The sequence below is a fragment of the Rosa rugosa genome, chromosome 7, assembly GCF_958449725.1.
Source record: "Rosa rugosa chromosome 7, drRosRugo1.1, whole genome shotgun sequence".
Lineage (NCBI taxonomy): Eukaryota > Viridiplantae > Streptophyta > Magnoliopsida > Rosales > Rosaceae > Rosa > Rosa rugosa.
The window spans coordinates 29,643,800-29,715,340 of NC_084826.1; the positions used below are offsets into that span (position 1 = coordinate 29,643,800).

Genomic DNA, 71,541 nt, shown 5'->3' on the forward strand with positions numbered 1-71,541 from the left:
GGTTGGGGCTATGTGGATTCAAAACTTTTAGTTTAGCCCTTTGCTTGGTGTATGATTATGAATTGGCTGAGCATGGAGTGGCTTGGATTGCTGTTGTTGTTTTTTTTTCTTTTTGCGTTATGCTCATTATGCGTGGAGTCTTACTGCTGTGGTTGCAATGGAGCATGATGTAGCCTGGTATCGCATAGTTTAGTTTATCACATAGATTGTGCCTGTTAGCTTGGATTGAATGCGTTGGCTTTGCGTCTTTCATTCATCATTCTTTTTTTTTTTTTTTTTTTTAGCTCGGCTTCCTACTTGATATGTAATGGTTAGTTGATTCAAGGCCGATTGTTTGCGAATAGCGTGCTGTGATTCAATGGCTTATACTTTCTTTCTCTTGTTAAGAGACACCTTATTGCATGTGCAGGTCCCCGTATTCTTCTAATCTCATCATGGCTCCTGAGGTGTGTAGTTTAGTTGATCACCATTTCGTGCTTGAGGATGGCCTTAAGAAGGAGTTTAGAGGCAATTATGAAACTTCCAGAGATGTCAGTCTTGAGCAGATTTCCAGGCTACTGATTGAGAGGGGGGATTATCCGGCAGTTCCCATCAACTTTGAGTATCCCTGTGGTTTAGTTACGGGATGGCCGCAATGGGTTGACTATGAACTAGGAGATGAGACTACGAGAATCAGACTTTCGGAGGCTGCTGTTCTTTCTTCCGTATTCATCTCTGCCCGTTGCGATATCAACAGGGATGTGGAGTCTCTCCGTCATGTAGTTCGAAGGTGGAATCCTCACACGCATACCTTCGTTTGCGAGTGGGGAGAGTTTACCCCTACTTTGGAGGATGTCTTGAACATTATGAGGCTTCCCATTACTGGTTCCGTCAACCCTCTTGGCTTTGATTTTGACTCAGAGAAGTTGCAGGTTCTTGTAGAAGGGGCTTCCAGTATTAAAGGAAGTAAGCGCCGTTTCTCGAATTGGGTGAAGCATTTTTGGGGTGTTACCGAAAATGGGGTATTTGTCCCAGGTAAAGGCTTTGATTCTGGTTGCCGTCTGGAAGTGATTCTATCCCTGTGGCTGACGAAGTTTGTCTTCATTGAGTTCTCTTATGAGTATGTTGAAGAGCGCTTATTTCCCTTGGCAATTGCAATAGCAGCCGGCAGCAGGTTTCCTTTGGGACCAATGTTCCTTGGTCACGTTTATCGTATGCTTGACCATATTGTTGTTGACGAGTTGGAGAGGGTGGGTCGGTGTGGAGTCACTACATTGGTTTCTACCACTTTTCTGCAAGTATTCATCTGGGAACGATTTAAAGGATTAAAGATGGAGCCTCTAACCATGAGCCTCTCTTTGGAATTGTATAACAATGACAAGGAAGGTAGCAAGCAAGCACAGACTGAGTATTTGCCGCCGGTACTTCCTCTGCTGTGCCGTTGGTTCAAAAGGAGACAAGATAAGACTGTGTTTGCTCCGAGCATGTTAGACAATGTAAATAATTTCATCTGGCAGCCCTATCTCCAGTCTTCTGAGTTTGAGACTTTTTCGTTTTCTGGTAGAGAAGAGCAGTGTACTACAGCTCTAGGTCGGGTTGAACTATACATGACTGTTTGCCCAAACTTCATCCCGTCTATCAGTGAGGATAAGGAAGACTTGGATATCTTCCCTGTTGTTTATTCCCCCGACAGAGTGATGCGGAAACTTGGTTGCCTTCAGGACGTTCCCTCACCTCCACCTCGCTCTCTTAACTCTAAGATCACAAGCTTTTCTCATATGGAGCGTAGATGTGTACTCGACTTTTCTGGCAGAATTGCAGACTTCCCATCTCAGTTGCCAGGGAATGCCGCGAATGCTAACGCCTCCCCTGCTTATAGTTGTTATTGGAGGGGAGTGTTGTGCAGGTTCAGGCTTTTTGTGGAAGCCGGCGGTCCTCAGCTACAGTTGGGACCTGTTACCAGCAGTAGGTTGGCTAACCCCAAGGCTGTACTGACTTATGCCGAAAAGCATAACCTCACGTATACCGAAGTGTATAGCGATGGCACTAGAAAAGTTGTCGGCTATTTAAAGGGTTTTGAAGCTAAGAGGGTGAAGAGAGAGGAAAAGCAGTGCGATAAGAAGATAGGTGATAGAGGTGATGCGAGGGATCATAACACTCAGAAGCCTGCTCGGCGTTTCAAGCCCAAGGTGGATTTTGACAAGTTTATGCATACAACCCAACACGGAGTCAAACTGATGATCCCCCCAAGCATGCCGCTTCAAAAGAACAAGGGGGTCAAGAAGAAGAGATCTTCAACACCCCGAGCAGGTGGTACTTCCCATTCAAAGCAAGCAAATGCTACCAATTTCGAAGTGAAGAAAAGGGTGAAGAGGGAGGCTGGTGCAGATTTTGATGTCCCTCTTCGTCGAAGCAACCGTGTGAAATCCAAGAGTTCTCCTTCCCCTCGTGGTCCTCCAGCTTATCTTGAGTTATCTGATTCTGATCACGGAGAGGGTTCTCAAGGGGGTCCAACTGATCCTTCTAAAGAGGATCATACTAATTCTTCGAAAGGGGCATCTGATCATCTGCCTGAAGTGCCTCCCATGATTAGCCAAAATAGCGACAATCAGGTTGTTTCTTTTTCTTCCTTTCCCTCTCCCCTTTTTTTTTACAACTTCTCCCTCATATGTATATATATATATATATATACATATATGTATCTATTTTTTTTTTGGGAGCTAAAATTGCTTCTCTTTTGTAGGTCATTGAAGATGAAAGCACGAGCGATGGTGATAAGGTCGTCACAGATGAAGGCATGAGTGATGGTGATAAGGTGGTCGAAGATGAAGGCATGAGTGATGGTGACAAGCAAGTGCGTAACATCCCCTTTTGCTCATCTACTACTCTCCTCCTCTCTTTTTTTTATTGCCAAGATCGTCTTCTCTCTTTTTTTTTTTTGATGATGTTGCTTCCCCGCAGGCCTTAAAAAACGGCGGTGTGAGCAATTACAATCTGGTATGCCCCAGCTATTCCTTTTTCTCTTTATTGTATTTGTTATATGCATGGGGATTCTTTGACTCACAAAGTACATCCTTCTTAGGTTGATGTGGGATTCGAGCCTTTGCAACGTATTCCGGGTGAGAATGATGATCAGGTAACTTGTTTATTTGAAACTGATGTTTATTTTTTTTTTGCATTAGCGTGCTGATGTGTTTTTTTTTTTTTTAAATCAGAATTTTTTTTTTGCCTTTCACCTGCCTGCTGCCACTTTCATGCATGTTCATCGAACCTTTGGCTTAAGATAATAGTATGAAAGGGTAGATAAATGTGTAATATTGACATGGAGATTGGATGGTTAAATAAGTTTATGTGCGTGCATCCGTATTGTAGTATGCATAAGTATATTTACTAAACAACGAAAGGGTATCTAAAAGGAATGCAATACGTGGTGGCTCCAAATCGCCATGTATTTTGCTATTGTAAAAGTATCGTGTTTGTTTGCTAAATTATTCGTGAAACAAGATAAGGAGATTATGCAGTCAAACAATTAACAGTAGTAAAACTAAATGACATAATATGCAAGTTGATAACGTGTGTATTAGTTATGCGAAGTGTGTGTCATGTAGTGCGGTAAGCATGACTTTTGTGTTAAGAATGATGATAAAAATGCCTGCAGCTTTGTGTGGAAAATGACATAAGAGTGATGAAAAGAATAGAGGGAACGTATAACTGGAAGCTCAAAGGGGTTATTTGCTGCCGGGAACAGCAGTAGGAGTAGTATTCATGAGAAAGTAAAAGTGTGGTATGAAGAGTCATGAGTATTAAATAAATTTGCAAGTAAGATGAGTAAGTTTTCAAGTAAAACAATGCATATGTAATAATAGAAAAGAAAGAGAGCAAAATTGGAATAAGATGCACCTTTTGCTATGATTCTGATTATTTGCTTGGAGTAATAGGTCGGGAGATCACTTGTGGTATGCTGCGTTACTCATGCGTCTGTGTTTTTTTTTTTTTTTATCTTGCTTGCGAAGTGTGCTTGAGTATTTTTATAATTATGCAGCATGATATTGAAGTGTTTATGCTTTTCCCAGTCGCTGTAGTTAGTGATGATACTGTTTTGATACTGCTGCTGTTACATGAGTTTTGCCCCTTTGATGATGTGAAATGTGAAAGGCGTGTAATATTTTGCAGAATCAGATATTTTCCTTTTCTTAGGATTTCCTTCCCCTCTTTTTTTTTAGGAGCAGGGTCATCCTTCAGAAGTTGGTAAGAGTACTGACGAGGTTGGTCATGACACGGCGGTACACGCCTTAGTTGAGTCTGATAAGCACATTCCAGGGATTGATAAGGTGACTGCCATTCACACTCAAAGCCTTGGCCCAAGCTTGCCTGCCAAAGGGTCAACTAGTGAGTGGGCGACCCGTATGGACAGCTTCATGGTTCGATTTGCTTCTAAAGAGGAGTCTGCTTTAAGCATGGCTGATGTTACACCAGTGTTGAGCGGAGACATCGCTGTTTTTGCTGGTATGAAAATTCCTTCAGAGTTGGTGGGTCCCTTGACTAGATTTGTTGAGAGATATAGCGGTGGAGATGTCTTTGGTTTGATTGATCGAGATTATACTTCAAGGAAGAAGTGTGAGTTGATTAAGGAACTTGGCATGATGTTGTTCAGCATGGAAGTCTGCCAGATAAAAGATGGAGAAGTATTCCTCATTTGGAGAGACACCTGTCGTGATTTCATGGGAGCAGGTCTTAACATTGGCTTCCTGTTGGATTTCTTAAAACAAGGTGCAAAGCATTTCTTTGGTTATATGATGAGGTCTGAAGGATCAGAGAACCAGTATGCTAAAGTTCAAGGTCTGCAGGAGATGGTTTCGCAGACCAAGAAGGAGCTTGCACGTCTTGAGGGAGAGTTGCGCAAGGCTCAAGATGATCTGAGTTCCAGCCTGCGTGATGTTTCCGTGCCTGCCATAGAGTGCATACTAGAATCTTCTTGGAAGGATGGCAGTCGTTTCTCTTATTACTTGTATTAGGATTTGGGTTTATGCTGTTTTGAAATAGGAATGCAGCTTTTGCTTTTAGTTGGGCCTTCGAGTATGAAACTCACTCAGTAGGACTAAACTTTTGCAGCATGTATGAATGCTTATCTTTGTCTTATTTCGCATGTTCTTCGCTCATTACTTTTTTTTTTTTTTTTTTTTTTTTTTTGAGAAGGTTGCAGCTGAATGAATAGCATTTCGTTTACTGCCGGAATCGCCTTACTGCTGGGATTCCAGGCTAGTGTTGACCCCTTCTTCTTTTCCTTTTCTTTTAGGCTCACACTAGCCCCCTTGTATAGATTCACGAAGCCTTCAATTAGAGTATCTTAGTTTTGGCAAACAAGGTAAGGCAATATATTTGGAAACACCCCTTCACTTCTCATTGCAAGCTTCTTAATACAAATTTAGGCATTATCGCCATGGTGACGTGCCTTACAAAAGCTTCTGCCAAAACAGAAGATGTGCCTTGCAAGTGATTACAGAGATTGATAGAGGCATGTACACATTTTTTTTTTTGAAAGGAAACTAGACTATAAGATAGAGACCTTCGTGTATCAAGGTCTAGCAGTAGTAAGGCTTGAGCCATTTGCCATTGATAGGATCAGTCAGCCTACCGCTGTTAGCATGAATGAGGCGATAATAACCGCTGCTGTGAGACTCCTTAACGACAAATGGTCCTTCCCACTGAGCTGCAAATTTGGAAGGGCCAGGCATCTGTCTCCTCACCCAGTCAACGGTTCTAAGAACTAAGTCTCCTTCTTTGAAGCTTCTCTCCTTGACTGTTCTATTGTAAGCTTTAGTCACCCTTTGCTGATACGCTTTTGCCCTTGCTTCTGCTTGTCTTCGCTTTTCATCTGCGGCTTCAAGGTCCATTGTTCTCCACTTAGTACAGGATTCATCATGCCACTCCAGATCGTTAACAGCTAACACTCTAGCCGTCGGGATCATAAGCTCCACTGGTAAAACTGCTTCGGACCCATAGACTAGGAAATATGGGGAAAACCCAGTAGCACTTCTAGGTGAGGTACGATAGGCCCACAAGGCGTCCGGTAGATGAGTGCTCCATCCTCCCTTGTATTCGTGTACCATCTTACTTAAGATCCTGACGAGCTAGCGTCTTGTTTGTAGCTTCAGCTTGGCCGTTTCCTTGAGGATAATAAGGCGTTGACCTTCTGTGCTTGATTCCGTATCCTTTGAGCGTCTTGCTTACTTCTTGATTGACGAAGGGTGTTCCATTGTCAGACACAATTTTGTAAGGAATACCAAATCTGCACACAATATTCTCCCTTATGAAGTTTGAAATTGCGGCTCCCGTGGCCTTACGAAGTGGGGTTGCCTCTACCCACTTGGTGAAAGACTCAGTTGCCGTAAGGATCCATATGAAGCCCCCAGAAGGTGGGTGAATGGTTCCTACCAAGTCTAACCACCAAGTGTGAAATGGCCAAGGTGTTTTCATGTCTTGTAACAATGTTGATGGCTTGTGACTCAAGTTTCCATGTGCTTGGCATGTGTGACATTTCTTGACCGTGTTATAGGCATCTTCGCGCATGTTGGGCCAGTAGTATCCCAAGTCTAATAGCTGCCGGTAAAGCTTCTTTCTTCCTTGATGCTCTCCACATTCCCCAGCATGCACTTCTTGTAGAACCTGTTGATATTCAGTAGCCCCAAGGCATCTTAATGGCTCACCATTGAATCCCTTTCTATACAGCGTGCTTCCATCCACAAAATACCTTTTCACCGTCTTCTTGACCTTGTATGCGTGCTTACGGTCTTCCGGCAGTGTTTCACTTATGAGGTATTCCAAGTATGGTGACCTCCAATCTTCAGTAATCGCTGCTGTGAATCCTTCCTGCTCTGACAAAGTTGAGGAGCACTTAGAACATGAGAGTTGCGTCTCTGCTGCTTGTTTCTTCATGTTTGGCCAATAATAACCCCTGCGTTGCAGTCTCCGGTATAAGCTGACCACCTGCTCAACCCCACAAGTGGCCTCATGTACTTCTTGCAATCTCCTCCGAGCTTCTTCTTCATCTACACAGCGGGCTAAAACTCCTCGAGAAAGACGCTTGTACAATTCCCCAAATATCAAACTATAGTCTCCTAGTGTTCTGAGTCTATCTTCCTTGTCCAACTGAGCCATCTCGCCCTTGACACCTTCTCGCCAATCTTTCTCACTTGATGGGCTTGAGAAAATCATAGCTTCTACACATGGCTTGTTATTTTGAATTACCGTGATGTTGGGTTGCTCCCTTGTGAATGAAAGCTTGGAACCAAGGGTAGCCAAAGCGTCCGCATATCTGTTAGTGCTGCCGGGAATGTGCTCAAGAGTTATCTGCTCAAACTTCTTGATTAACCTTTCTGCCAAAGTTCTATAGGGTGCCAAGGTCACTTCTTTCACCGCAAAATCTCCCTTCAATTGGCTGATGACTAAGTTTGAATCCCCGATGACTCTAATTTTCTTGACTCTCAATTCATGTGCAGTTGCAAGCCCAGCGATAAAAGCTTCATACTCTGCCACATTATTAGTGCATGAGAAGTTTAGCTTGAATGAAAGGGGCTTGGCATGCCCCTTAGGGTCCACGAGTACAATTCCAGCTCCTCCTCCGTTAGCCGTGGCTGACCCGTCGAAGTGAAGGGTCCAAGGCTCCTCTTCTTCAACCACTGCTGTCATTCCAGGTAACTCTCCAAGTATGTCATGAGAAACATCGAATCCTCCTTCTTCTGGGAAGAGGGTGATCATGTCGATGACGGCCTGTCCCTTGATAGCCCTCGGTGTCGTACATACAATGTCGAACTCAGACAACTGGAGCAGCCATCTTGCTAACCGCCCTGATAGCACTGGTTTCGTCAGCAAATATCTGACCAAATCAGTCTTCACCATAAGTTGAAGCTTGTGGGCCAAAAAATAGTGACGTAATCTTTGTGCTGCATAGACAAGTGCTAAACAAAGCCTTTCTGCCTTAGGGTAGCGTGTTTCAGCCCCTCTCAAAAGCTTGCTCACATTGTAAATAGGAAATTCTTCTCCAGCCTCACTGTCCTGTGCTAATAATGCTCCCACTGCTGCATTGGTGGAGGCCAAATACAGTTTTAAGGGGACGCCTGAAATTGGTGCTTTCATGGTTGGGAGCTTGGTGATAAGCTGCTGAACCTTTAAGTAAGCCTCCTGGCATTCAGCGTCCCACGTAAATTTGTTCCCCTTTTTCAACAGGGGTGTGAATGCTTGGATTACAGCAGCCAAACCAGGTATGAAGCGTCTTATGTAAGACAATCTTCCTAGGAAACTCTTCAATTCTTTCTGATTCGAGGGTGGTGGATGAGATGCAATGGCCCGGACCTTGCTGGGATCAACATCAATGCCTCTACTATGTACCACGAAACCAAGAAACCTCGCCGAAGACACCCCAAATCCACATTTTTTTGGATTCATCTTCAGCTTATATTCTCTGCATCTTTGTAGTACTTTCCTCAAGGTACCCCAATGCTCACTTCTAGTCTTAGATTTCACCACCAGATCGTCGACGTAATCCTCTACTTCTTTTCCCATCATGTCATGGAACACTGCCGTCATTGCCCTTTGATAGGTAGCGCCAGCGTTCTTCAAGCCAAATGGCATGACTATATAGTAAAAATTTCCATATGGTGTACGAAAAGCCGTCTTTTCAGCATCTCTGGCGGCCATTTTAATTTGGTTATAGCCGCTGAAACCATCCATGAATGATAGCATCTCGTGGCCTGAGGTTGAATCTATGAGAACATCCATGTTTGGCAATGGGAACTCGTCTTTTGGACATGCTTTATTTAAATCCCTGAAGTCAACACAAACTCGTATCTGACCATTCTTTTTCTTTACAGAAACAATATTTGCAAGCCAAGTAGGGTGCTTGATCGGCTTGATGAAACCAGAGGCTAAGAGTTTTTCAACTTCTTGCTTGATCTGCTGCTCATCATTGGGATGGTAATTCCTTCTTGACTGTACCACTGGTTTCGCTCCTAACTGTACATTCAGCGTGTGACACACCAGATTCGGGTCTAATCCCGGCATCTCCTCGTAGCTCCAGGCAAATACATCCTTATATTCTCTTAATAAAGAGATGAGGCAGCCTTTTTCTTCAGGTGACAAATAGGTGGAGATGGAAATATTTTTCTGAATAATGGGATCATCACTCAGGTTGACTTCTTCCATTTCTTCTGCCACAGCAGCACTTCCATCCTGCATACACTTCGGCGCTGGCATTGCCTTTTGAAGGGGAAATTTCTCAGGTACCATGGAAGCCCCTTCTGCGTCTTGAACTTGATCACACTCCATGGCACCTGCTGATTTGGGGCCCTCCCATAATGAACGGTTAGGCCCCGCATCCCGTCATAAGCGGTATATTGTGCGGCCATCCGGCAGCACCATTCGAGAGCATTGAGGCTGCTGTGCCTGAGCATAGACGCTTTGTTGCCTCACCATCATTGCAAGCTCATTGTTACTGAGATCTTGAATGTCAAGCCATGAGGGTAAAGGAGTGCCTGTGGCTCTGGAGGGATTGCTTCCTTCTCCATTAGTGAATTCATCATAAAATTGTGCCTCGGCGTGATGACTCTCTGACTGGTGGAACGGTACTTGATTTCCTGGCAACCTGACAGGCTTGAGTCCAATCCTCCCTTTAACACACTGGTGGTAGGTGGAAGGCACGAGCTTATGCATGTTCAACCACGGGCGTCCCAGCAGCGCATGGTAACTAGTGTCAGCATCAACAACATAGAATTTGGTAAGGGACTGAATTGGTCCAACCTTGAGGTTTAGTAGTATGTATCCTACAGCCTGCTCACTTCCATTTGCAAATCCAGTAATTGCCATGTTTGCCTTCACAATTTTAGTCAGGGAAATTCCAGCGGCATTGAGCACTTGAAGAGATATAATGTTCAAGGAAGACCCCGTGTCTACCAAGGCTCTTCTTACAAATACACCATTGACTTGCGCTTCCAAATAGAGTGGCCTCCGGTGATCTGGATAAGAAACCTCCATATCTTTATCTGTAAACACAATGGCATTGTCTCCTTTCAGTAAGCTCCTGCCCTTTTGTGTCTCAGTCCCAGCAGCAAAACATTGAGGGCCAAATGTCTCGGATACGTCCATCAGAGCTTCCGCAGCAGCTTGCCTAGCTTGGGGCCCATACTCTAGCTGGTCAAAGAGTGATTTGAACTTGGGGTTTTGCTGAAGAACTTGTGCAGCAGTAGGCTTAGTACATTGCATCACATCAGCTTCTACAACGTCCTCTTCTACTTCAGTAACATGATAGACCTGATCCATTGTGCTCATAGAACTCTGACCATCATTAATTCTCCTTCGGCCCTCCACAGTTGGGCTGCATTCATCACGAGAGAACCATGGATTGTCATAGCCACATGCCCTGAAATACTGTTGCCAAGAAGCTTGGTCGATGGGGCCTTGGTATTTGCTCAATGCCCATGATCCGTTATCCTGATGCGTGGTATCATCTCCTACGCCAGTGACAACAGAACATGTCCCTTTTCCATGCCGTTTTGGCAATGGATCATCATCAATAGCTTGCTTTTTTGATGGGAGCTCTAGAGTACCTTCATCAATCTTTGCATGAAGGATCCTTCGCAAGGTTTGACAAGCGGGGGTAGGATGTCCCACTATTTGGTGATAACGGCAGTAGCGTGGATTCTTCTTATCTTCCCTGGTGGGGGGCTTTTCTCGCTGCACGGGCTTGATCACTCCATCAGCAAACAATGTATCAAGAATAGCATGAAGTTCCTCATCAGTACAAGGGACTGCCGGGACTGTTCCGGATCGTTCCTTCCTCTTTAAGTATCTTTCATCTACCATTAGAGCTTGGTGTGCATCCCTCTGGGTCGTGTCTTTCTTATCTCTCCAACTCCTCTGACTTGTGGTGGTCTTAACAGACATGCTCGTTTTTCTTACTGCTTCAATCAACCTGGAAAATTGAGTAATGCCGATATTTTCCAAATAGACCCTGTATTCAGGCAGGATATTGCTGATGCAGATTTCCACCAATGATTCCTCATCCTTTTCGTCATAGCAATCCAAAGCTAAATCACGAAAGTGACGAACAAAATCCACCAGGTTTTCTCCGGTCCTTTGACGAGTATTGTTCAGCTGCGCAATGGTCACCCTTTCCTCATATTGGAAATACTTTCTACAGAACTTGCCTGCCATTTCGTCCCAGTTTCTAATGGAACCAGGAGCTAGGGTGGTGTACCAAGTATATGCACGATCAGTGAGGGTTTTGGAAAACTCCCTCAGCCTAAGATTATGATTGCTAGCATGAGGACCAAGAGCGTCGATAAATCGACTAATATGCTCTTTTGGGCTGCCTTTTCTTCCATCGAAAAGAGTAAAAGTGGGTGTCTCATAGTTCTTGGGGTAGGATAAATGCATTATGCTTGAAGGATAAGGGGGTTGAGGAGCATACTTCCAGTCTTCAGAGCCACGACGCAGCTCTTTTTCCAACATGGCAACAACATCATCTTGGGTAACGAAAGAAGGTGCCTTCTGGTTGTTTGATGCTTTCGCGGCAGAGTCCTCATGGGAAACCTTCTGTGGTTGCTCTCCATCATTTGGTTGCTCAAGCTGCTTTGTTGCTGAGATTGAGTTGACCAACTGTTTCATGGTGTCAACCATCTCCTTTTGAGTCCTACCGAAAGCGCTGAGAATGTGTGCCAAGTCTGCAGGAGTGACCTCCTCCTCCTCCTCTTGCCTTTCTTCCCGATCTAGTTGCTCTTCATGCCTGGAAATAGAATCAACGTGCTCTTCTTCCTCTTGGGAAGGCATGCTGCTGTTATTCTTCTTTCTTCGCGGTGGAGCCATCTCACAGGTCACAGCCTAGTCCCCAGTGAAGTCGCCAAAAATGTGAGGGTGATTTTGTGACTTTTTGCAGCAAGACCCTCCTAGTTGTGCGAGACTAGGCCCAAAGTCGTTCAATGGTCGTCCCAAGAATAACTTCGTTGTAACATGTTAAACGTAATAGCGGCTACTTGGCTTGACGATAATAGCAGCTACTTAGCCTGATGATAACAGCGGCTACTTGGTAGCGATTTAAACTTGAGTTTATAAGAACAGGACTCAAAGGCAGGAAAGGTGTGGGAGCTGGATGCATGAGAGTTTAGCAGAGAGAGAGAGTTCCGGCAACAACATAATTCTGGGTTTTGGGTTCAAGCTACTTGAATATTGGTGGCTAGATTATCAGAGATGAAGCTTGATCTCTTGCTTGTATTTCTGGGCTGTTGTAGCTTGGTTTTCTACGGCAACGAACTCGCCCTTTATAGCGGCGATTGAGGGGAAGGGTTTGTACCGAGAACCAGAGGTTTTGAAAGAGTATTCTTAGTTTTGATGGGATCATTCTAAGACCTTCAGTTCTTGTATTCCCTATGAAATCGAAAGAATGAAAACCTGCTTTGGCCATGTGGGTAAAGACCGGTGGTGCAGGCATAGGGTGGCAACGGAAATCCCAGATTTCGTGCTGCCGTGATTTTTGAGAGATCATAATCCCTTGATTTGTGCTATTGTAAACTGTGATCGCAAACATCTAAGTATTATCGGAAATTGGGAGCGAGGTTTTGAGAGTTGGGAGGCTTTTGTACAGACTTGAGGTTCTTACCCGAAAAGGATGGATTAGCAATCCCAGCAGTAACTCGACGGAACGACATTCCTGATTTGAAGAAGACGACTCCAACGTACTTCTTGGGCTACGGGTCCTAATGTAATGGACTCTGGGTAAGACTCTAATGGGCTCTAAGTCTTGTTGGGTTTGCTTTCATCTCTCTACTAGCCCACGTTGAGATATTGGCCCTCGAAGCGTGAATTTTGGTTCCCAAGTCCAAAATTACCGATGGGCCTTATCATAACGATGGGCCTCGCATGATCCGTTACCTTCCACACCATATCCCGCCGTATGAGCCCCAAACGTAGCTTGGGCCTACGCGTATCGCGTGATAAATAAGCGTGTTAGTCGATTTGGAAATCCCGGTCAATTATTTGAATATTTAGGCATCTCGTATCGCTTGTTAAATAGAAAATTCCCTTTTTGCCGTAAAATGGGCTTGCTTGAAGGCCCAATCAGGTTATGAGATCGGTGACTCGTTCCCTTTGCCTGTCACTTAGTCAAACTTGAACTTGTGGAAATTTGGGTATCAACACCTTGAAGAAATTATATCTCGTCACCCTGGTGTATTTCTTTGCATAGTCTTGTATGCTCCTATTTTCCTTATGACGGAATTGACATCGAGGATTGTTTTGTGGTTTTTATCAAATGATAATCAATTAAAGGGTTGAACTGGTACAGTGTAATTACAATATCAGCATAGAGAATCTAACTAGAGGATCCAAAGTCTGCCTGGATGGCATTGTGTTGGACTTGGGTTTGCACTGTCATTTTAAGATGGGACTATTTTTCTTATTTTAAGTTTATCTCCTCGTGGTTCAACTCCCATTAAAGAAGTACAAGCGTATAAACGGTTGACATTGTTTGATGTCAAAATCGAAACTATGACGAAATTGTCTAAATTTTTTACAACATGCATAAAGTATTTCAATATTCTCTTCCAACAGTTAGTTTTCCCATTTTCGTGTGTCTCGATGGGGTTGTTATTTGAGGATTTTGATTTAAAGATTAGGTTATAAAGGAAACTATGGTTGACCAAGTAGATCAAAATAAAAACAAATACAAAATTGACTTAATTTTTTACAACAACATTAAATTATGTCAATCTTGCCATCCAACGGTCGGTTTTGCTAATTTCATATGTCTCGATAGGGTTGCTCTTTGAGAAATCTAATTAATAAATTTAAGACCATGAAGGTAACTTGGGTTGACAAGGGAATCGAAGTCGAAATATAAACAAAATTGAATGTATTTTGGACTAGAAGTCTAAAATAATGTAATTCGCATAAGTGTGATGCAAAATATATATGCCGAATTTATTATCCGTTTTTTTTATTCAACTCCGTCTAAGTAATGCAGTTATTTTTTAATTTAAAAGACAAAATAGGCTATTAAAGAAAAAATTAATTATAAAAATAAATAAATAAAAAACACTGAAAGTGAGGAGGTCGAGCTTTCCCTAAGACTGCAGTTTTTTTTAATAATTCATATTAATTTTATTTTAGCAATGTAGTATTGTAGTGGAAGGGCAAAAAAAAAGACATAGAAAGAAGGGATAATGACCACTTACCCAGAAAATACCAAATACCACCCCATACACTCCACCAACTTATTTTAAACCCCACTCACACAAAAGTTCTCTCTTTTTCTCCCAACTATTCCTTTCACTTAAATGTTTATCCCGTAAGTACCCCTCTCTCTTATTCCAAATATTGCTTTTACTATTATTTTCCTTTGATGAAACGTGGTGGGCCCATCTTGAATTTATTTGTCTAAATTATAATTGCAGCTAAATTTCATCCTCGATCTCGAAGGTAAACAGTTAGTTTTACTATTCATAATTTCGATCGTTGACAGACTTGAATTAAATGCTATTTGTAAAAGCACTAGCAAAGAATTGAAAAAAAGAAAGAGAAAAGTTGGAAAAATTGAAAGACTATAGAGAACGTCTTAACAGAGAAACTCCCAACTATTGGGATATTATTTATAGACTCCAAACCAGGATCTATAAATTAGAAGAAGATATTGATAATCTTTTATATGTACTTGAAGAGGAACAAAAACCTCTTGACTACCTGAGCATTGGTTAGATCCGCAAATCACTGGTATCAGAGCTTGTAAAATAGCTCAGCAGGGGAATCCCCAATGGGGACAATGTCTGATTTAATAATAGAGAGACTGAATTCTCTATTAAAATCTTCTGATGAAAAATATCAGATCCTGCAGCAAGAAATATCTAGATATCAAGAACATCTAGAAAAAATTCCTGTTATAATCCACCAGTTAGAAAAACTGGAAAACAAACTGGATTATATCAAAGATCTTCCAAAAACGGAAGAAGAAAAGCTAACAAGTGTTAGTAAAAAAATCACTGAACAGCAAAAAACGTTGGATTCTATGAAAACTATACTGAAGGACAAGAAAGTGCCTACAGTAAAAAAGAAAGCTAATGGATTCAAACCATTAGAAAGACCAGAGAATCCTGTTCCAAACTTGATTTTTCTGGATCCCTCAACTAGTTCTACTAGTATTCGGTATGAAAACTCGAAAGAAACTCGAAATGTCAATATGATGAGCATCTTCGGGAAAAAGAAAGGAGTACAACTCCTAAATTCTGAAGAATTTGAATACAATGAAATCGAGCATGAGGTAAAAAACGCCTCAATTCCAAAGCTAGATTTCAAACAAATATACAAAAGGGGAACATTTGACCTGATGGACAGCCATTATTTCAAATTGCTGGAATTTACAACCCCCTCTACTACAGGAGAAACAGATCTACTGATGATCACTCCAGATGAAGTCGCCAGAGCCAGAACAAAAAAATATCAATTTATGCATATTGGAGCAGTCCAAGTAGGCATAAAGCTTCTAGCTCGTGAAGGCATAAATTGTTCAGTTCTATGTGTCTTACAAGACAATAGACTGGAAGATTTTCAAGCTAGTCTCTTGGGAACCCTTGAAGCATCTCTGTGCAACCAAGTAGCATATTTCAACTGCTTCCCCAACTTCTCTACCAGCTTGAAAGATGCAGCTCACTGTCTCAGACTGAGAGTCAAGACAGACGGCATATCTATGAAAAAAGATATGCAAGAATTGGCAATAGTATACAGGATATACTATAAACTGATGAGTACTACAGTAGAACCAAAGACAAGGATATCAAACATCCCTGGTCTTACTACTGGATTCCTCACCAGTCAAAAGAACCATTCACAACAGATCCACAAGGTTACTTGGAATGAAGTAACGTTTCCTATTGAATGGAAATTATCTGGTCCGAAGCTACCAGCAGAAAGTGCAAAAGCTAAAATTTATGAAAGCAGAAAGACTGGAGAAATTAGTCTAAATTTTGACAATCACAGAAAAAGTGATGTCTGTCCTGAGAATATCAGGATAAACAAAAATCTTCTCAGAAGAAGCTACAGCACTAGAGAAGCTAGTACTAGTGGCGCAAAATCTACTATTGAAGATCCAATTACTGAAGAAGACCTTGAAGCTGATCTAAACAGACCAGTCAAAATGCTTGGAGCACAAAAGCTCTATGATCTATATGAAGAAGCAGAATTCTGTGAAAATCCAGAAAGATTAGAAAAACTAATCGAAGAAATGAAAAATTTCAATCCAGGAAAGGAAAGAAAACTCCTTCCCTACCAAGATGTTGAAATGGAAGAAGGAAAGGTAAAACTCCCTATACAGAAAGCCCCTACGGGCAGAAATGGAGAAAGAAATTCTCAAAGATTTGTCCCAGAAGACAAGATACCCAGAGTACCAATTACCAATTTTGGTATCTGGTTAGATCTGGATAAAACTCTAGACAAGAGAAAAACTCTTGACCAATGGGTAGACAGCCTGATGATGGCATCTGCTCTCACCTTTGGAAAATTTGAAGCTCCTGATCTTCAGATGTACTTTGAAACTACTCTCACAGGAGTAGCAAAGAAATATTATTTCTCTTTCAAAGAAACGGCCAGAGGAAAAGAATGGCTTGAAGATATCAAAGCTTCAAAATCTCCGTATGATTTTGCAGTACCCCTGTACGATCAGTTCTGTGGAGATTCTGCAAATATGAGTGAAAAGGCCAGAGAAACAGCCAAATCAAATATCTATGCTCTCAAAATTTGTGACATGAGATATTTTGAAGAATACTTGAATGAATTTCAAGAATATTACTGTACAATTGGGGAACTAGAAAGCACTGATCTAGTCAACCTGTTGCACAGGAAACTCCCTGAACCATGGAGAACAGCTGTGCGAGAAAGCATAGCAGAAAAACCAATTGAAAGATTTTCAGTTGGAGGAATTGCCGACAGAATCCGGCAATTACTAAAAGAACAATGCAAAGCCAATCTTAGAGCTAAGATGGCCAAGAAACAACTCAAAGGAGTTGAAAATTTCTGTTACGGAATACTGGATATGCCAACCAACTGGGAGTGTCATGAATCCAAGTTCTACAGAAAGAAGAAAGGAAAAGATTACTCTAAAAAATTCAAAAGGAGTAATCAAAAGAAGAATTGGAAATTCAAGAAAAGTTCCAATTACAAGAAACAACAGGAGAAAAATCCTGAAAAGAAATTCTTCAAGAAAAAGAAGAATACTCATCAACATAAGCAACCAAGCAAGAAAGCTTGCAGATGTTGGTTATGTAAAGCTGAAGGGCACTATGCCAATGAATGCCCGGAAAAGGGAAAAAGATCTACTAAGGCTCTCTTTGAAGAATATGAGCATATAGTAGAATCAGCAAATATGAAAGGCTACGAAATAGCCTATTCTGATGATGAAGAAGACGACAGGTCAGTTTACTCTGCCTGGTCTGAAGAAGAAGATTCATCTGAGTCTGAGACAGATTCTGAAGTAGAGTACTTCGAATCCAGACAAATGAATGTTTTAAGAATCAAAAACTGGGAAGAAAGCAAGACAGAATCCTTAATGTCTTCTTATCAGGTGAACCCTGGTACATTCGTTTGCGACTACTGCTTATGTCACGAAAAGAATGGTCTCCCTATGTTTTGTGAAGAGTCAAAAAAGACTTATCACAAAGAATGTTTCATAGCTGAAGCAAGAAGAAAAACCAAGAATGGACTTGTCAGCCAACTGGTTGAACAAGAATATGAAGAATATTTCTCTGAGAAAAAAGAGAAAGAAGTAGAAACTTTGTTCCAGGAAATCATGGAACAACCATCTTCCTCGAAAAATGAAGACATCATCGAAGAAAAAATCGATGACAACTTTGAACTGGTTGAAATACCAGAAAATATAGAACTGGTGAAACCACCAGAAACTGTTCATCTCTTAGAAAAGCAAGAAGCAGCTATAACAGTTACTGAAACATGGGATCTACTTGGCCAACCTTCTGGCAAGTTTGACTATAAAGTCAGATATGACCCTCCGTCATGGTTCAGTAATCCAGATAGCAAAGAGATAATTCCTACAGACTGGGATGATACAAAACCTTCTAGTTTTGATAAATCTCCCACTCAGAACAATGTTCCGGAAGAATGTAAACCGTTCATTCCAAAGGAACAAGCTCAAGAAAATGAGCTTCAGCAATCGAAAGTCGTCTCTACAAGTAGATACAGCAACTACATAGAGATTGGACTAAAATTCCCTGATCATAAAAAATATCATCTACATGCCTTTGTAGATAATGGATCAGGATTTACAGTTGCAAAGAGATTTGCAATTCCAGAAAAACTCTGGAAAGAAGAAAAGAAAACAGCTACTGGTGTTACTTTTGATGGAAGCCATCTCACCATGAATAAAGTAGCAAAAAATGTTCATATCACCATTGGTGGAGGAACATTTATCATCCATAACGTCTGGCAATCTGAAGGCCAAGGCGCAGATTTCTTGTTGGGTAATGATTTCATTCTCCAACAGCGATTTATTCAGGATGAAGAAGCAATAGGCTTCAGAAAAGGAGAACGGGTGTTCTGGGCAGATAGGCTTACTCAGGCCAAAAGTGTGGTAGGACCAAACTTCACTACCCAATATCAGAAAACGCAACAGAATAGTGGTGATCTTACCCCCTACAAACCCAAATTTAAACCCATACTCCAAATCAAACAACAAGAAGAATTACTTGTTGAAGAATCTTCTGAAGAAGAAGAAGAAGAAGCAGAAACTAGTGAAGAAGAAGAAGCTAGTTTCATCCACGAGCATAACCTCAAGCACTTTCAGAATAAGCTTGAGTCTCAGAAAATTCCCACTCTTGAGAAAATCAAGAAACTACTCAAGCAAAACATCGATGTAGATCCTCAAAAGTTTTGGGAAAAAGACCCAGTGGTCTGTGAATTAAGATTGCATGACATGAATGCTATCTGTCATGTCAAAGCCATTCCTCAGTACAAAGAGGAAGACCAAAAAGAATTCAGAAAAGATATTGAAGATCTCCTGAACAAGAGATTAATTCAACCTTCCACTAGCCCTCATCATGCTCCAGCATTCTACGTGAGAAACCATGCAGAAACGCTAAGAGGAAAAGCTAGAATGGTGATTGACTACAGAGATGTCAACAAAAAGACTGTCAAAGACGGTTATCAAATTGCTCAAGTAAGAGTGCTGATCAACCAGCTCAGAGGAGCGAAAGTCTTTTCGAAATTCGATGCAAAGTCGGGTTTCTGGCAGGACAAGATGCATCCTGAGAGTGTGCCTCTCACTGCATTCGGAACACCACAAGGACATTACGAATGGTTGGTAATGCCTTTTGGTCTCAAGCAAGCTCCCTCAATCTTCCAAAGAAAGATGGACAACATCTTCAAGCATGTCGCGGAGTTTTGCGTCGTCTACATAGATGACATCCTTGTCTTCTCCAAAAACAGAGAAGAACACATGAAACACCTCTATGAGGTTGTAAAGCTGATAGTTCAGCATGGAATTATCCTAGGAGAAAAGAAAATCTTCTTTATCCTTGATGAAGTTGATTTCCTAGGAATAAATATCAAAAATGGAGTGATAAAACTCCAACCTCACATCCTTGAGAAAATCTGGAAATTCCCAGATAGAATTCCTGATGCCAAAAGTCTAGAGAGATTCCTTGGTGTCATAAATTATGGGAGAGATTTCATTCCCAAGATCTCAGGGTTAACAGCAATGTTATCACCTAAAACAAGTTCCAAAAGAAAATGGAACTTCACAGAAGATGATGAAAAAACTGTGAAGCAGATAAAAAATCTCTGCAAAAACCTCCCTCCTCTTCAACAACCAGAAGAGAATGATGAGATTATCCTCCAGACAGATGCGAGTGATAATTACTGGTCCGGTGTTGTTCTGGCGAAAGCGCCTGGAACTAACATTGAAAAGATCTGTAAATTTTGTAGTGGCAAGTTCAGCCCTGCAGAACTGAATTATCCCACAGGGGAAAAAGAAATTCTGGCTGTCAAAAAAACAATTTTAAATTCTCCAGCTTTCCTTGGAAAACCCTTTACTGTCCGCACCGATTGTGCCAGAGTAAAGAATTTCAAAAATTTCAAACTCGATAAAGCTGCTGATAGAGGAAGACTAGCTAACTGGCAATTATTCCTTAACCAATATGATTATGTTGTTGAATTAATTGCAGGAAACAAGAACTATCTTCCAGACGCCTTAACAAGGGAATTAGCCATGTTCAGTAAAAGAAATGATGACGACGACGAAGGTCGCAATCCCAGAAGCAGAAGAGCTGGGAAAGAACATGAAACCGATGAGGATCCCAAAGAAAAAATCCTCAAGAGGTTCCTGCTAAGTTCAAAAGGCTTAGCCACAACTGATCAATCCCAGGGTAAAGGATTGACTAGCCCGTCTCAAACGGCAGACGGTAAAGGCTCATCAAGACCGTTGACGGCTGTTGCTTTGCCAAAAAGCAAACCTACTCCAACTGGAGTCCTAAATGTCTTTAACTATGAACTTCGAACGTTCGATACTCCTGTGTTCAGAACTGGCAGGAGATTAGCTTACCACCAGAAGGCAATTCTGGATAATCTTTTATTTGCCTTTCAGGAAAGAAGCAGTGGTCTAATGTTTCCGGCTCTCTTTGCATTAGCTGAAGAACTATACGAGAATGCAAGACCACAGTTCGAAGAAATACAGCAGAGTGCTGTTAAGAAAGAAAAAATTAACTTCCTCGAACATCCAGAAAGTGCTAGGGTCCCTATCATGGCACTTAATGAATCAGATTGGCATGATTTCCACAATCTGATAGGAAGACACAATTCAGAAGACCTTGTTCCTCCAACCCTCTTCATTGTCTCAGGATCATACGTTGGAAGATACTTGGTTAATGTTCAGAGTGAACATCCTCAAGAACACAAGCTTTGGCTTGTTGAAAATGGTTTTGTCCATAATCTATGGAGCAAAACAAATGATGATCTAAAAGGATTGCCGCCCATCATTGTCAACACAGTCAAAAATATCAGAAAAAATGACTGTACACTTCGACTGAAGTTCAGATCCACTCCTCCAGAATGGATTAGAAAGGCAAACGGCGAGGTTGAATACATTTCTCCTTATCATTATGTGAGAATTATTCAAAGAAAATATCTACAACCTGCCTGTGTTGGGTACAACGGACAACCAAATTCAAGCATCCCATGGATGAAAGCCATGGCCCTGGAATATATGAAGAAGATCATCTCTGAAGATATCAACAATACCTTCCTGGCAGCAGGAGAAAAAACTATTATCACTGCCTATGATCATCCTGACGTAGTCAGCAGTGACCTGTTTCTATCTCTCACCAGAAAAGAGATAGACTCAACGATGGCATGCATGCAGTGGATAGAACGTCTTGAAAATGACAACCACTACAAGATGTATGTCGATACAGACGTTGAAGTTAATGCCACAACGGATAGAATGGCCCAAGCTGACAACAACTCCTTTGTCTTAGGCCATAATTCTGAAACAGACGAGAACATGTGAAGCAGCAGGTGTAGAAAACACCGAAAGTACTTTTGGACTCTTCCCAAAAGCTACTTTTGCTTTTCAAAAAAGAAATGTGAAAAACATTTCACCCAAAAAGGAACCTGCCTTTTCCTTGTCCGACCTCCACCAACAGGAGCACTCAGGAAAGCAGGAAATCACGGAGTTGAACTGTATATTTGATGTTTTGAATTTAAGTTTGGAGTCCGCTCTCTATATGGGGGCTTGCATTTCATTTGTAAGGGCATCGAAAAATCCCCACACATCAAAAACTTCCACAATCTGTAAGATAGCTTAAGAACTTGAGCAGAAGAGTCTTCTCTCAAGAAGTAGCAGTGTGATCTTTCTTTCCTGTCTAGTGTGAAGTGTGCTTCCATTTACAAGTAAGTACTGTAATCATTCTCATAGATAGCTAAACAGCTTTTTAGCTGTTTACCTGAGAATGAGGCTCTGAATTCTTAGCTTGTAATTATGTTTATATAAATAATTTCAGTGTGTTCACCCACTTCATCAAATTTTTATTTCAACAAAGTTATCCGTTATCTGTTGTTTTACTACTTGTGATCTGCCATTATCTTATACTCTCTTTAGGCTCAGATTTCCTTTAGCTTAGTAAAACTTTGCCACAGCTTTGGATAGAAACAAGCAGCAGTGATTCCGCCTGTTAAAGTAACCGTTAGGTGAAAAACTTAGGCATGTTGAAGGCTAGTTTTGTTTTTCTCAAAAGTTGGAACAGGGTTTTCTAAGAAAAAGTGAATTTTGAACCCAAAAGTCAGCATAGGATATACTAGGCACTACTTTAGAAAGGACTACCCTTATGAGTCTTTTCTCCTAAAAGTTGTGTAATTGGGCAAAATACCTAGATGTTGGATCAAATGGGCAAAATACCATGAGTTTTTGGGCATACGGGCTTAACCCCTAGAAAGAAATAATTAAAATAAGAATAACAAAAGCGATGTTGAGCTAGATCGAACCCACACAGCCAAGAAATTCTTAAGCCAGCCTTATCCACAGAGCTATCCATAATTTTGTGTTGGACTATTCTTCGACTTTGAATAAGAATGCAAAAAAGAGATAATAATCAAAGATATGAATCTGATGAACTGTATACCCAGAATCCGACAAACCCATCCTTTAATCAATTTCTTTAACCTGCTCACCAATACAGTAGAGATCTGAGCGGCGAACGACGATGAGGCCATGTCCGATAAATCAAGAAATGCTTGAATAAATCTATGCAATTCCCTCGATTTCTTGGCTCCTCATCGCTCATGTCCGATAAGGTAATGCTTTTTCTGAATTGCCATTGGAATCCATGAGAGACAAGCAAAGATTCTGTTGACTTTAAGAAGAAGAATCTATACGCGCCCTATCCTTCCGCCTCAAACCCAGTTGGGACGGAAGGCCCGACGTTTCGTTTCCCGGCGGCCATGGAAGCAACGGTGCCGGCGGAGGAGATGGCGGGAGTCGCCGTAATTGGAGCCAAGAAGATGAGGATGAAGACTGAAAGTGTCAGGCACACTTGACTAACTTTTTTGGAATTCAATTCCGTTAACGGCGTTAATATGTTGTTAGTGCCACATGGACGGCTAGATCAAATGAATGGCTGAGATTGTATATTAACTGTCGGGTCACTTACACTGTCGGTGCGTAGAATAATTTTCGTTAGTATGATCATGATTGATCTTATAAACATTACATAGCAGAACGTTTGTAATAAATGGAACACATTACACGAATTTCTCACCGGAATCAATAACTTCAAATCAAACTTGATAGTTTGATTTTTCTTAAAGTTTACTGAAGCAATAAATGGAATACAATAATGAAAAGTGTTTGATGGATGTTGGCTTCAAAATTTGAGGTTTTGTGCCTCGTAGTTATTCTGAAGTCATAAGCTCTAGCCGCTTTGTCTTCCTTGTGATAACCACCTACATCATGATTCAATATAAACGCCTGCATAAGCAACATATGATCAAAATCTAAGTGAACTCTACAATAAAAAAAGGGAGGAAATGAGAGGAAAAAAGAAGAAGAAGACTATTTATAGAAGCTATATGGAAAAGGCTCTTGCTTTGTATGTATATACCCAAATAAACTGCAGTTGGAGCGATTGAGATGAGATCAAAAGCGGCCAGATGTGATGATGACCCACAAAAGAAAAGAACAGAATTAGTTGCTGATCAAATAAAGTTTGAGAGCTAATGGAAATAGAAGGGGGCAGGTGTGAAAAGCGAAAATAAATGAATGAATGGAAGACAATGTGCATGGCAAAGAAGTGCCCGAACTAATTGTTCAAACTATTGGAGGTGAGATTGTTAAGAAATTGGAACTAATTGCTCAAACTATTGGAGCTGGGATAGAAAAAAAAAATTGGATTTAAATAATACCTCGCAAAAATCCCCATTACCCGTTTGTGACATCAACTAAAATACAATGCATAAAACTTATTTATTGAACAACTTAACCCTGTAGTCCATCTCCTTCTCATGAGTTCATTGGACCCTTAAAATCCCAAGTTAGTGAATGATTATGCTAACATTGGAGCACAACCTCTTAAGCTTCCAAATCTGTGCCTCTAGGAGTGTAAAAAATCTGGTCTTTCGAATTTTTTGAATATATGCATTCTTCAAGGCCTAACTACGCACAAAACAATGGATCAGATTTTCAGTGGCTATATATAGTGATAGGGTATCCCATAGTGGGAGTTGAAATGAATCATAATGTATCTACTTGATCGATGCTATTCAAATAGAAGTTGGTGCTTTTTGTAAGACCTTAGTTGAAGTGAAGGTACAGTTTAGCTTGGAAAAATCTGATGCAGAAATGGGAAATGATGGTTATAGTGAATGAAAATATTTGAATATGCTGATTGATACATGTGCAAAACGCTGATTTGGAATTTCAAATTTTTTTCATGATTGCTTAGTTGTAATAGCATTTGTTGCTGGAAGTAGATATGCTGCGCATAAGTTAAAGCTGACCTTGTTTGCTGTTGTCTAGATCAGCAGCTATTATCATGATGGATAGTGTAACTGCAATGAAATGCTGACATTTATTTTAAAAGTTTGAAAACTAACCTTAATCTGTTGAATCCTTTTTGAGAAAAGCTCTTTAACAACAATGGCCTTGAGAATAATATTTGGTTCTTGATCCCTGGATTTAAAATAAGTTCAAGTTGGGAATTGCAGATGAAAAGTCAGATTATTTGCAAGTAGAAAATTGATCTGAACTTATTGTGCAGAAAAAACAAACGGATCGGAAAGGATCATATATGCTTTTTTTTTTGTTTAACTTCAGTGATTTATAGAAACAACAATGAAAAGATCAGTTATAGCTTTGTTCTAATTAATCGTTGTTGTCCGTGAAATAAGAATCCAAGTTGGCTAATCATAAATTGGAAATATCATTTGCATAGACTGTGTCCAAGTATAATGCAGTCTTGACCCCTGACAAAGAGTAATGTATTTGCTTGACTGACCATGAAACCGAGAGGAATTAAGAACTGAGCCAACTTGTCCCAAGCTCTAGCACTCGGTGAAACTTTTTAAACACTAACCTGGCTTTAAATCATTATATAGTGTCATCAGCCTTATGTTTGATCCTTTACACACACTTAGGCGACGATATTTATATGAGCCTTATGTTTCCACGTACCACTTTGGTGTAGATCAAAGCATTCTCAAGGCACCTGTTTTCCTGAAAAAAATAATCATGTCACTGTATGAAATGCAAAAATAGATATATTGTATATAAGAAGTAAACTTGCAGACCATCAAATCAAATTGCATTTGATAAAAGTTTTACTTTTGTTCTTTAAGATTAAACTTTTTGTTGTATATTTCTAATAGGGTTATTATCACAAATGGTACCTGAAGTTATCCTCTATTTTGTCGATGGTACCTGAACTTCAATTTTGATCACAACCAGTACCCGAACTTTTCAATTTCATTTTAAATGGTACCTAAGGCCACATTCGGTCACTATTCCGGCCAAAAAAGCCAAATCTAAAAAAATAAAAAACAAAAAAACAAGTTCAAGGCAAGTCTATTACTAAAAAAATCATCACTATATATGATCGCAACCCTTGAAATCATCAAAAATCATCACTATGATTGCCTCCCATGTCGTTTTTAGTCGGAATAGTGACCGGAGGTGGCTCTAGGTACCATTTAAAATGAAATCGAAAAGTTCGGGTACTGGTTGTGATCAAAATTAAAGTTCAGGTACCATCGATAAGATTGAGGTATAGTTCAGATACCATTTGTGATAATAACCTTTTCTAATATTAACTACTTGCAAGTTAAAGCAGTAGATATAAAATACATTACTCTGAAGACTTAAACAAAGGAAAGTATGAGCATTAAGTAATTTAAAGGTGAACAAAGTGGGATTAAGGATGTTTAATTTGAAGGAGTTGTGTCCTAAGATTGTAATTTCACATTTAAATAGAGTAAATGGGCACACAAATTTTTCAGTGGAGTAAGCAGACTCCTGTTAGGCTAAATTTGGGTATTTGCTCAACAACCCTTATTAATATAACCCCATCCAAAAGGTACCCATCAGCCGATAGATTTTAATTGGTACCATGAAGCTCTTTTTTGGGCCAAAAATTCATTATATTCTATGAAAAGAGAAGAGGTTTTTGGACTGGAGAGCAAAAGAAACACTCTAGACTAGAGAATCACTTTTTGAAGCTCTCTCTCACTCCCATCTACAAAAAAAAAAAAAAAAAAAGAAAGAAATAAATAAATTATTGCGGGTTAATAAAAGTCTTTGGCGACTTTTTTGACGTTGGAGCATTGAAACAGTCTACGCGTGTAAGGACAGACGCAAGGGAGGTGAGTAGTACATGTGGGCCTTGTTGTAGCAGATGATGTCTGTTTTTGACGTTGGAGCATTGAAACGGTCTAAAAGGATAGTTGTGATGCATTCAATTCAAAATTGACCGTGTAGATTAAATTAGTTTTATTTTTTATTAATTTAAATCCCCTATGGTTATATTTGAAATCTGACGGATGAGATTTACCAAAAAAAAAAAAAAAACCGACGGTTTATATTAAACCAAAGGTTTATTAATTATGTAGCAAATTATTGAAAAATACAAATTATATCCCAAAATGATAAAAAGCAACAATTGTATGGGAAGCCCAAAAAAACAAAGGCGGAGAGAACCCAAAAACAAAGTAATGGGAAGCCCAACAGTAAAAGCGGAAAGAACCAAAAACAGTACAACATTTCCTTTCCTTTTTCAGCACTAGAAGTCTAGAACCATACAAGTGACAACGTTGTACTTGGGAGCAGGAACTGAACTGAGTACAAAGTATTGCGTTCACGTGAAAAAGTAAAAATGGCCAAAGTAAAGAAGTAGAAGTAGAAGTAGAAGTAAAAGTAGAAGTAAAAGAAAACCCTTGCAGGTTTATTTGGTATTGGATTTTAAGGTTCATTTCCATCATCCAAACTGAGGTTCTCTTAAAATAAATACGGATGCGTCTTGGGATGAAGATTCGAACTCTTGTGGTTTGGCGGTGGTGATTCGTGATCCATCTGGAGTCATTGTGGGGGGCTCCTCCAGGTTTGACTTCTCTTCCTCTCCTTTGGCTGCTGAAGCTATGGCTATTGAGCTTGGCCTCCTCCCTCTCCCTCTCTTCTCTACTGCTGGAATCTGATTCCTTATCTCTGATTTCGGCTCTGCAAAATCCCCTTTCTACGGTGGACTGGACGGCTTCCCGAATTGTTGCTCGTATACGAGCTCTTGCCGGCCGCTTCCATCGTGTTAACTGGCGTTGGGTCAGTAGAAAAGCCAACGGTGCTGCTGATCTAGTAGCTTCCATGGCTTTACGCAGGGTGTGTCCTGTTGATTGGTACTCCAATCCTCCCACCTCCCTTATGCGTATTTTGCTTTTCGATGCTGCGGCCCCCCCCCTCCTTAGCTGTGCCTTTGGAGTTTGTTTCTTGCTTTCTTTGTTGCTTTGGTTCTTTCTTTTGTTCGTTTCCTCTGTAATGTTTCTTCAATGCCAAAAAAAAAAAAAAAAAAAAACTGAGTTTCAGATCCAAGATGAAGTAGTTCCTCCTCAGATCCTGTTTGTCATGGGGAGAGCCTTCTGTTCCTCGCCCTTGATTTCGTCGATTTGATCACCTCAACCGCTCGCTGTTGGATTTCAAAGGTACATAAGACTACAATCCAGGAAGATTATTCATATTGAGATTTGTTCTTCCTTACGATTCATTGGAGTGGCTTCTTTCTCTATTCCTCTGTCTGAGGGAGTTGTAGAAATTGATTCTGCTCTCATTCTCATACAAGCCCTTTATGAATTTTCTTTTATTTTCAACTAGGTACTTATTTCTCTGTAATTCTAAATTCAGCTTTGGCTTCAATTACAAGGACAGCTGACTATAATTACTCTGCACCTTCTCTAATTCTTGCCTCCGGGGATTACTGTACTGTTTTCTTATACTTGTCTGCTTTTGTAACTTCTTAAGCTTCTTTGAGAGGCGTCTTGCTGGATGGTCTCATGGGAAAGACAAGCTGCAAGAATTAGAGGTTGGTATTTGAAATCAATTTTGAGACAAGATGTCGATTTCTTCGATGTGGAAAGAAACCTAGGTTGTTGGGAGAATGTCTGGTGACACTCTTCTCATACAGGACGCCGTGGGAGCAAAGGTACATTAGCGTTCACACCGGATGAATATCACATATTCAAATTCTTTCTTCCTGTATACTCATGTGGTCATATTCGTTTGCTTGTTCGTCCAGTTGGGAAATTCTTACAGCAGCTTTCGCATTCATTGGAGGCTTTACAATAGCATTCGTCAAAGATGGCTTCTCACTCTTGTCATGTTATCCTCTATTCCTCTGCTTGTGGCAGCTGGTGCAGCTATGCCCATCATCATAAACAAGATGGCATCCTGTGGGCAATCAAAAGCAGCAAATGTTGTTGAGCAAACAATAGGGTCAATTAGAACAGTATGTCGCACTTGCCTTTTTCTCTGTTGATAACAATTGCTGTTTGTTTAACCAAGTGTTTGATTTTCGTATGTAGGTTTCATCATCTGCTGGCAAGAGGGAAGCTATAACTAGTTGTAACAAACATCTAGTAGATGCTTACAAATCAGGTGTTTCCGAAGGTTCAGCTGTTGGAGTAGGTCTTGGCCTGGCTATTTTGGGTTGTGTTCAGCTCATATGCCTTGGCTCTATGGTTTGGTTTATAGATGATAAGAGAAGATGGATATACTGGGGCAAAGTACTGAATGCGATTGTTTGAGTGGATACGTGTAAGATCCACTCTTAACTTTGTTTTGAATTCCTCTGCACTCAATTTTCTATCCTATTTTTAATTGATTTTACAAACCCCACAAACATGTATTGATTTATTTCTTGCTTTTTGGAGCCATGTGGATGGCTTAGGTTTTCAGGGAAGACATCACCGGGCATGAATTCATTTGCTGCTGGTTCAGCTGTAGGTTATAACATGCTTGAAACTATCAGTAGGAAGCCAAAGATTGATGCTGATGATGAGAAGGGAAAGATACTGGATGCCATTTGAGGAGATGCAGAGTTGAGAGATGTTTAGTTCAGCTATCCAGCCAGACCAGATGAGTAATTATTTGAGAGGTTCTGTCTCTGTCTCCCTAGGGGCACAACTGCTACTTTGGTTGGACAAAGTGGAAGTGGGAAGTCAACAGTCATTAGCCTGATTGGGAGATTTTATGATCCGTGAGCTGTTATAGTTTTAATACACGGGATAAACTTAAAAAAGATTTTCAGCTTAAATGGATTCAGAGTACAGTGGGAACCTGTCCTGTTTGCATTCAGCATTAAGGAAAATATTGCCGATGAACAGAAGTTGAGCTTTTAGGTTCTAATCAAGTTTTATCTCATTCTATTGCACTTCTGTAATTGCCTGCATGATAAGAATATTTTTTCACTTGAGATTCATATTTCTTGTTCAGGAACTTGAGACCATGGTTGGTAAACTTAGAACTCAGCTTTCTGGTGGGCAGAAGCAGAGAACCGCTATTGCAAGAGCAATTTTGAAAGACCCGAGGATTTTACTTCTGGTGAAGCTACAACTGCAGTTGATGCAAAATCTGAGAGGGTAGTTCAAGAAGCGTTGGACAGAATTATGGCTAAAGAAACTACTGTTGTTGTCGCTCATTCTCTGAGCACAGTGAGGAATGCAGATCGTTTGCTATCTCAACTGATATCTAAGTATAAACTTCCGTGCCTTAGTTTTTGTGCTTCTTGATCACGTCCAGAAATTTGGAATGTTCCGGTTCCAAAGGATTTTTTTGATCCCATGTCCTAGCTATTGCCTTCTTCAACTGTCAGTTTACATAATGTTGTCAATCCATCAGGTTCGACTCGGGGCTACTCAGAGATTTGGAGGGAGCTTTCTCTCAGGTTATATGCTTGCGAGAAGCAAACAAGAACTAAGAACAAATGTCAAGATCAAAGAAAACCTGAATAACTCTGGCATCTCTTAGATAGTCGAGTCAAAGAACATCGAGTCAAAGTCTGTCGTTTGCACAATTCTTTAAGTAGAAACTCTTCTGTAGGAAATAGCAGGTGTTACTCAGTTTTAGTCGCACTTGGTTTAGCCACTTGACTTGGCGGCATTGGTGTCCGGGATCCTGCATTTGCAGAACCAGAACTAACACTAGAGAAACCTCCAAAGGTCTCACTCCACTGCCTTGCTGCGGTCAACAAGCTGGATATTCCAGTGCTTATCTTTGGAACAATATCTGCAATTATCATTGGTGTTATAGTTCCCATCTTCGTGTGCTCATTTCCAGGGTTATAAAAAGACTTTCCACGAACTTCATCAATAGAAGAAAGATGCAGCATTTTGGGCAATGATGTTTACTATGCTTGGCCTGATATCATTTGTGGTGATCCCAACACGAGGATATTTCTTTTAGGTTGCTGGCAGCAAGGTAATTCAGCGTTTAAGATTGTTGTGTTTTGAGAGTGTGGTTCATATGGAGTTGGTGGTTTGATGTGTCTGAGAACTCAAGTGCGGTGCAAGGCTCGTAGCAGATGCAGCCATGGTGAGGGCCCTAGTGGGAGATGCTCTAGCCCAGATGGTTCAAAACATGGCAGCTGCAGTTGAAGGTTTGGTCATTGCTTGTATTATAATGTTGGCAACTGGCATTTATTATTCTCCAACAGCTTCCTCTCATGGAAGTTTATGGATATGCTCGAATAAAGTTCATGAAAGGATTCAATACAGATGCAAAGGTATATGTAAAGCTCCTAGAAGTTATCTAGTGGCAATTCTGAATTAGTAGAACATTTAACTTGGAAATCCGGAATCTTTCCTTCTGAAGATCTAGTTAAATGGCTGCAGATGATGTATGAGGAGGCTAGCCAAGTTGCTAATGACACAGTAGGAGGTATAAGAACAGTTACTTCTTTCTGTGTAATGGAACTACACAGAAGGAAATGTGAAGGCCCTATGCAGACAGGGATGAGATATGGCTTGATCAGTGCAATAGGATTTGGAGTATCTTTATGTTTCTGTTTTGTGTCTACGCAAGCAGTTTCTAGGCCGAAGCTCTACTCGCGAGGGATGGAGAAACAACAATTTTCGACGTTTCCAAGAAATTATATCCTCCATATTGTCAATGCTAATCAAAAGATTTAGATAACACATGAAGAAGAAAATTTAATTCACAGCTCTCATGTGTATTGGTTTGCAGGTCCTCTCTGCTGTGACCATGGCAGCTACCGGAATATCTCAGTCAAGCTCTAGCTGTTGGTCCTGATTCCGGTAAAGCCAAGACTGCTACTGCTGACGTATAGACGGGACTTCAAAGATAGACCCAAGTAATGAGTGGCACGAAGATTGACCGTGGTGTGAAAGGAGAGGTTGAAGTTGGCCATGTAAGCTTTAAGTATACACGTATCCACTAGCAAGGCTAAATATCATAATAAAAATCCATTTTACATTTTACATTTTACAATTAATTGTTCATAAACTTTTTCTTTTCGATGACATTCAACTTTGAAATATAATTAATTGACTGTTTTGAGTAATGGTCTTTTATTTAGTAGCATTTTGTGCAAGCTTTTTTTCTACTGTGCTAGCATTTTGAAATATAATTAGTAAAAATCTGTGCAAGCTTATTTTTTACTTTTATTATTTGTGTGCTCTTTGATTTGAAATTACCTTTATGTCCTTACAAACAGTCAAGTGTAAAGTCTCCGATTGAAATACTTAAAAGCAAAGACGTAAAAGTAAAGACCGCGCGCAGTGAAGTGAGAGACGGAGAGAAGCTTTTTCTGCGGAGGTATGTGAATCTTTCCAACTTTATGAGTCCTGCTCTTCATGCATATCATGACATAGGAGGTTCTGCTGCAGTCCTGGGAGGAAGTTTATTTTTTTATTTTTTTCCCCAATGGTTTGATGTTTGATGTAAATGCACACCACGTGTTCGATGAAATGCCTGCCCACAATGCATGAGGTGTTTATAAACATGTAGTATGATTAAAAATGTGCGCAGATTGTTTGTGATATGCGCTGCGGTTGGGGCCTTGATTTGTTGTAGCTATGTCTTGGTATCCTTTACTGAAATGCATTGTGTTGTGGCAGATAGCTTCTGTATCACTGCACTTGAAATGGATGCTCCAAACGGAAATGCTGCTCCTCATGGGCCATGTCGCCTTGTGCTTATGCTTGTTGGTTACCTGGTTCTTGTGGTTCTGAGTTGCGCTATCGTCTGCATATCCATGCTTACCACACGTGGTTTTGCGACTGGTGATTGCAGCAATCATACTGATCCTGCCTGCCACTTTATCAATCCCACCCATATGAAGACATCACACGTTGTCGTTGATGGATTTTACTTCAGTGTAGTGTCCATGCTAACCATTGGCTTTGGAGATATCCAAGCCATTACTCCTTGGGCCAGATTTGTCACTTCTGTGGTTGTAATTCTGGGTTACACGCTCACCCCAGCTCTTGTTAAGATCATTTCTACAGAGGCCGGTTTGTTGACTGCGCAGACTGACTGGTGGATCGGTCTTTCAGAGGATCGTAAAAGAAGATATCAGTGTGGCTTTGCATTTCTGATAGTGTCCTTGACCTTCTTGTTTGGATTTCTCATTGCCAGGACTACTGGCAATGACACTGGAGACTCTATTTTTCTAGTGATTGTTACTGTGACCACAGAAGGGTATGGGAACATTTCATACAATACCTATCACGGGAAGATGTTTTCTACCGTTTGGCTAGCAGTTCTCCTGCCATTTTTTCAACCAGCTTGGACACACCTTACCAGTGTGATTCTCACCTATGTCCACTCTCTAGTTGTCCGCTTTTTGATATGGGCAGGTCTTCAGCCTGCGGATGCTTCTGATGTGCAACATGCTCTGCCACCTATTGCAGCTCAGGAAATGGCTGAACATGTGGATGGATCTAATGGTTCTGGTCATGGTGTGGATGATTTGCATGATCTGGAGCAGGGAACTCGTCCTGTTGCTGTCCCAGCTGCAGCTTCTGGCACTGTCGCTGCCCCACGTGCAGCTGGCTAGAGTGGAACAGAAGAAGGTAGTTGAATCATTGATATGAGATTATGGAATTGGTTTCTCTTATTGAGTTTTTGAGGGGTTATCTGATATGGGTTTTTTGTTTGCTTGATTGATTTGACAGGAGGAGCCAAAGAAAGAAAGTAGTGATGATATGGTATTCAGCTTGTTCGACTAGGAGCTCCTTCCAGAATTATAGGCAGTGATTTTATGTTTCAGAACTTGTAGTACTTTTCAGACTATTTTACTTTATTTTTCAGCATCAGCTACCAGTTGATTAGCCAGATGCTAGTTGAGCAGGCCTTCTCCATTTTATTCAGCCCTCCGCATGTTTGGAATATGTACCTTTTCTTAATGTTTGTTTGTAAAAGCTAGTGTCCATCATACACTTAGTCTAAAAATGACAATAGAAGACCAGGCTTGTCCAATCATGTCTTCTCTGCATCTTATTTGCCCGCCTCATTCTCTGTTTTTTTAATTATTATTATTATTATTATTTTGTTATTTTTATTTTTTTAATGGTACAAGGCATATAACTTGCGCTTTATACTTGGTAAGCATGTTAGCACTATGATCCTATTCAGCTCAATTACATCATCTGATCTTGCACAAGTTTTCTTTATGAGTAATAATGTTAGCTACACGCTACACCAGTAACTAATTAGTTAGTCTGGTGCCTGCTTATATGGATGGTTAAATTAGCTTGTGGCCTACAACTGTAGTCCACGTGTAAGCAATCTGTAGCATAAGTAGTTGGTATATAAAGCTAGTAGCTACCTCAGTTTTCTATTACTGTATCCGAGCCTCATCCTCCATCAATAGAAATTCTTTTTTCTCTCTTAATTCTCTGTTTTTCTCTGTTCTTCACACAAAGCTTTCATGGCATCATGAGCCAGGTTCGATCGGGATCAGATTTTGTTCCTAGCTACTTCAGGTTCATGGAGCTATCGTTGTCTTCTAGTTCTTCCTGCTAGAGTTGATTTCTGCAAAATCGAAGATTTCAAACTTGAGATATGTTCATCTTCTAGATCTGGAATTATGAAAGTTCTGATAGTTGCTGATTTCTGGTTTCAAAGTTTTGATTCTACGTTTGAATTAGTATGCTACTGCTCTTAGTCAAGATTCATGAGATTTGTTGAAGTTTGATGAAACCCTAGTTTTTACTTGTTGATGTTTCAGTACTTACTTTTGTGCAATTCTCGTTGACTTACTGGAAATTGAAGATTGTGGAAGATCTAGTTGTCATTTTGGAAGATATGGAAGTCTAAAATCCTAGTTTCTCATCAGAAGTTGTTCAAGGTTATCTCAGAAATTGTTGAAGATCATGCATCTATTTTGCTGGATTTTATCTGCTACTAGTGTGGAGTTGCTACACATATAAGCTGGGAAGTTGTTAGATTTAGGTTTTGTTCATCAGTTAGTCATTTGGATTCATCAGTGGTGAATTTTGATTGTTGATCTGTGTTGCCCCTATCATCATGAATACCGATATTGACTTGAAAAATTGTCTACTGTCCAACTTCTGCAATTTGATTCTAGTTCACTTAGATGGCTCCAACTATGTCACAGGGAAGTTTTTGTTAGAGACAATGTTAAAAGGTTGTGGCCTAATGAAATTTATAGATGGTTCATTCCTCTGTCCTTCTCAATATATGATCACAGAAGAAAAAGAAGGCACATCCTGATTTATGTTGCCAAATGGCACCAATATTAATGTCACCGAAGCTCTTTATGCTCCTAGGGCTGGGAGAACCCTTTTGAGCTTCAAGGATATACGAGCCAATGGTTTTCACGTGGAAACACATTCTGAGAAGGGACAAGAGTTCCTTTGCATCACCTCTAATAACTACAGACATAAACGAGTCTTTGAAAAACTTATGTGTTGTTCTAATGGGTTGTATGCAACCACTATTCGCATCATTGAATCCAATCATGTTATGAGATGATTTATGGGATTCTAACATATATAGGCTTTGGCATGACCGTTTGGGACACACAGGTCGTGATATGATGATCCGTATATTAATGACTTCACACAGACATCCATTCTTTAGAACGAAAAGAAGTAAAACTCAAAATTTGGACCAAGAGGAAGCACCTGAGCCTCACATCGCCGTCCTTATGCAAATCCGGCCATCACAGGCCGACGTCGCCTTCCCCTGCAACCCCATCTTGGCTTTGACGTCACATGTTCTCTCTTGACTCCAAATTCTACATCTAAAGTCAATTGCGACTTCATGACTCAACTAAAATCCTTATTGGTTGCTTCTAAAGGCCATCATTCGTTCTGCAAAGCTTCCTCTTTAGCAAAATTTGGATCGAGACCATCCTATGCAAAGGGCACTAAAGACAATATTTCATTCTTGCAAAGAATCCAAGGTGATATTTGTGGACCTATTCAACCACCTTGCGGACTATTTAGATACTTTATGGTGTTAGTTGATGCATCAACACGCTGGTCACGTGTCATGATATTGTCCACAAGGAACGTTGCATTTGCTAAACTCCTAGCTCAAATCATTAAGTTGAGGGCTCACCACCCTGATCATCCTATTAAGTCAATACGTCTTGAAAATGATAGGGAGTTTACATCAAATTTTTTTGATAATTATTGCATGTCCATTGGGATAGAAATTGAATATCTAGTTCTTCATGTTCACACCCAAAATGGTCTCGTAGAAGGTACCATTAAACGACTATAAATAGTTGCTAGAGCATTGGTTATGCGCACCAATCTCCCTAATTCTGCTTGGGGCTATGCAATATTGCATGCAGTTTTGCTTATTCGTTTGAGGCCCACCGTCACTTAACACTTTTCTGAGTCCCAGATGGTTACTGGGTATGAGCCTAATGTCTCACACTTACGCATATTTGGGTGTGTAGTTTATGTGCCAATTGCGCCGCCACAGCTCACCAAAATGGGTTCTCAAAGATGTTTAGGCATTTATGTTGGATATGACTCTCCAACTATTATCTGCTACTTAGAACCCTTGACAGGCAATGTCTTTACATCTAGATTTTTGGATTGTCACTTTGATGAGGCAGTCTTCCCATCATTAGGAGGAGATAAGAACACAAATATTCAACAGGAACGACATGAATTGTCATGGTCTGTCCCCACTTTGTCTCATCTTGATCCCCGAACCGCACAGTTCGCAATTGAAGTGCGGAGAATTCTCGATCTTTAGAACGTAGCAGAATCGATGCCTGATGCGTTTTCTGATATCGCTAAAGTGACGAGATCACACATACCTGCTGCAAATGTGCCTGTAAGGATTGATATCCCCAAAAGTGGAGGATATGACACCGTACCTAGGGGAGTAAGGCACGGCGCCGCCGTCCCTAGTGAAGATGGCATTGTGGCTAAGGCCGGCCTCCCTGTAAGGAAATGAGGGAGGCCCAGAGGTTCGTTGGATTCTCGCCCGAGAAAGATAGAGAGTTTGGCACAAAATGATCCATTAATCATCGATATAAATAATCCATCTCATGAGAATATTCTGAATTATGGTTATGTCCAAGAGACATCATTGGGGGATGCTCCAATGTCAGAACCAATTCCAGGGAATAGAGAGATCTCCATGAATACTAGTGTACATGTGACGATGAATAGAAACTCTATTACTATTGATGATACATTTTCATATTCTATTGCAAAAGGAATTACAGAGTATGATGATATCAAACCTCGCTCTGTTGAAGAATGTCAACAAAGAGCGGATTGGTCTAAATGGAAGGATGCGATCAAGACTAAATTAGATTCATTAGCAAAGAGACAGGTATTTGAGCCTATAACGCAGACACCTCTAAGTATAAACTTTGTTGGCCATAAATGGGTCCTTGTTAGAAAGCATAATGAGAAAAATGAGGTTGTTAGATGTAAAGCCCGCCTTGTAGAGCAAGGTTTCTGTTGGATCATAATTCATATACATATTTGTCCCCTAAAACATGGAAATTACTTGTTCTAAAGTCCAAATTTAATGTTGACTAATCCAATTTCATTATTTCCCTAATCTTGTACTTTTGCTTAACCTTTGTGTTTATTTATATATATTTATTATGTTTTCCTTATCATGCTAGAAAATGATGGAGAAAAATGGAAATGCACTAAAAATGTCAACTTTACACATTTTCCTACTCCGGCTAGGAGAAGCCAAGCCAAGCAAGGAAGAAGGAGCGACCACCTGACCAAATGAACTTCAAATGAGCTGAAACCTTCCAGATCCATTCTAGACATCCTAAGAAACATTTCTAATGAAGAATGCAAGAGCCAAATAGAAGTGGAAGGCCTTCAAACAGTCAGCCCAATTTTATGCAGAAGCAAAACTGGAAAACTAGACCTGTAAGGAGTCCAGCAGCGATTTCGGCCCAATGGCATGGAAATAAATTCTGAAAATTTGACAAAATGATCTACACTCATGGTGGATCATTTTATATGAAGAAGTCATGGGCAAAATCTGAAGTCTTGGTGGAGAATTAATTGAAGGCAAAATGAGTAGAAAGTGACTCAAACCTAACAAATTCCATTAGTGTTTAAATATTCAAACCTAACAAATTCCATCAATGTTTAAATGCTCAAACCTAACCCATCATCACTTGTTTAAAGCCAAATAGTTTTGCTTGGCAGCCTATAAATAGAGGCTACAACAAAGAAGAAAAGGACCAATTCCTTCATCCATTACATATTCTTTCTCTCTTTATCTCCTTCACAAAACCTCCATCTCCACCTCCCAAAATCCAAACTCATACTATCCATACTACTCTATCTCCTCCATCACCACCACCATTTCTTATCCTCTACCTCCATTAACACCATCACTACTACATCATTTCTCCACTCTCTTTTCTATCATCATTTTCTCCATCTAGTCCACCTATTCACACAATACATAATACAAGCTTCACTATCTTTTATCATCAAATCTTCAAGAGCAAGAAGGAGAGGGAATCACCACCACCACCATCACCACCAAGACGTGAGCTTGGGGACCATCCGACACACCACTAAGCCAACTCTATCCCTTTTACTCTAGATTATATTTTGGTGTTTAATTTGATTATGAAGCTAGTATATGTAATTATGAGTGAGTAGTACTTTGTTGGGGCTAGGGTTGAAAGCCCTAGCCAATCTTGTATGAATTGATGTTTTAATTGACATTTGATGTTATTTATGATTTTCATCTTCATATGCTAATTCAAGAAGTGAATGCATTCATTCAAACTTAACTATTTTGAATGTGTTGTGTTTGTCATCTCATGAAAAAATATTTAGGGAGTAGTTAACCTTGAACATTAATAGCATGATAGCATCCTCTATGTGCATGTGAAGGTTGTGAGTTAAAATCACCTAGATCTAGGATTGGTTTGCTTGCATGATTATCTAAACTCAAAACTTTATGCATCTAGGAACAAGGAATTGAGACTTAACCGGTAATAGGATTTGTTTTTAGGTAGTTAATTCTAGACTTATCCGGTTGGAATTGATACCATTAAAGGAGTTTAAGCCTTTGTAGTCTTATCCGGATGCAAAGAGGGTAATTGGGAAATTAGAATAGCATCACTTGTATTTGAACTTCAATGCTTGCAAGGGAGGTTAGTGGTAGACAATTCAACCCCTAACTTCATCCATTATATTACTAGTTTAGTTTACATTTGAGCATTTAATTTAATTTGGTTCACCACTCTATCCAACAAACAATCTCACTACCACCACAATGCACATACTCACCATGAGCCTAGATTTCTTGTGAATTTAGGTTTGTGATTGTACATTTGCATATTCTAGCTCTCCTTAGGTTAACACCCTAGCTAGTGAAAGGAATCCAATCCTCGTGGGTTCGACAACCCTTCTTAAATCCCTATACTATTACTTGTACCCCTTATACTTGAGGGTGGCTATTTGGCTAACAGTTTCTCACAACGCCCTGGAATCGACTACGAGGAGACATATTCTTCTGTAATGGATGTCATAATGTTCCGCTGCCTTGTCAGTTTGATAGTTTCTAAAAAACTTGACATGCAGCTTATGGATGTGGTTACAACATATCTCAGGTCCCAGATGGACTTCAATTACCCAAATCAAGTGGCTCTAAACCACGGAGCGCGTTTTCAATAAGATTAAAACGTTCACTATATGGATTGAAACAATATTCTGGACGGATGTGGTATAACTGTCTAAGTGACTGCTTGATTGGGAAGGGTAATGTCAACAATGAAATATGCCCATGCGTGTTCATTAAAAGAACAAGTTCCGAATTTGCAATTTTGGTAGTATATGTCGATGACATGAACCTAATTGGAACCCTAGATGAGTTAAAGGAAACTGCTAAGTATTTGAAATCCGAATTTGAGACGAAAGATCTTGGGAAAACACGGTTTTGCCTCAGATTAGAACTCGAGCACCGTGATGATAGGATTTTGATCCATCAGTCTGCATATACTCAGAAAATTCTAAGGTGCTTTAATGAAAATAAAGCAAAGCCTGTGAGTACTCCCATGATTGGCCGTAGTCTTGAGCCCAGAAAAGATCCATGTCGTCCAAAGGATGAGGACGAAGAGTTATTAGAGGCCGAAGTGCCCTATTTAAGTGCAATAGGTGCATTATTGTACTTAGCTCAATGCACAAGACCATACATCTCATTTGCAGTGAACTTGTTAGCTAGACATAGCTCTGCGTCAATACGCCATCATTGGATTGGTGTAAAGACAATCTTTCGTTACTTAAAAGGTACGATCGATATGGGCTTGTTTTATCCTTACAGAAAGAAAAGGAATGACGGAAGAATGAGATCGGACTTCATTAGCCAAAGTGGTATCGTCCATGAAATGGCCACCGGCCATATTGCCGCCGTTGCCGTCCATGGTGGTCGGCGTTCTCCTCCTCCCCTCCATCAAAATGACGGTGATGTTTTGATGGGTTTTGCTTATGCAGAGTATCTCTCTGACTCTCACAAAGGTCGCTCCCAAACGGATTATGTCTTTTCCATAAGAAGCACTGTGATATCTTGGAAGTCTACAAAACAGACCCTTGTTGCTACTTCCTCAAATCATGCAGAGATTATTGCTCTACATGAAGCCTTGCGTGAATGCATATGGCTAAGGTCTGTAATTAGACATATTCAAGGAACTTGTGGTTTGAAGTCTACCACAGATGAACCTATATGCATTTATGAGGATAATTCAGCTTGTATTGAACAAATGAAGTTAGGTTTCATGAAAGGCGACAACACCAAACATATATCGTCTAAGTTCTTTTATAATCTGCAACAACAATCACTTCTAAAGATTGAAGTAAATCAAATCCGATTAGAGAATAATGTAGCGGACTTATTCACTAAGTCGTTACCAGAATCCACATTCCAGAAACATGTGAAGAGCATCGGATTGAGAAAGTTATCCGAACTCCCATGATTGTAGCAATCAGGGGGAGATGTCGACACAGGGGGAGGTATGATACCTACATGTTAGATCTCGAAGAGTGAAGGACATGTTGTACTCTTTTTCTCCTCCTCGAGGTTGTTTTTGTCCCACATGGTTTTTATTACTCAAGCAAGGTTTTTAACGAGGCAACGGTTAAAGCGTCACCACCAAGTTTGAGTGGCACAAGGGGGAGTGTTGAAGAATGGTGACATTTAGTGTGCCTTGTCAAACTAAGATTAGTTCTATGATTGTAATAGGAGAGAAAGTTCTAGAATTCCTAGTCCTATTCAGAATAGTTTTCGTTGTATCATAAGAATATATACTTTGTAATCCCTATATATAGGGCTCCTATTATCAATAGTAGAATATACAATTCTCTCATCAATCTCTCTCGAATCCTTTATTCTAAAACATTCATCTATTTTTTTGTGTTTAAAGTTTGTTACATGTTTCGGTGTACACCTTGTCCTATTTTATTTTCTCTTTTTTTTTTTTTTTTTTTTTTTTGAACAAAGGCCGGTGCGGCTGCCCTCAAGCCTTCATAAATGAAACCGACGAATACAAGGGGGGGACATTGAGCCTAAACCCCATATTACAATCTGCAACTAGAGTACATCCAGAAAATAAATCATGAGACGACTCTACTAAATACTTGTATTCCAATCCACACCAACTAGCAAAGAACGCGCTCCAGACGGTTCTATTTGCTTCCCAGCGGTGACACAACGGAAAGATTACTCGATCAGCAACTTTAATGCAGCAAAGCGTAATTTCCATTCTACCAGCTTTCCTATCATGTTGCCACTGGAATCTACATCCAGTGGCACGTAGTCTATCATAGATAAGAAAATGCATGGGTAAGTAATTTATAGTTTGTCGAAAATTATGCATTAAGTTTTGCATTCATATGACGCGGTGATGTAAGAATCAACTCTATATGGAATGAAACGGTGAAGCTCGATTTGTGCGCCCTCCGCAAATATCATTAGGACAACATTCTGGTGCTAATGTGCTAGTCATGAAAAATTGCATAATCTCGAATGACCGACATATTATTACGGAAGAAATTTGTTAGTAGTGACGCATAGTAAAATAATATATTTGTAACAAAGTATCATATGTCAAATACCCTTGCAGGCAGGGGCGGCCCTGGAGTGTTCAAATGGAGCAGCCACACAAGGCCTCCGGTTTTCGAAGGTCTCTGAATTCAATTTTGTAATGGTTTTAGATAAATATATCGGTCAAGAATGTTGAGAGTTATTGAATTGTTGTTCAGTTCAGTTGGCCACTTTACTTTAAGTTGTTAGGCTTGATTGGTCTTGGGTTTAAAACCTATGGGTGCTTAGCTCTGTTTAATTTTTTCTTTGCCTATTTTGTGATCTTCTCTCTTCTTTTAATAATTTTTTTTTCTTTTCATTCCTAAGGCCTCTCTACTTTCTTCTTCGATCTTCTGTTATGTTCCTTGACTTTTTTTTTCTCTCTATTTTTCCTTCCTTGTTGATGTTTTTAGGCGTCCACTATTTTTTTCTTCTATTTATACCAAACATTTTTTCTTAGTTCTTCTAATTGAGATCGTGATTAATAAGGCATCATTTAAATTTTAGCACTAGGCATCTTAATTTTCAGGACTGGCCTTGCAGCATACAGTGTGTGTAACATGGGCGTAGCCTAGTATGTCATAACTAGGTAGCGGAGAAAATGTTATTCACTCACGCATGCATTCACAGACGAGCTCATGTCATTTACATATGCAGGTATGCCAATGCCTATTGAGAAACATAAGGACTCAAAAGGTGAGGAAACAAGAAGGGAAGCCAAGCCAGAGGATGCTCTTGAAAATAACAATCCAAAGACTTCACCCCTTAGGGAAGCTGAATCTGCTGAACGAGAAATGGAAATAAAAACCTGAAGGATGCTGTAAAAGCGAAGAACGGGAAGTCCAGGAGAAAGAGTCACTCCTCTTCTGGTCCTAGCTAGATGAACTTCTGCTCATGGCATGTTTGGGGTAGTCATTCTGTTTCCATGCACTTCTATGGCTATTTTTTTAATTCTTTTTAATTTTCTTTTTACCTGGTGGTACTATGCCTTTAACATGCAGATAACTAAATTTGTGAAAACAAAATTAAACCAAAAGAAAAAGAAGAATTATTCTCTCCTAAGCAGAGACATACACTTTATTATTCTAATATCAGTGTTCGAAAATGTTTCTTGTTTTATTATAAATGGAGCCGTATACTTTAACTTTTAAATTCAAGTGCTACTGTCAAGCATATGACTATTTGGTTTTTCTTATATATATCATTATGATAGTCGCGAGGAACATCTTGTTTATTGGTACTTTAACCAGCTTCTTGCTTATTAGCCCTACTTGCATAAATATTCAAACTGTAAGGAATTTTATTATGTTGTTTTCTCATCGATCATGTGACCTGGCAGATACTTCAGGTACTGCTATTATGGCTGGAACTCAAGGGAAAAATAGTTCAAGGCCGTTCAACTGCAGATTTATGCTAGGGTGAGTCAATTGAGATATCGTAGATGATTGTCTACACCCAAGGCATGGCTTGACTGGATGACTTCTACCCAGAAATCTGTTCTCAGTGTTGGTCAAAGCTGCTGAATTTGCTTCTAGGGCAGTTTGGGTTGACTCGCCAGTTCACAAAGTTTGGAGAGGATCGGTATATATTTATTTGTTTACCCTTTCAGTTGTGCAATGCAAATTGCACATGTAAATGCTTAACAAAGTTACTCAAATTTTGTTATCGACAGGAAAATGATAATTACCTTTAATTCCTTTTATTTTTATGTGATTACCAATATTTATGTAATGGTATGGCAAGCTAAAACCCTAAGCACAGCCGCCGCCGGCTTTTGCATGATCACTTTCTTCGTCTGGTGGTGGCTCTAGGCTGGCCTTTAGGCCTCACCGATGCTGCTGCCGGATGGGGATTGCACTATATGTTTGAACTTTGTGCGGGGGTTGCTCGGAAGTTTTTGTAGGTGGGTTCTGATTTCGGTCTCTGGTTTGCATCTCGGATTCTGGTGACGTTGCCTCTGCGGGTTTTGGTGGAACTCGGTTTGGACTTCTTTGACGGATGACGGTTGCAGGGATTGGAGATTCAAGATCTGCTGCGGTGTGGGTTGGCAGGGTACTGGATTGAGGTGGCTTTGGTGTGAGGACGGTGGAGGCGGCATGTTCTGCGGTTGGTCTGTTCCGTGGAGTCAGGATCACAGCGGAGCGGCCTCATGCGAAGCTTCATTGGAACTGCGCGCAGGGTTTCAGGGTGGAGATGGATTCGGGGCTGGAGCCAAGCCCGGCCTGCTGGGCCTTTGGTGTGAGGAAGGTGGAGGCTGCATGTTCTGCGGTTGGTCTGTTCCGTGACGGCAGGATCACAGCGGAGCGGCCTCATGCGAAGCTTCATTGGAACTGCGCGCAGGGTTTCAGGGTGGAGATGGATTCGGGGCTGGAGCCAAGCCCGGCTTGCTGGGCCTTTGAGTGGGCTTTCCGTTGGAGTTTCTTGGATCTTGGCTATTTTGGGTTAGGGTTTTGGCCTAAGCCCAACTTTATGTTAGTAGCTTTGTTTACTTTCAATAATTCCCTATGTATTTAGGGATCATAGCTTTGGTACTTTGCCTACAGAATGATCGGTGATTCTACACATCTAGGTGCGAAGTTCTTTGGTGTACCGCAATTGAGCGCAGTGGCACCAAGAACTTTGTCTGCTATTATTTTAGTATAGAATTATGTTGTTCTGCTAGGCTCCGGAAAAGGAGTGGAATTTCTTTAAGTGTAATGGCACCCATCACCCCTGGTGGGCACTATGTATCGTGCCATTCTGGCATGAGCTTCCTATAAATGAAAGTATTATCTTCAAAAAAATGTAATGGTATGGCTATCGCGTAGGATTATTCTTTTTATTTTGCTTAGCCAATGCATAATTGTATTAAAGGGCTCGACAAAGAGTCATCACATAAATAATTTCATTTATCGTTCTTTTCTTTTTGTTGAGGGGTAATAATTCCATCTATTCTTTTAACGGCACAATAAAATTAGAAGGTACATAATTTGCAACCGAAAATGTAATTGAATTTTTTTTTTTATGATTTTTTTTTTTTATCTAGTGTAATTGGAAACTTGAACTCAAAGTTGAGTGGTTTTCATGACGTCTGCTCCGTCCTTAGAGTGAAAAGGAGATATCCACCTGTTTGTTTGTTTTTTTTTTTTTTTTGGCCCAGAAGGTGTCCACATCTTTTCCATGTTCGGATGGGAAAGTTATTTTTAGGTCAAAAATTCTAAGATAGTGTTAATAAAATCACACAAGTCATTAGTCAGTCCGCGATTATAATTCAACACATGTTATCCTTTTTTCTTTTTATTCCCACCCCACCCATCCTTGTATTAGTGGAAATGTAGCTCGTGACTTCTACAGGACTGATTCTTTCAGATAACCAACCGATCACATCTCACCGACCAACTCATGTTGTCCTGTGGTGTCTAAATCGACACACTTTTGGATCTTTCCCTTCTACAATTCAACTTGGTTCTATTTGTGGAACTGGATATATTCAAGTTTGCATATAAAGATGATACGAGGACTATATGGCAATTAATAATGGTCACAAAGTTTAGTTCAAATACGTCTCGGTGACTAAATACAGCTTCTGACCATCATTTATCAAGCCTACGTCAAGAATTTTACCTGCATCCTCTGATAATATACATATACCACCTTCAAATTCTAGTTTCTCTGACGCTGTATTGATAAGCTCTTTGATAGTGGGACGGAGCCATAACACAATTCCAGGTTTTCTGTCTTCTTTGCTATCCCGTGGGGGGAAGGGAAACACTGTGCATTTCTTCGGATGCATTTTATCTGTAAGTTGCAACAGAAACTTGTTATCAATAGACCAGTGACAAGTAAAGCAATAGTTGTTAAGTTGTCCATAATAAGGCAAGCAGGTTGTCTGGCCCTGCATGTATATGATGAAATTCCATGACTTGTGAAAATTGCCTCATTCGACTTGAAATCGAAACACTATTCTAAACTTGGGATTGAACTTGGAGGCAATATCTCCTCCTCCTGAAAATGCCTCGACTCCTAGACCCAGTAGGACAATTAGTAAACTATTAAACCCACATTCACGTCCTCTGCAGATTCAACTTCTTTTGCCAAAACCAGACATGGTTCAATACTTAAATCCCACATTGGCTTCCCTTGGTTTTAAAATTGGTGATTACAAAAAGTACAAGCATCTTACTAAAATGTAACACCTTACTATAATTTGACTTTGATTTGACGCTTTTGTTCTCTCAAACCTTTGTGAAGGTAAAAGTTAAATAAATAAAATAAAATAAAAAATGAACCTTTTGATAGCAGTTTGGCCTGCCTCCGGGTCAATAAATCTAATCTAGGTTCCACTTAAATGTAGCAAAGAAATTGTAAAAGAATTATCTCATGTACCTGCAATTTCTTGAGCACGGTATGGGAATTCCGACAACTGAGCAGCCTTTGCTTCTTCCAGCAATCTAATCAAATTCTTGTTTCCACACATCCGACCTTCATCTAGTGTTGTGTTTCCCCACCTACAGGGTAACCAAACAATCATAAGGTTGTTGGAGGCATAGAGCAAGAACAGACAGTATTATATCATATTGTTTATAACTGCTGTTAGTGTGAGTCATAGTTCCCTATTATGAATAGACTAACAAGGGAATGTATTGTTGTAACTACTTACCTTGTATATGTTGTGTAGTACAGTAGTACACAATAGTTGTAGTACGTTGTAGTACGATTGTAATCTGTTTATATACACCACATAATGGGTGTAATTAGAAATTAGAAAAAAATCATTCTCTCAATCATGTCTTATTTGACTTGGTATCAAAGTAAAGATCCGACAAGGACTTTGTCTCTCTGTTCTTTCTTTAATTGTCTCTTAATTAGAGGAAAATAGTCTCGACTCAGACGTCAGCCTTCATCTTTGCAGATCGGCTTTGACATCATCTGTCCTTTTCTCTCAAACGACGCTGTCCTTCATCTGTTCCAGATTGGAGTCGTCGTGTTTTCTTTGGTCCTAGATCATCGGAGTCGTCGTTTTCCTTTCAATTCATATTGCCCAGATCGGAGTTCTTCCTTCCAGACCTCCATACTTCCAGGTCGTCGTCATGAACTGGTCCAAGGCTTCTCATCAATTCACGCAACGTCAATCCACCAGATCGGGTTATCCGATCGGCAACGTCAATCCATCTGATCGGCGACTGGGTTCCATCTGATCTAATCGGTTCTTCAGACTAATCAGCTTTCTGTTGCTGGCTAGTTTCCGGCTGTTACTTCATCAGTTCCAGGCCACGCCGCAAAGCACCCAGATCGTCGACTTCATCTGTGGAGATCGTCATCCTCATCTCCGGGTCGAGTCGCTCCATCTCCTCCTTCGCGTTGCTCCGCCGTTCACAGCCCACTGTCGCGTCTCAACCTGATTTTGCGTTGTCAGTGTGTCCCTCAACTCGGTCCATCTCAGTCAACTGAGTCAGCCCGATCAACCAGCCTAACTCGGTCAGCCTCACTTTGGTCAACCCAATCACCTCCAACAAGTTCAAAAAAAAAAAAAAAATGTTAGTATTTTTGGAGCCTCCTATTCTTCTTCTTTCCGCTGCATTCTTTGGGATTTGTGTGTTGTTTGCTATTGTACTTTGGCAATGGGTGGTGATGACAGTGAAGGTCAGAGTTCCAAGATCCATGAGGTCCAGAAGGTTGAGGTTTCTGTACCTTGGACATGTTTCGGAGACTTATTAGAAGCTGAATGGGCACCCCAAAAAGAAAGGTTATCGTCCTAAGGCAAAGGCAGCTGCGGTTTAGTTAATTCAAGAACCCGACTTCTATGGCGTAGCAGGACATGATCATCATACTGCAGGTAGGGCTGCTCCTACGGCCTCTATAGCTGGTTGTGGTAAGATTGGAATGGCTTTAAAGGTTTCCAACTTTGTTGGTTCTGATACATGGATTATTGATTCTGGTGCCTCCGATCATATGACTTATGATAAATCGTATTTTACTTACGTGTCTTCCCCACCAGTGTCTTATGTCACCAATGCCAATGGTGAGGCTTTTCCTGTGTTAGGGTCAGGGTCAGTGTGTATTACTCCCACTTTAGAGCTTCATAACGTGTTATATGTACCTGACTTGTTTCATCACTTGATATCTGTTCCACAGTTGATTACTGAGTCTAAATGCTCCATAACCTTTTATCCCATGTATGTGATTTTTCAGGATCTTCTCACCTGGGAGATAGTCGGTCGGGGGTATCTGAGGGGCAGGTTGTTCCATCTGGATCAGACATACGCAAGAGAGAAACTAGGAGCACAGTCCCGAGTCACTTTGACTTTGAATTCTGATAAGATAAGTGAAATTTAGTTGTGGCATCGCCGTTTAGGGCATCCTTCTTTTAGTCTTATGAAAACAACCATGCCTACTCTGTTTATTGGTGTGAATGAGTCTGCTTTACGTTGTGAAACATGTGTTTTGGCCAAGAGTCATCATGCTACTTATTCTCCTAGAGTGTCTTATAAAAATGTTATTCCTTTTCAGTTGATTCATTCTGATGTTTGGGGACCTTCTAGAGAGCCCACTGTATTGGGTATGAGATATTTTGTGTTGTTTATTGATGATTGTACAAGATTGTCATGGGTTGCCCTTCTTAAAACCAAAGGTGAAGTCTTTCTAGCTTTCCAAACTTTTCGTACTCTTGTTCAAACACAGTACCATAGCACCAAAGATGGGGGAATATGTTAATCATGTTTTCCAAGAGTTTTTTAACAGCCATGGGATTGTTCACCAAACCACATGTCCACAAAGACCTGAACAAAATAGAGTGTCTGAAAGGAAAAATCGTCATTTACTTGATATGGCTCGTGCCCTTCTCTTTAGTGCCCATATGCCTAAGTATCTTTGGGGCGATGCTGTATATGCTTCCTCTCATCTTATCAATCGTCTTCCCTCTAGTGTCCTTCAGGGAAAAATTCCATTTGAGGTTCTTGCATCTCATGTCTCCTTACCTTCATTTCATAATCTTCCAGCTCGTGTCTTTGGTTGTGTTGCTTTTGTCCATGTTCCTAAGAACCAGAGGTCTAAATTGGATGCCCGGGCACTTAAGTGTGTGTTTGTTGGCTACGGAGGGTATCATAAAGGGTACAAGTGCTTTCATCCATGACAGGACCCGCCCCAGATTTCACCCTGAAATCCGAAGTGGCCCTGCGGGGCCCACTTTAGAAGAGATTCTACCAAAAATTTGGCGGAACTTCCCCTAAAAGTAGGCTACCCAAAACCTGTAGGAAAACATTTACACTTCTAAATCATCCATCCTTAATCTTCTGGAGCCATCTGCTCCCCAAATCACAACTCCAATTTCACAAATATCAGTCTCAACCCAAAAACAATATTAATCCCATAGGTTATCAGAGCAATACTAATCCACTAGGTAACAAAGAAAACAGAAATAGAATGAGTACGCGGAAGCAATGCTGTTGGCTATGCCTCGACTCCATGTACGCCCGACCTCAACTAATTTCGCCTGCAAACTGGGCATTTGAAACCGAAGGGCCCAGGGGAAAAGTATTGAAAAACACGTTAGCGTGAGTGGACAAAAATAAACAAATTAAAACCAAATGTATTTCATACTTTCCCACATTTATTTCTTTAAAAATCCCGATGCATGCAACAATTTAAAGAAACACAACTTTAGTTCAGCTCAAGAAAACCGACTAGCCCCGCTAGCCACAACCAAGCAAAGAGGAAAGAACTCTGATACTCAAGAAAATAAGACCAGCCCCGCTGGTTAAGGGAATCGGACTAGACCCCGCTAGCCCAGCAATAATATAATGAGTAGGGGAAGATGATAGCCATACGAATAAGCCACTCAGGCTTGGGTGATAGCCTCCCAGGCTAAAGAACTCCCATAACTCCCGTAATATACCCTTACGCCACTAAGTGTAGCGATAAGATACTGGGCTACAGAATTACTGTCACAGAGACAGTAACCTGCGCCACAAAGGCGGAAGGGCTACGGTGATCCCATCACCGCGCCACAAAGACGGAAAATCAATGCTAGCATGATAAAATCACCCGTCAGTATGGCACAGGGAAACATAACCGAAAATCCAGTAAATCCAAAATACATAAGGCTTCCCCCATCTCTCGCAAATGCATTTCCAACGACGTGTCCCACACGCCAAGAGTATCATCATGATTCGAAACAAAACCAATTCCAAAATCATCATCGAGGCATTCCCAATGCCAAAACCGAAAGTCGATAAACAAACAAGAAATAATTCCATCGAAATCTCATTTCGAAAATCTTTCGGAGATCTCAAATCGGTGAATGAAAAATAAATATGAAATTCCGGAAATCACCTCGGAAAAGAATTCATTGAAAATCACAATATCAGAATTTCAAATAATAATTATAATCAATTTCTGAAAATCAATTCATATTCTCAAAAACAACTCATAAATCCAAATCCGAGCATAATAAGTTCATATCCGAAACTCATGAAAAATCAATGTCAAATTATAATCCAAGACAAAATATCATGTTCGATAAATAAAACGATAATTAAATAAACCAATAATTTCAAAATAAATGCATGCATCATTTACTTAAAAACAAAAGTCCACTCACAGTACTATTGGGCGACCACGCAAACGAGTTCCTTCATTTAACCGTAGCTCGCGGCATTGCCCTGTACACAATTATTTCTGTAAACGACAATCCGATAAAATAATTACGAACCTAAACGAAACCCGAAAATCCCTATCTCCATTACTTCTCAAATTCAACCCAAATCTCTTCCACAACACCAATTCCTCAATTTATATATCCCACAACGAAAACGAAGGAAATCCGACGGCCGGATTTCCCACAATTCAATCACAAAATTTCAAACTTCGGAAATTCACAAATAATTCCAAAACCCTCCAAAATTCACCAAACTTCACATACAAGCTCTACAACAATTCTACAATTTAATGGGATAAAAACTGAAATTAAAACACTGCCCTACAGGCCTCCACGCGCCACCAACAGTGGAAGCGCGTGGGCCCCACGCGCCGGCGGCAACCACCTCCGATGGCCACCAAAATTTGGCAGCACCATCTACTCAACAAACCCAACCTCTTTCTCAACTACAACAAGTTCCAATTTTACCTGGAAGAGCTCCAATTTGGCCGGTGAAAATTTTCCAGAAATTCCAAGAACCCTAGAAATTGAAATTGTTAATTCGACCTCTACACTACAAATTGAAATGAAAGACATTAGGGGAAATGATCTATGTCAAAAACCGAACCTTCGACGCCAATTTGGTGGCCGGAGACTGCCGGAATCGGAAAATATCGGCGTTGACTCAAAACTGCTACAGTGACCGTCCTCTTCTTCTCGTTGCTGCACCTTCCACAGTTCATATTAAGCTACGAAACGAACCCAGAAATTAAGAGAAGGAAGAGAGCTTTCCAACGACATCTTACACTTCAAAATCCGTCGCCGGATGGAGGAGTTATGGCCGGAAGAAGGTGAAGAGGTCGGAGAGGAAGAGAGAATCGGGGAGAGGCTCGGTAAGTTTCCGAAAATGGAAACTTACCACAGTAACTCGGCAATTTATAGAAACTTACTATGAACAGTAACTTTAGTATTTTGGCCATAACTTTCGTATACGAACTCCGATTTTTACATACCATATATGCACGCGCTCGGTTTAACGTCCTCTACAACTTCCATGAAGAACATTTTCTCAAATTTTGACCCGAACAAAAAGTCATATTTTATGGCCCCCTAAAAGTACTGAAACGACAGTAAAAGTGATAGTAAATGTCGTTTACCGTCCTAATGATTAGTAAACCGGTAAATTAAGATACGGGATGTTACAATCCACCTACTAAGAAGTACTACGTCACTATGGATGTTACTTTCTTTGAGGACATGAGTTATTTTTCCTCTTCAGATACAGCTCTTCAGGGGGAGAATTCATTTTTTGAAGAGCTGTATCATGGAGAGGGGGAGGAATCAGAAGGAGGAGAAGAAGCAGGTGGTATTTTGACGGATCCAGTTGAGACCATTAGCTCGCCGCCTCCAGAAGCAGAAGCTCCAAACATCCAAGCACCAGTTTCTATGGCTGAAAATGATGTTGAAGATACAACTCCAAACATCAAAGCACCAGTCTCTATGGCCGAAAATGATGTTGAAGACACAATTGTCCCTCCTACCATTGCTTCTACCCCTGACCCACAGCTTCCTGGTACTGAAGATCACTCATTTGAGGTATGTCCACCCACTAGTACTAGTAGTAATGAGTCTAATGTTGGGCAATATGTGTTACCAAATAGGACCACTCGCGGTCAATCAGCCAAAAGATATGAACCCACTCTTACTGCCAAATCAAAATACCCAGTAGCCAATTATATGTCCACTAGGAGGTTGTCTAAGTCATATGAATCTTTTGTGAATCAAAAGACAATATCGAGAGGATTGGCTGGATCAGGCATGACCTGCTCCAGGATGGGGTTTGCAGTTGGTTCCTCATGAGAGGTTTCTGTAGGTGGCGCTTTTTCTTCAGCCTTAGGTGAGCTGTCATCCAGAATCTGCACTGGCACCAGGGGTAGTTGCGGATAGCTCGCGGTGCTAATTAGAGGTGGAAGATTGGTTGAATCAGGCCGCGCTTGGGTCTAACCAGTGGGTGCTTGAGTAGAGGGTACTCCGTCACCAGCAGTGGATGATCCTTCACCGATTGGCCTTAAGGGCCTATGACGGACCTGCAAGTAAGGAGCGTTATAGGCTCAGACATAACGATAGAATGAGTATTTCAGTTTTGCGTTTAGTGTGAAGTACCAGTCGAAATGCGGGTGGTTCATCTTTTTCCCACAGGTCGGTCCGGGGGTCAACTCGACTGCGTTTGCGGGCCAAAGCAACGACAAGCTGTCAGGTTCAAAAGAGAGTTAAGTTAGACTGTGGAGAAAATGTCGCAATCTCAGACTCTGGGAGGAAAGTCCTTACAGTTTGTGGGTCGTCATCATCGGAAGAAGAGTCTTCAACTTCAGGCTCTGTGGATATAGCTTTCTGTTTGGCAGCCTGACCAGTGGCTAGAGAAGCATCTACTATGCTGCTGCCGGAAGGCCGAACACGTCCCTGCTATATGAAAGAAGAGTAAGGGGAAAAAGAGTGGAGTTAAAGTGGGAGAAGAAAATAAAACATTCAAATGGCAAGTTACCTCTTGTGGTGGCTCACAGATAACAATGCCGGCTTGAGCAGGTCGCGGGGCTCTCACGGGTCGTGGAGCCGGCTCGGGTACTGGAGATCGCACCTCAGCTTCTGGGAAGCGAGCAAGCAGTTCGGTATCAACATCATAGGGATACTGCAGATCTTGGAAGATGATTGCGAAGAGTTCATCATCCCGCTGTCTCTAGCAGTTGACAGAGACTTCTTCCCACCATTGATCATAATCTTCGAAGGTCCCATCAACGAGAGCGAGGTCGTTAGCTCATTGAGGAAGATCAACCAATGCAAGCATGCTTTGGGCTGGCGGAGGCCCAGTGGGGGGACCAATTCTGCGCCAGGAGGTGTTGTAGTTCCAAGTGTCAAAGAGGGGGAATGGCACTAACTGAATCAGCCCGAGTTGGCGAGCAAAGTGATTGGGCACGTAAAGCTCATAACTGAGTTCTTCCGCGGTGAGCCTAATGTCTAAGCAGGAGATCGCGCGGCGAAAAGTCAAGCGTGCGCGATCACTATAATCAACTTCCCTGGGAAGGAACCCTTGCTCAAGAGGTGGCGGGAATCTCTTATTAATCACTAAGTCGAGGAAAGGCATTTCGTGCAGGAGGTATAGATATGTAAAACACTCAGAATAGGGCGGGGATGTGTACCTTGCCTCGCGGCAGAGCCATCGGCCAAGAAGAGTGTTAGTTGGAGGTAGCGGCGGAATGTCGTCATAGGGGAAGAATGGAAAGTAAATTTGAATCCAGAAATCAAGAATCCAGAAGGGGCCTGAGATGTTAGTTTCGAAAGGATGCATGGTGGCCTGGTATAAAGTGCGGTAGAGGGCGCCCAAAACCGGTTGTCCGAGCCCTACGCGATGGCCGTCGCGAGGGGAGAAGTCCAAGGTCCAGTGGGCTTGTTGGCAGAGGTACAGAAGATGAACTTGCACAGCCAGTACTCCAGGAAGGCAATACCTCCAGTCGCGTTGTGTTCTCTGCGGTAATGGGACAGCCAATGCGGGTAGGAGCCGCTATGAGAGCTGCGGCCGGTTTGAGCCATTGTCAAAGTGAAGGCGACAGAGTCAAATTGGCCATGGACGTAGGGCTCGCCGTCAATGGGTAACCCAGTAATCGTGAGGATGTCTAGCAGAGTGATGCCCATTTGACCAAATCAAAAGTCAAAAGTGTTGGTGGCGGTGTTCCAAAAACAAAGAAAGGCAGCCAGTGGTGAACGATTTCCACCGCGCGGAAGGCAAAAACAAAGATCAATAGTCTGAGTAATACCTGCCGCGTCCCAGCGAGCTAGATCTCGAGCTCGTGCTTCGCGATACCATTAGAGCTCCGCCGCGTTGATGGTGGCGAGCTAATGCCCTATTTTGGCTCTGTGCTGATGCGCACCCCAGCTAGTGAAATCTCCAATTATTCTTCTAAGGACCGGAATGGGTCTTCGGATGGGTAGGCCGTAGAGGGCGAGCGCGTCGTCCGGGATGGAATCTCATGGTGAAGGGCCCAGTCCGGCATGGTGGTTTGGGAGTCTGAGAAGCAGAGGTTTTCGGACGATAGTATGAATGAAACAGCAGGCACCTACGCTTGTTCCCCAAGTATGGGCGGCTTTCTCATTAAGTTCTTCTTCCTGATCGATGATCATCTTCTTTGGGGGAGCCATTTCTGGGTTTCTGTAAAAAGGTGTATGGAGTAAGGAGTTTTCTGGGTTTAGGAGACTGGAAGGGTTTCTGATGTGATAGGTCTGAAGTGGCTGCATGATTTAAATAAGAGATTTTGTGAGGGAAACGATACGACAAAAAGACGTTTTACAAAGCGAATGGACGCGACCCTTATTAATGGCCTCGTTTCGATTGTTAGGCGTGTCGTTTTAAGTCCCCTTCAATCAGTTACTTCTCGCGGGCCTGATTTCGGAGCTTGGGGGGCAATGTTTGAGCCCAAAAGTATTTTTGGCATGATCCTTTAGGGGATTTAGCACAGCTGGCCGATACCTGCGGCCCAAAAATAAGCCTACTTGGGTTTGGGTTATAGCTTCACTCATTCCGTGATCCATAAGGAAAACAAGCCCTTATTGGAATCAAGTAGCAGAGATCGAATAGGAAACTTCAATCAATAATCCTTCTATGGCAAGGAACAGTCGAAACCCTAGGTATAAATATCAGGTTTCAAGGATGAATTATAGACAACTCTTCAATCAACTAATCGCACAGATTATCAAAGCCTCTCTCGAGCAAACCTACCTGCAACCTAGTTGCAAACCAGCGAAGCAAGGGTAATGCCCTCGCAACCTAGCGAAGCTAAAGTCACACTTTAGCAAAACCCGTGCTTTCTCCAAACTTCCCAGTGATTGCTCTGCTCAACCTCAACATTGAGTATCGATTCGGTGTCGCGAAGAGATCACAACCAAAGCCCTTATCCGTAAGGCAAGAAGTCCTTTTTCAAAAGGCATAGAGAAGAACCTGGTGATGAGGTTGGTGCTCTCCTCGTCCCACTACAAGAGAAAATAGCAAAAGCGAGGAATTTCATTGTGACAACTCAAAATTTGTCGCAAATGCTTGGCAAATACGAGGAAATTTCAATTGTCGCATATGATCCAATCGGCGACAACCAATTTGTCGCATAAAGTAGGAATTTGCAAGAAATTGACAGTTGTCGCCCATATGACATTATGCGACACCCAATTCCTCGCAAAATATCAATTAAGCGACAATTTCTACCAATTGTCGGTTAATGTTTATGTGACAACTTTAACATCGTCGCAAAAGATTAATTAGGCGACGACTTCTGTGAATTGCCGCTTAATGTTTATGTGATAACTATATTTCTGTCACTGAATACTGATTTAGTTACCACTTTTGTGAATTGTCGGTTAATGATTATGTGACAACCTTACTTTCCTCACTGAAAATCAATTTGGTGACAACTTTATTTGGTTGTCGCTTAATATAAGTAAATAACATATTTATTTTTGTTTTTATATTTTATTTTTGTAGGATCGACTGAAAAATAAGAGAGAAGAGCATAAGGAGAAACTAACCCTGGAGGCACCAGAGGGTATTCCACCAGAATCTGTACAAGTTACTGCGCGTGATGAGATTCCAATCATGGCTGAAGAGTGTGGAAGGAAGGGAAAAAGAGTTCGTGGTTTAGGCTCGTTTCCTCGCATGGAGCTTCCAACTGTTACATCTTCAACAGCTGTGAGTTCTGAGATGAACGTAATGCAAGATAAAGTAGGGCTGGGCATCCAAAACCGAAATCCCGGTACCGTCCCGAAATCGTCCCGAAATCCACCGGTACGGGACGGGATGAAAATCTGAAATTTACTATTTGGGCCCGTCCCGTCCCGTCCCGAAGCAAACGGGCCCGGTACCGGTACTAGCATAGTCGATCCCGGTAGATCCCGTCCCGTCCCGTTTTAATTAATTAAATTAAATCTTTAATTTTTTATATTACTTGGTTGATTTTGATTGGGTATTATATGTGAGAACACTGGGAATGACCACACCTGATCAAAACATTTTGACCTAAACTAAACGACCTAATCCCCCTCGATCAGTTGATCCCCAATCCCCCTCGATCTTCTCCACTCTCCAGAAGAAGATCTGAGCTCTCTTCGAGTCTTCTCCACTCTCTAGAAGAAGATCTGTTCTTCATCTAAATCCCCAATCCCCCTACGATCAGTCGATCCCCAATCCCCCTCGATCAGTCGATCCCCAATCTTCTTTTGTTCTTCATCTAAATCCCCGATCCTGAATTCTTTCCAATTTCCCGAATTTGAAAGGTAGTTTATATGTTCTTTACTTCTTTTGCCGAATTTGAAAGGAATTTACTGCTTATATATTAAGTATTTTAATCGTTTGGGTGCTGCGTAAATTACCCTTGCTTATGTATCAGTTGATTGGATTGTGTTTATAGTCGAAGAGGAAGGTCAGAGAGCCGAAGGAGGAGCATGTGAGTGATGTGACTGATTTGTCTGGGAGGGAAACTCTTGTTCGCAAATTCGCATCACTGGTACAGTGTTCTACTCATCTCTTTGTTTACAATGGAATAATATTGGGTACAATTTGTTTGAGTTGTGATTAGTGAGTATCACTAGCTATGGATGTTTGTTGTTCTAATAGTCTTTGCATTTTCTCCTTAAAATGTAGAACAACGAATTGACAATTTTGGATGTTCGGACGTTTAAGCCAATTCATGAGAGCACTGCCTCCAGCAGAAATACACGTTCAACAATCCCGAAAGCAAAGGGGAAGGGAAAGGCTGCAGTGGTTTAATTTCCTGTTTAATTTCCTGTTCAACATGTAATGGTTTGTAGACTTTAAATTTCTTATTTCAGACTTTAATTTCTTGTTTAATTTCCTGTCATAATCTGCTAAGAGGACAGGAAAATTGATTGTGTAGATTTATAGGTTGCAGTGCTAAGAGGACAGCTGCATCCTAGAATCAGTAGAATGATTGAAATCTGGAAATTTTGGATAGTTGTTAAAGTACTTAAGTGTGGGAAAAAAAAAAAAAAAAAAAAAGGAATCGGGTATCCCGAATTGGGCCCGGGCCCGACCCGATCCCGGTCGGTTTCGGTACCTTCGGTACCAACCTTGAAAAACCGTAATCCCGTCCCGTCCCGTCCCGGATAATATTTTCGGTACCGGGCTCGGTATCAGTCAGTAACCGGCCCGTCCCGGCCCGTGCCCAGCCCTAAGATAAAGTGAAGAAGCTTGAATCAACTGTGGACACTATGCGGTCACAAAAATGCACAGCTAATGACAATGTTGAAGAAGTTCCTGATGAATAGCCAAGGTTGCTTTGCTGATACAGAAAACATTGACATGAATATCGTAGTACCCAACAGTGAAGAAGATGATGTCTTTGGAAGAGATGAAGACGGTGTCCAAAACAATGGAGATAATTCTGAAACAGAGGATTTGGAGGAAGATTTGTGATTCATAAAGTCATTTTTAGTAATTTTTGGATTAGGATTTAGCTAGTCTAGCTTGGCAAACAATTTTTCTTTTTATTAGCTATTATTATTTCTGGGTAGAATTTTGTAAACTCTATTTGATTTATGATTTAATAAATCTTTTATTATTATTAATAAATTAATTTTTTAAATATTCAAATTATTTTGAAAATTTTAAATAAATAATTATCAAATGAGACAAACAATCCAGCCTCATTTAAAGTCATTTGCAACAAACAATGATTCTTTTGCATATGTTGCAAATCATTATATGCAACATTATATGCGATCTTGCCTATTATTTTTTTCAACAAATATTTAATCTTGCATTTTATATTTTCGACAACTATGCTAATTTGACATATCTTTATAAAGATATTGGCGACAATCCAGAGTTGTCATAAAAAGACTAAATTTCTTGCTTAATTAAATATGCGACACCTTTGGGTTGTCGCAACCAGTTGTCGCGTAATGTGTTTTACTGATTGTCAAAAGCAACGAAATAATAGGGTTGTCGTTTTTTCAATATGTGACGCAATAAGTTCCTCGACGAAATTATAGAAGACAAACAAGAAGCCTCGCATATAATTTTCTATAACAAATGCATATGTGTCACATATTAATATATGCAACAAAAATGAATCCTCGCAATTATTTTTTGCAACAAAAAAAGTCTCGCATATAAATTTTCGATCAAACATATAAACCTCGCAGATGGAATATGCAACGTAAACAAGGTCTCCTATATTGGAAATTGTAACAAATATAAAGTCTCGCTTATAGCATTCTGTAACGCACTCTCTTGTCTTGCAAGATGTCATATGCGAGGAACGAATTGCGTCGCCAATTGAAAATGCAACAAACATCCAAACCTCGCATATGGAATATGCGACGTAAACAAAGCCTCGTATATTAAAAATAGTGACAAATATAAAGTCTCGCATATAGTTTTTGGTAACACATTTGTGAGTGTCACAATTTGTGATATGCGAGGAACCAATTGCGTCGCATATTGGAAAAGCGACAACCGTGTAATTTCGTCGCTTTTGACAATCAGTAAAACACATAAGGCGACAACTGGTTGCGACAACCCAAAGTCGTCGCATTTTCAATTCAACGAGAAATTTTGACTTTTTACGACAACTTTGGGTTGTCGCCGATGACATTTTCTCTTGTAGTGTCCACGGCGTTTGTGTTAAATATCCAGACCAAATTCAAAGAATGTTCATGAATGATCCATTGGTTCTAGAATAATGTATTCTAGTTTCCCACAAGGAATTTATGAGGGGTCAAACATCTCTTGGTTCTAGAGTTTGAAGTGCTTGGACCAAGATGAATGTGGAAAATTCATGAAGGAGCATTAAATGAAGGTGGTTGAATGGAGCATTAATGAAGTCATCTAGAGGGTTCCTCCTTGGTGTATATAAGGAGAGGTCATTTGCCCATTCCAATGAAGTCTCATCCGATCCAATCCAATCTCATCTTCATCCAAGTTGAGAGTGAAGAGTGTCCACTCCAAGTTGAGAGTGTTGTAGTTGTTAGGTAGCAAAACAAGTGTGAGAGAGAGAGTTTCCTTCAAGTAGTATTCTTGAAGTTGTGTATCTCTTGTACCCACCTTATCATAGTGGAAGTTCTTGTTGTTGCTGCCCCGTGGACGTAGGCACCTTGCCGAACCACGTTATATCCGGTGTTCTCTTTCTTTTACCCCTTTATTTCTTTGCATATTATCCTTTTGTGGTTGAGGTTATTATTTCCATTCTATTAATTTTCCCAACAGTGGTATCAGAGCCCTTGGTTTGTGGGGGGCATTAGAATGGAAGGTTCAAGGAGTACCATGATCCGACTCAACCACTCTAATTGGATTACATGGAAGCCGAGAATGGAGGATATTCTCTATTGCAAAGATTTACATGAGCCAATCGAAGGAGAGGAGGCCAAGCCAGAAGAGACCTCGGATGCGAATTGGACGAAGATGAACCGCAAAGCCATTGGTCATATTCGCGAATGGGTGGATGATAGTGTATTCCATCATGTGTCCAATGAAACCAACGCACATGAATTGTGGTTGAAGTTGGAGTCCTTGTTTGAGAAGAAGACCGCTGCCAAGAAAGCATTTCTAATCAAGGAGCTTGTAAACATGAAGTACAAAGATGGTGTTAGAGTAACCGAGCACCTCAACAACTTCCAAAGTACAATCAATCAATTGGCCACGATGGACATGAAGATTGATGACGAGTTGCAAGCCTTGTTGCTATTGGGATCGTTGCCGGACAATTGGGAAACCTTTGTTGTAACTGTAAGTAATTCCGCTTCAAATGGTGTATTGTCTATGGATAATGTTAAGAGTAACATGTTGAATGAAGAAACTAGAAGAAAATCTTCAAGCTCCGACAATACCCAAGTCTTTGTGGCGGAGAATAGAGGAAGGAGCAAAAGTAGAGGTCCCTAAGGCCATGGAAGGAGTGTAAGCAGATCGAGGACAAGATTCAATGGAAAGTGTCATCATTGTGGTATTTTTGGCCACATGAAGAAGAATTGCAACAAGTTGAAGAAGGATCCAAAGGAGGGTCGAGATGGCAATACTCATCAACCCAAGGATGACACGAAAAACACTGCAGCTTCCATGTCTCATGATGAGTGTGAGTTCCTTTGTCTTGAAGGTGAATGTCTACATGTTGATGATTGTCCCGGTGTTGCATGGGTCGTTGATTCCGGAGCCTCTTTCCATGCCACTCCACACTTGGAGTACTTCACTACATACAAAGGTGGTGACTTTGGGATTGTGAAGATGGGCAACGATGGCTACTCCAAGATTTCAGGAATTGGAGATATTTGTTTTGAGACCGATTTGGGCAACAAGCTTATGTTGAAAGATGTTAGACATGTTCCAGGTCTACGTCTCAATTTGATGTCAACCGGTGTGCTTGATCGAGAAGGGTTTCATCATCATGGAGGTGATCAAAAGTGGAGGCTTACCAAGGGATCACTAGTGGTTGCTAGAGGGAAGATGTGTTGTACCCTCTACAAGACATATGGAAAGATATGCAAAGGAGAGTTGAATGTTGTAGACGATTCTTCTCCAAGTTTATGGCACAAGCTGCTAGGCCACATAAGTGAGAAGGGATTGCAAGTTTTTGCAAAGAAGTCTCTAATTCCCTTTGCCAAAGGTACCTCACTTGACCCTTGTGATTATTGTTTATTTGGTAAGCAACATAAAGTTAGTTTCACAAGAACATTTACAAGGAAAGAAAATGTATTAGACCTAGTACACTCAGATGTATGTGGCCCCATGGAAGTTGAATCACTAGGTCATAATAAATATTTTGTCACTTATATTGATGATGCTTCACGAAAGGTTTGGATTTATTTGTTGAAATCAAAAGACCAGGTGTTCCAAACTTTTAAGGAGTTCCATACCATGGTAGAGAGGGAGACAGGAAGAACCCTCAAAAGTATCCGTAGTGACAATGGCGGAGAGTACACTTCGAACGAGTTCAGAGATTATTGTTCGAAGCATGGCATCAAACACAAGAAGACAATTCCTGGCACCCCACAACATAATGGTGTAGCAGAGAGGGTGAACCGCACCATTCTAGAAAAAGTGAGAAGCATGCTGAAGACGACCAACCTGGCAAAAGAGTTTTGGGGTGAAGCAGTGACAACCGCATGTTACCTTATCAACCGAACACCATGTGTACCGTTGGGCTTGGAGACTCCCGAAGGCGTGTGGACCGGTAAAAGTGCTTCATATTCCCACTTGAGGGTGTTTGGGTGCAAAGCATTTGTACATGTACCAAAGGAGCAAAGATCAAAGCTAGATGACAAGTCCATGCCATGCATCTTTCTTGGGTATGGCAATGAAGAGATGGGCTACCGGTTGTGGAATCCAAAGACCAAGAAGTTATTCAGAAGCAGAGATGTGGTGTTCCATGAAGGTCAAACCATTGCGGATTTTGACAAAAAGGAAGTAGAACATGCAGACCGCCTCACCTACGATTCATCACCGCTTCTACAAGAACCTAGTGACAAAACTCAAGATATGGTAAATGAAGATGTTCCTGATATGGCGGAAGCAGAAGCAGCAGAACCTGAAGATAATGATCAGGAGGATCATGATCATGGGGAGCCTAATCAGGGGGAGCAGCTAGAAAATGCCCAAGTACCAGTTCGAAGATCCAACAGAGTGCCAAAGCCAAGTACCAAGTATCATTCTTCACAATATATTTTGGTCACTAGTGATGGAGATGATCCATATTCCAAATACATTCTATTGACCAATGATGGGGAGCCTGAATATTTTGAGGAGGCAAAAACTCATACAGACAGTGATAAGTGGATGTTGGCGATGAAGTCTGAAATGGAGTCCTTATTGAAGAATGGCACCTATGAGTTGGTGGAGCTTCCTAAAGGCAGAAAAGCACTCAAAAATAAATGGGTGTTTAAGTTGAAGAGAGATGAGAATGAACAGTTAACAAAGTTCAAGGCTCGCTTGGTTGTGAAAGGTTTTGGGCAGAAGGAAGGAGTAGATTTTGACGAGATCTTCTCACCAGTTGTCAAGATGACTTCTATCAGAGTTATTTTGGGCATGGCTGCTAGCATGGATCTTGAGGTGGAGCAATTAGATGTGAAAACGGCATTTCTTCATGGTGATTTGGAAGAAGAAATATACATGGAGCAACCGAAAGGTTTTGAGGTTGAGGGAAAAGAGCACATGGTTTGCAAGTTGAAGAAAAGTTTATATGGGCTTAAGCAAGCACCGAGGCAATGGTACAAGAAATTTGACTCATTCATGGTGGGTCATGGGTACAAGAGAACTGATGCAGATCCATGTGTTTATATCCAGCGGTTTACTGGAGGTAATTTCATAATTTTGTTGCTCTATGTTGATGATATGTTGATTGTGGGCCAAGATGTTTCTATGATTCGCAAGTTGAAAGCAAATTTATCAAAGTCATTTGACATGAAAGACTTAGGGCCAGCTAAGCAGATTTTGGGCATGGAGATTGCTCGTGACAGGAAAGCGAAGAAATTATGGCTGTCACAAGAGAGGTATGTTGAACGGGTGCTTGAAAGGTTCAACATGAAAGAAGCTAAACCAGTAAGCTCACCTCTAGGAAATCATTTCAAGTTAAGCAGAAGTTTATGCCCAACTACACAAGTGGAGAAAGACAAGATGGCAGGTATCCCTTATTCATCAGTTGTTGGTAGTCTTACGTATGCCATGGTATGCACCCGCCCTGATATTGCACATGCAGTTGGTGTTGTTAGTAGATATCTTTCTAATCCTGGCAGAGAGCATTGGGAAGCTGTCAAATGGATACTCAAATATTTGAGGGGCACCTCAAAGTTGTGTTTGTGTTTTGGTGGTTCAGGACCATTCTTGGAAGGTTTCACAGATGCAGATTTGGCAGGAGACCTTGATAATAGAAAGTCCACTTCTGGATACTTATTTACATTTTCTGGGGGAGCTGTGTCATGGCAGTCCAAGTTACAGAAGTGTGTTGCCTTATCCACCACAGAATCTGAGTATATAGCAGCAAATGAAGCTGGCAAGGAAATGATATGGCTGCAAAGGTTCGTTCAAGAATTGGGTGTGAAGCAAGAAAATTATGTGGTGCATTGTGATAGTCAGAGTGCTATTCACTTGAGCAAAAATTCAATGTATCACCCTCGCAATAAGCACATTGATCATCGTTATCATTGGATTCGAGATGTAGTGTCAAAGAAGTTTTTCCAATTGAGGAAAATTCACACCAACAAAAATATTTCTGATATGTTGACTAAAGTGGTTCCACAGCAGAAGTTGGAGTATTGCAGCAAGTCCGCTGGGATGGACTTCAAGTAGAAGTCTCACTTCGCATTTCCCCGGATTGGTCTGGAGGGGGAGATTGTTAAATATCCAGACCAAATTCAAATAATGTTCATGAATGATCCATTGGTTCTAGAATAATGTATTCTAGTTTCCCACAAGGAATTTATGAGGGGTCAAACATCTCTTGGTTCTAGAGTTTGAAGTGCTTGGACCAAGATGAATGTGGAAGATTCATGAAGGAGCATTAAATGAAGGTGGTTGAATGGAGCATTAATGAAGTCATCTAGAGGGTTCCTCCTTGGTGTATATAAGGAGAGGTCATTTGCCCATTCCAATGAAGTCTCATCCGATCCAATCCAATCTCATCTTCATCCAAGTTGAGAGTGAAGAGTGTCCACTCCAAGTTGAGAGTGTTGTAGTTGTTAGGTAGCAAAACAAGTGTGAGAGAGAGAGTTTCCTTCAAGTAGTATTCTTGAAGTTGTGTATCTCTTGTACCCACCTTATCATAGTGGAAGTTCTTGTTGTTGCTGCCCCGTGGACGTAGGCACCTTGCCGAACCACGTTATATCCGGTGTTCTCTTTCTTTTACCCCTTTATTTCTTTGCATATTATCCTTTTGTGGTTGGGGTTATTATTTCCATTCTATTAATTTTCCCAACAATTTGATCAAGAAATCAGGTCAAGGGATTCTCCGACGACTGCACCCCACGGTGCTGGCACGCCTGCGCACACGCTCAAAAGAGACAGTTTGCACCCATACTGGTTTTGGAGCCAAACACTTATGATAAGCTCAGGTGGCAATTCATTGAGCAGGGTATTGTATGAGGTTCAAATACCTTAAAACTTCAGTAAACTAATTATGCATAGTGTGACCTCTACTACTTTTTCAGGTGATCGATTGTTAATGGAAAGCTCACTGAAAGTCTCAAACACTCTTCTGGGAGAGGGGATTCGACAAGGCAACCCTCTACCTCCTTATCTCTTTGTGCTCTGCATGGAAAAGCTATCTCACTTGTAAACTTGGCTGTTGAGGTTGGCCAATGGAGACCCTTGAGGGCTTCTCAATCCGGGCCTAAAACATCTTTATTCTTCACTATAATCTCTGTTTTTTTTTTTCTCTGAGGCCTCAGTCAAGCAAGCTAGAAATTACGAGAAATGAATCGACATCTATTGTGGATCAGCAGGTAACACTGGTACTTTTGACAAGTCATTGATCCATTGTTCTCTTAATGTTAGAAGAGGTTCTGCTTCTGAAATAAGTAAGGTTTGTGGTTCCACCGTCACATCTGACGTTGGAAAGTACCTTGGCCTTTGATTCCTTCTGAAGGCACCAAAATACTTATGTCAATCTAGTGGACAAAGTATAGCTGGTAGGTTAACACTCATACAACCTGTAACATCCTCACTTCCTAGTTACGCCATGCAGACAGCTAAACTAATGCCTACCATTCGTCAATCTATCAATAGGCTAGATAGGACCTTCTTATGGGTGACGCTGTTGATTAGAATCACCTTACGTACTATAGTGGGACGTTGTTTGTAAACCAAAATGCAAGGGTGGCCTGGGTGTAAAGAGAAATGAAGATATGAATGGTTGCACAGGCAAGCTGGAGAATTATTCAAGGGGACTCTCAGCTTTGGTGTAACATTTTCCAGGAATAGTACCTTGGCCATTCTCTATGGGTTTTTGCTTGACCCGAATTATAAGTTATCTGGGAGTTGTTCAAGCACTTGCATCAGTATAGTTCTACGTACTAATTTGTTAAGGGACAATTTAGCCTGGAGGCTTGGTTAACATTTGCTATACCGAGTTCTGGGTGGATAACTAGTCTGGAAGTGGTATCCTGAGTGATTTAGCTCTTAACAATGATTTTATTGATCCCTCGAATAGTATTGAAGGATATTTGAACAATTCTAGTTTGGATATCCACTTGGTTAATCCTTGCTTACCTCCTCATTCAGTGAAGCAAATTGTCTACATTCCCATTGATGTTTCTTGTAATGTGGTGATAAACTGAGCTGAAGTCATACTTAATCAACTGGTAAATACTCAGTTGCACCCGCCATGTGTTCTGATTCTAGCAGCTCTACTGACACTCAATGGAAGCATATATGAGAGATTTTGGATTCTTAGTCAGTGTAGGTTACTCCCTAAGGGCAAAAATAAAGAGGCTGTCTACATTTCCTAATTGTCCTTTTAGCCAAAATCTTCGAGAAGCAATCATGCATTTGCTTTTGTGACAAAGTTAGTTTGAGAAGCTGTTGGTGTTCCTTCAAGGATGCAAGATTCTTTCTCCTCAAGTTGGAAATTAACCAAGTCCAGCTTGAGCAATTCGATTGGCACATCTACTTCTCCACGGCTCCTGCCGTTGTCTATCGAACTATAATTGATGATTTTTTTGGCTAGGCTTCCCTAGAGTGTTTTGCTCTGGCCATGCTAGCCATTCTGTTTCTATTGTTTTCCTCTTTGGGCAGTCTAGCCCTAATAGTACCCAGAGAGAAGGAAAAAAAAAAAAAAAGAAGTGTGAGCAAGAGCCACAACATCTGTATTCAAAAGATACAAAATCGATTGAGACAATATCGCAAGTCTTTTAGGATTTACTGATTTTAGGGCAAAACACTTATCAAGTATATGGTAGTGTGCAGCTCTTGTAGAGGCTATACAATGGAAAGTTGGAAACCCAGAGGGGTCTAAAATGACTGACAATGTCCGAACTTGTTAATATTATAGTTAAGATAAAAGATAATATTATGATCTTATGATTAAAGAGAGAGATTACATTGTTGGGGAGAAGCATAATCACATATTAATTACATTCAATAAGAAAGTACATGGACAGCAAGGAATTCTGTTTCCACTAACAAAAATAGAAGCACATAATCAACACCAAAAACTGTTTATCCAATCTTGAGATCTCCAGCTAGTAAGGCCAAAAACCACCTCCGTCAGGCTTCTTTACGAGAATCTGACTATATTCCGGCCGCGACGTCTGCAACCATTAACACAAGTGTTCAGATTGTAATTTATGAAAAACAATTAAAACATTTTAATTGAAGAACCACCAAAATGGGAAGGAAATGAGATATGCCACTATTGTGCAATGCCTACTATCTGAGGATGGAATAGAACTGTCCATATATCAGAACATTAAGAAGCCACTAAAAGCAGGTTGAAACAGACAAAAAAAAAAAAGGATTCTTTAATAGAGCGCTTCTCTATATCACGAAATATAATCATATCCACTTCAATCCTCGGGCAATATGATGCAAGAGGGTATAATAATAACGGAAAATAGAAAGCAAAATAAGCCCATATATCATGTGACATTTAACTACAGTATTGTGTCCTCAATATCTGAGATCAGCATCTCTAGGTATAGCGTCACCAGTCCAGTTTATCTTGTCTACAATTTTCTACCATTACTTAGCTTCCTAGACGCAAATGCCTACGCTCTTTCATTGCTTATGTCACTCTTTCATTGCTTATGTCAAACCCCCTTGGCTATAATCATCCAATGGATTTGTCACTGTTGCTCTATTTATTAACAATGTAGCTCCTATAAAAGATTACGATAGGAATTCTCTTAAGTAAAGAATTTGCAGTTAGAAGATCTACTCGGACATAATAGAACAAACCGTTTAAACAGTTACAACCTAACTGCTATGAAGAGTTTGATGGGAATCAAGGGTTGGGAGATTTAACCCCAGGACATTGAGTCAGATACTCAACTTTTTAATAACATGGTGGATTTCTTCAATATACATCTTTTATCAATACTATGTTTACTAATTAACACTATTTAGCTTTTACTAATTTACCCATAAGAGGAAGAAACTGGGTCTTCAAAAGAAATGCCTTGAGAAAAGGCAGATGTAGAGAACATTATTGGCAAAGTCAACCAACAAACTAACAAAATACATGAAACTGTAATATTCATTTATCTGCAAGATTAACATAACACATGAGATGATTTAAGAACAGAAACAGCATCAGTTCTACAATGAAAATTTAATTTGAAGCCATAGCAGAAAATAATAAGAACTTGGAAATCTAGATGGATGGATGATAAAGAGGATACAAAGGTTAAGAGATATAATCAAGAAACCAAGCAAAAAACAACTAGAAGAGAGAGCAGAAAACAGGAGTACTTAGAAGATCGTTGAAATGATGGAAGTGACTGTGAAGAAAAGAACAAAGAGGATTTCAAATTCTGCAAACCTAAATGCTACAGTTTCTGGTGTTTTAAATAACAGAAAACAGTCATTCCGCAAGCATCAACTTCAATTAATTTCTGCAGGAGCTTTAACATCGACCATTGGGGACACTGAGTAAAGTGCATTGCACCCAATCAGGTTCTAAAAACGTTTTCATATGTCAGAAAAGTTTAGAATAATTTTGAAGAGCGAGAACATAGGTGATTAGGAGAAACATTGTTAGAATTGCCAGAAAAAAAAAAAACAACCATTCACTGATAAGGGATCAGATACATTTACATATCAACAACAGAAGCGGATTAGGTCGATCCATTGCTAGAATTGAATTTATATTTGTTATTCCCAAATCTAGTGTCCCCAATTTGGCAGACAATACTATTCAAAACATATCAGAGGATGTTGACAATGAGCTATAGCTCAGGTGGTTTAGTAGTTCAATACGACAATTATTACTTTCAGACTATACATATAGAGAATACTTGGAACACAGATATACCTACTGAAACTTCTCCCTTACTTAAAACCCCTCCTAAAACAGTCTCTACTCCCAATATCCAAAAGTTGAAAAGGTTACACTACTGAAAGGTGTACTCCAATTTTAGTGAATAAACATGCAAGCTACAACGACACTTATATTGGAAACCACCAACAATATAGGCCTACATACTTTATTCCACTCGCCTTTCATCCCAGCGTATACCAGGGCCTCAAGATCAAGCAACATTTCAAATTCAAATGTAAATAAATCTCAAGGGTCAGGTTGACCACTCAAAGCAACAGCTTGTAGAAAATATGGATATAACTCTTAACTGTCATATAAATTTTAAAAACATCAAAAAAGACCATTTCACTTTTGAAAAATACAGGATAACATGATAAAGAATGGGAAACTCATTCGGTCTCAAGGTACCCTGTACTTTTCTCTGACAACCCGGAACGTTTCTTCCCATAGCTTCTCTATTCTTCATGACTTACACAAAATGCAAAGATGAATCTTAAAATAGATATCTCATTCTCTCTTCCCACTTTGCTTCTTTCAGATATATTTCTCACCAGAAAGCTTGATTCCAATTATCCCCTGAAGATCCCCACACATACAGCAGATACAAGAAGTGGACAATGAGGGAAAGGATGTGGGAGAGCCTTGAAATGGCTGTTAGGGGAAGGTAAAAATCAAAAGAATTAGCAGTCTAATGTGACACTCAATGAATAGGACTTGGCTTTTATTGGTTCATTTGTTTCACTAAAGCAATCAACTGTAAAGTGCAGCTCGTAGTGGTCGTAAAATGTTAGAAAGACACAAATTAAATAAATAAATAGAAATGATGGCATCTATTTCTGTGTATGAGAAAGCATTCAAACATGCACAGTACCTATCCATTTCCAAAACAGATTTAGATACACTCATATTTCAGCCCATTTCTTATGACTGTTTCAAACAACACTAACTTTCTTAAAAACATAAACCGGAGGATGTTAAACTCAGGCTTTCGCTTCTATCCTGAGGGAAGAAGAAAGAAAACTAAACCATAATAAACAACAAATTCAACTAAAAAAGCACTGTTATCTAAGTATCTGAAATCAACTTCACTAGCCTAGCTTCTTGTCGAAAATTGTCTACAGTTACTTGGCCTCCCAGAAATACACATGCCCAGGCTCCTCCCATTTTAGCTAAAATCACACTAACTAGATAGCTCCTACAGTAGACTGACTGAAATACCTCTTAAATAAGAATTCTGCAGTTGGAAGCAGAGCGATTTACAGAGCGAAACAAAAACCCTAACTGGTAGAAAAGTCAAGGTCTGTGATATAACCAATCTGAGTCAGAATGACTCCATTACAGTTGGATTGATCCTCAAATATTAAGCTCTGATCCTAACCAAACAAATTGCAAGAATTCACATATCCACATGAAATGATGAAGCCATAAACAGAATCATCAAAATTGATCAAGAAGGAGGAAGTACTTACGAGATCTTTGAAAATGATGAAGGCGATAACGAAGAAGAGCACGAACAGAATTTCAAACTCGGCGAATCTGAAGAAGCTAAAGACCGAGTTGACAGTCCGAGTCAATGCAGACTCGTCGTCCTTTTTCCTGCTTCCGACTCGCTTCGCCATCTTGCTTTCTTGCCTTCTCCCAACTACTTCTTCTTCCTCCTCTCTTGCCTCATTTGCTTTTATACTCAAATATGCCCAATTGCATTTTCGTCCTTATAATTCACACTAATTTCATTCTCGACTTTTTTTTTTTCTTTAATTGAGAATTCAAAAAAAAATAAAGCTAAATAGTGTCACAAAATATTTGGCATAAACTTTCAGGAAAAAAAAAAAAACATTTGACACAAAAATACAAAAGTAAATTTCGCAAAAATAACAGTAACATGTATGAATTTTGATCGCATGGGGAGCTAAGAATGCCCACATCAAGTTTCAGAGCCGAACTCATTGTCATCATATATTGATTATGTCGTTCTTCTGTAATAATTTCAACAAGTTCATCGTTGATTGCTCTTCACCTAATTCAAGAACCGATACATTCGTAAATCACAATCTATTTGAAGAAACAACTTGGGTTGAAGGCATTGTGATCATGATAATATTAAAGTTACACACCCCATGTTAATATGAAGAATAGATTTCACTAAATTAACTAAAATATCATGTCAATTTTTTTTTTTGGTCAAAACATTCACGAGAGAAAATGTTGAAAAAGATGGAGAAACCACTGTTTGGTGAGGCGTTTTTGACGAAAGTAAAGGAGAAGATATTGAGAAACAAAAATATTATAATTAAAAAGGATGTATTGCATTTTGAGGATGACACTTGCTAGATGGTTAGAAATGGCTGACCAGCCAAGTATTATCCTACTTGCATTGGGGCAACAAAGCCAAGACCAAATTTTAACAACTACAGAAAACGAGATATCCAGAAATTACATCTAGAAACGAGATATGCAGATATCCAGAAAACGAGATATCTACTAAATTCGAAAGCTTTACTCCTTCAAGAGCAATGGCCTGATATTGTCACCAGTAACTTTATTGTGCTTCACATGGCTTCACAAAGGAAAAGTCCCTAACCTCCAACACCTGCAAGCAAATGTAAACTCGAAATTCCTCCTTCATTCCTCGATCTCGTAGAAAACCTCAGCTTCAAAATCTAGCATGCCCCAGTTAATCAATGCAGATTTATTAAGGTCTAAGATATGCTCCAACTTGCCTCCAAACATAAGCAAGAATTTAGAAATTAGATCAATCATCTCAAAAAATCTTCCTTGTCGCGCACATCTGGCATCCCTTGGATGATAGCTAGCAGTACCATCATGTGCAGAAAACACTGCATCTCCTAACCTTGACTCCGGTGACATGACATAAGCAGCAAGCAGCCTACGAAGGTCTGCCGCTTTCTCAGCAAATCCTTCATATCCCCAAAAATCACTCCTCTCAAATATTAGATCACTTGCATGTTTCATTACAAGAGCCACGCGATCCTCAATGAAATCTTCTTCTTCACCAGGGGCTGGTACATCTTCACCAGAGGCTGGTACATCTTCACCAGGGGCTGGTACCTCCACCTTTCTGACTTGCATATTCTTCTCAATGAAACCTTCTTCTTCACTAGGGGCTGGTACTTCTTCACCAGGGGCTGGTACCTCCGCCTTTCTGACTTGCATATTATCCATCGGAAATTGAAAAAGAAGAAATGGAAGAACCGGAAAACAAGCGCAGAAAAAAACCCAAGCCTAAACCTCCTTTTCCTTTTTTCTTTTACCAATATCCTGACAGTTAATCTTCTAAAAAAGAATGTCAAAGGGACTACAGCAAGTGCATAAGCGTATTT

At 40.5% G+C, this 71,541-nt stretch overlaps 4 protein-coding genes, 1 long non-coding RNA gene and 1 pseudogene across 6 annotated transcripts; 2 read left to right on the forward strand and 4 right to left on the reverse strand.

The window, feature by feature from the left end:
- Window positions 1-6,090: 6,090 nt before the first annotated feature.
- LOC133723148 (uncharacterized) lies at window positions 6,091-9,303 on the reverse strand. Its single transcript, XM_062149975.1, has one exon. The coding sequence runs from the start codon at window positions 9,301-9,303 to the stop codon at window positions 6,091-6,093; it is 3,213 nt and encodes a 1,070-aa protein (XP_062005959.1).
- Window positions 9,304-28,148: 18,845 nt separating this feature from the next.
- Window positions 28,149-33,487, forward strand: LOC133723149 (ABC transporter B family member 4-like; annotated as a pseudogene).
- Window positions 33,488-45,069: 11,582 nt separating this feature from the next.
- Window positions 45,070-46,048, reverse strand: LOC133720720 (potassium channel SKOR-like). The gene is made up of 2 exons (XM_062147166.1): window positions 45,938-46,048; window positions 45,070-45,349 (listed from the first exon to the last, which is right to left on the reverse strand). The coding sequence occupies exons 1-2, from the start codon at window positions 46,026-46,028 to the stop codon at window positions 45,102-45,104; spliced, it is 339 nt and encodes a 112-aa protein (XP_062003150.1). The 5' UTR covers window positions 46,029-46,048; the 3' UTR covers window positions 45,070-45,101.
- Window positions 46,049-48,886: 2,838 nt separating this feature from the next.
- On the reverse strand, window positions 48,887-51,084 carry LOC133722116 (uncharacterized). 2 transcript variants are annotated; one of them, XR_009852479.1, is made up of 5 exons: window positions 50,993-51,084; window positions 50,815-50,909; window positions 50,676-50,727; window positions 50,151-50,211; window positions 48,887-49,050 (listed from the first exon to the last, which is right to left on the reverse strand). It is a non-coding gene; the product is annotated as an uncharacterized LOC133722116 (long non-coding RNA). The 2 variants fall into 2 exon arrangements; XR_009852478.1 differs by lacking the exon at window positions 50,993-51,084 and having other exon boundaries at window positions 50,815-50,971.
- A 312-nt stretch (window positions 51,085-51,396) lies between these two features.
- On the forward strand, window positions 51,397-57,654 carry LOC133723150 (uncharacterized). Its single transcript, XM_062149976.1, has 5 exons — window positions 51,397-51,782; window positions 55,708-55,944; window positions 56,630-56,725; window positions 56,863-56,982; window positions 57,472-57,654. The coding sequence occupies exons 1-5, from the start codon at window positions 51,420-51,422 to the stop codon at window positions 57,652-57,654; spliced, it is 999 nt and encodes a 332-aa protein (XP_062005960.1). The 5' UTR covers window positions 51,397-51,419.
- Window positions 57,655-66,214: 8,560 nt separating this feature from the next.
- On the reverse strand, window positions 66,215-69,867 carry LOC133723878 (uncharacterized). Its single transcript, XM_062150747.1, has 3 exons — window positions 69,670-69,867; window positions 68,752-68,851; window positions 66,215-66,473 (listed from the first exon to the last, which is right to left on the reverse strand). Exons 1-3 carry the CDS (start codon window positions 69,817-69,819, stop codon window positions 66,454-66,456), a joined length of 270 nt encoding a protein of 89 aa, XP_062006731.1. The 5' UTR covers window positions 69,820-69,867; the 3' UTR covers window positions 66,215-66,453.
- Between the last annotated feature and the right edge of the window lie 1,674 nt (window positions 69,868-71,541).

Coding starts and splice junctions, on each gene's coding strand:
- LOC133723148 (XM_062149975.1), bottom strand. CDS start 9,303: ATGGAGTGTGATCAAGTTCAAGACGCAGAAGGGGCTTCCATGGTACCT.
- LOC133723878 (XM_062150747.1), bottom strand. CDS start 69,819: ATGGCGAAGCGAGTCGGAAGCAGGAAAAAGGACGACGAGTCTGCATTG. Junction 68,852..69,669: donor TCATCATTTTCAAAGATCTC/GTAAGTACTTCC, acceptor TTCCCCTAACAG/CCATTTCAAGGCTCTCCCAC. Junction 66,474..68,751: donor AATTGGAATCAAGCTTTCTG/GTGAGAAATATA, acceptor TAATGGTTGCAG/ACGTCGCGGCCGGAATATAG.
- LOC133720720 (XM_062147166.1), bottom strand. CDS start 46,028: ATGTGTGGAAACAAGAATTTGATTAGATTGCTGGAAGAAGCAAAGGCT. Junction 45,350..45,937: donor CCGTGCTCAAGAAATTGCAG/GTACATGAGATA, acceptor TGCAACTTACAG/ATAAAATGCATCCGAAGAAA.
- LOC133723150 (XM_062149976.1), top strand. CDS start 51,420: ATGGATGTTACTTTCTTTGAGGACATGAGTTATTTTTCCTCTTCAGAT. Junction 51,783..55,707: donor CTGAAGATCACTCATTTGAG/GTATGTCCACCC, acceptor TTATTTTTGTAG/GATCGACTGAAAAATAAGAG. Junction 56,726..56,862: donor TTCGCAAATTCGCATCACTG/GTACAGTGTTCT, acceptor CTTAAAATGTAG/AACAACGAATTGACAATTTT.